The sequence below is a fragment of the Triturus cristatus genome, chromosome 2_2 (genome assembly GCF_964204655.1).
Source record: "Triturus cristatus chromosome 2_2, aTriCri1.1, whole genome shotgun sequence".
Taxonomy (NCBI): Eukaryota; Metazoa; Chordata; class Amphibia; order Caudata; family Salamandridae; genus Triturus; species Triturus cristatus.
The window spans coordinates 469986582-470058670 of NC_140582.1; positions in this window are offsets into that span (position 1 = coordinate 469986582).

Sequence of the window (72089 nt, forward strand, 5' to 3'; positions counted from 1 at the left end):
CATTCAGGGACTGGGGGGGTGGAGTAATCCTAATGGGCCTCATCGGACATATGTTATTTACTTCCATATAACAATCAGGCGTTTGAGCTGCACGCCCCCCACAGTCAGTGGTGCCACAAAATTCTCGCATTTCCCTCATAAAATGGAGCACCGGTGATCGTCGAGCTGTTCTGCTTATACAGTCGGTCGGCGGGTGTGCAGCGCTATGCTCCCTACTTCCTCGAGCGAACACTAAAGGCCGGTAACCCGTTCCTTTGTGAGAGAAAGACAAGTAGCCTTCTCAGCGGATGCCTGGGCCCGCCTCATCTGTTCCAGCGGCCTCACAAAGACCTACGCGGAAAAGATAGCGAGACGGACCTCCGACTACAAAGCCCGCCAGGCGCCTGGAGGGGGCCGGTGGGCATTGATTCAAAACCTACCCACTTCCTGCTCTCACAGCACAAACAGACAGCACACCTCACTCACACACAGGCACAATCACCACAGACGGACACTTCAGCCAGGCTGACTCGAAACTTAGAATGCGGGCGAAAAGTTCCAGGTACCGCGCATGCCCAGGCAGCTCTTGCCCTCCCTGGTCTCCTCCCGGCCCGGATGTGGAGCTGCTTTTAAAGAGGTGCAGGGCGCGTGGGGCTCTGGCAGTGCTCGTCACCTCACAACTCTCTCTGACAGCCCCACCGAGCCGCAGCCATGTTGGACCAGGCCCCCTTGGGTGGGTGTGGCGTGTTCCCCTCCTGGGTGGGTGTGGCGTATTTCCCCTCTCCGCCCACATTTTTAATTGGCTTGTGTCATTGTCCACTGTAGACTGTGGCTGTTCTTTGCTCAATAGGCTTAGTAGTCCCTCCTTAGTACCACCTTGTCTCAATTTGTAACTTCCGATGGTGACACCTCCTGTTAGGAGTGTTGTTACTTGGTAGGCTTTGCTTTAATTACAGGCTCCCAGCACAGCAGGCAGGACATGCTCTCTCCTAATGCTTTTTAATTTTTTTTATAGCATGGGCGCTGGCATTTGCAATACAATCAGCCTCACATTTGCGAGAGTTTAAGCTATTGGCATTGTAAATGACAATGCCTTTTATTTATCTGTTTAAAAAACAACACATAAATAAAAGGCATTGTCATTTACAATGACAATAGCTCAAACTCTCGTAAATGCGAGACCTATTGCATTGCAAATGCTTGTTTCCCTTTGCGATCGGTTTCAACTTTACCCACCCTCCTATCTGTGCTTCGTTCCCTCCCATGTCGACTTCACTCACAGTTCCTTTTGGTCATTCCTCATATCACTTCCACAAACCACTTAAGCGTGTTTTGAAGCTTAGACCACCCTTCATGAGCACCTCAGCAACCTACAAATGATGATGTCCGTACCAATAGTTCGCGCAAAAGCAGCTGCCCAAGGTTAGCCAATTTGCACAAATAAACTGTAAATGGAACAATTAAACTATACAAGGACACAGAGGAAGCAGCATATTAGTGTTTTTATTTCAGTACGCTGCAATAATAAAGCATATGTTCATTTGTAAAAACATTTTTCGAATGACTACATATCAGTTTACAAGTATTGCAGATTGTTTTCACAGTTGGTTTTGTGGCCATCGATAAATTGAACATTCATTTAAGCACACAAAACAAAATTGTGGGAAAGATAAGCTTAGAGATATACCCCGCACCCAAAACACTGCTGTAGAAAAATTAAAATGCGTGTCCTTATCAACTGTGTCAACTTCTGTGGATGTACAATACATGAGGGATGTACTCCATCATGTCGTACCCCTTGCCCTAAGGCAGCACTTGGAAATACTAAAATGTGTCAGCCCAATTGTAAAATATCCTGGTTCTGCAAATCCGACATGCCATTGCACAAATAAATCTTCATGCAAACAGGACTCTGCAGTGTCGTCCACACATCCTGAACGTGACCCTACAACACACAGAAATTATGGGTTAAAGTAACTTTTCCCTTCCCTTGCAATATACAGGGTGCCTGCCTTGTGCCACCCTGCATGCTCGTTGGCATAGAGCACATTCCCTGCTTTTGGGACACAGCCCCTGGCATGCAACACCTCGCCAGCAGTAGCTTCCCCGGGCCCTGCACTCCCTGTGAGATTGGTTCCATGTGAAAGAGCAGGGTCGAGGCACAAGAGGCCTGAATAATGCAAAGCCTTGTGCACAAGGCTGGGCTTGTCATCTCTCCTGAATCTCATTAATTCTTCCTCGTTTCACCCCCCTGAGATCACTACTTTGCAGACAAAGAGGCAATCACTACACACCACATACACTTGTTAACACACCCCTGGCACCCTTCATTTTTGTGTACTTCCCACCTCTGGGTGAGACCCTACGCCATTTCCTGGACCCGTACACACACGCGCTTCCTCCACCCTCTCTCTCTCTTCCTCCACCCTCTCTCTCTCTCTCTCTCTTCCTCCACCCTCTCTCTCTCTCTCTCTCTCTCTCTCTCTCTCTCTCTCTCTCTCTCTCTACCTCTCTTCCTCCACCCTCTCTCTCTCTACCTCTCTCTCTCTCTCTCTCTCTCTCTCTCTCCCTCTCTCTCTACCTCTCTCTCTACCTCTCTCTCTACCTCTCTCTACCTCTCTCGCTACCTCTCTCTCTCTACCTCTACCTCTCTCTCTACCTCTCTCTCTCTCTCTACCTCTCTCTCTCTCTCTACCTCTCTCTCTCTCTACCTCTCTCTCTCTCTCGACCTCTCTCTCTACCTCTCTCTCTACCTCTCTCTCTACCTCTCTCTCTCTACCTCTACCTCTCTACCTCCCACTACCTCTCTCTCTACCTCTCTCTCTACCTCTCTACCTCCCTCTCTCCCTCTCTCTCCCTCTCTCTCCCTCTCTCTCTCCCTCTCTCTACCTCTCTCTCTCTCTACCTCTCTCTCTCTCGACCTCTCTCTCTACCTCTCTCTCTACCTCTCTCTCTCTACCTCTACCTTTCTACCTCCCACTACCTCTCTCTCTCCCTCTCTACCTCTACCTCTCCCTCTCTACCGCTCTACCTCTACCTCTCTACTGCTCTACCTCTACCTCTCTCTACCTCGCTCTACCTCTCTCTCTACTGCTCTCTCTCTACCCCTACCACTCTCTACCTCTCTCTACCTCTCTCTCTCTACCTCTCTACATCTACCTCTCTACACCTATCTCTCTACACCTATCTCTCTACACCTATCTCTCTACCCCTCTCTCTACCCCTCTCTCTGTCCCCTTCTCTCTACACCTCTCTCTACACCTCTCTACACCTCTCTCTCTACACCTCTCTCTCTCTACCCCTCTCTCTACCCCTCTCTCTACCCCTCTCTCTACCCCTCTCTCTACCCCTCTCTCTGCCCCTCTCTCTGCCCCTCTCTCTACCCCTCTCTACACCTCTCTCTACACCACTCTCTACACCACTCTCTACACCTCTCTCTACCCCTCTCTCTACCCCTCTCTCTCTACACCTCTCTCTACCCCTCTCTCTCTACCCCTCTCTCTCTACCCCTCTCTCTCTACCCCTCTCTCTCTACCCCTCTCTACACACCTCTCTACCCACCTCTCTCTGCACACCTCTCTGCACACCTCTCTCTCTCTCTCTCTCTCTCTCTCTCTCTCTCTCTCTACACAGCTCTCTCTCTACACACCTCTCTCTCTACCTCTAAGTGGCAGCCAGAGCCTGATAGCACTGCTTGTCCTATCTGAAAGAAACACGTTAGTTAGATTCCTCACCTTAGAATATCCCCAGGCGTCAGACTGGATCCGGAAGATTTTTCGTCAGCAATACCCCTTGCGCGTCGCTAGGCGTCGTCTGCGGCTCCGCGTCCGTCGTCGGCGTCGTGCGTCGGAATGACGTCGTCGGAGTACTTAGACGCCGCCCTCGCGCGCTGACGTCAGTTCTTCTTTTTTCCACGCCAGTAAGCGCAGATCCGGGAGAGCTACCCCTTTAGTCGTTTTTTGACTAACTTTTTCGATCCTTTTTGATCTTGTCTCGTCTCCGGTGCCGGTAGGATGCCTGGTTTTAAAGCCTGTGCTGACTGTAGCCGCTTGATGTCGGTTACGGACCATCACCGCCGGTGCCTTTACTGCTTGGGCCTCGACCACGACGCGGAGTCGTGTTCGGACTGCAAGGCCCCGACCTCGAAGGCTAGACGGGAGCGGTCCCGTAAGCTTCTCGAGATTCGCCACTCGGCTCCGCGCCCCTCTCGATCCCGGTCCAAGAGGAGGTCCAAGGATCGGTCACGGAGCCGCAGCCGACGTCATCATCGGTCGTCGGGATCCAAGTCTTCGGGTAAGTCGAAGCACTCCAAGAAGTCCAAGAGGCGACACCGCTCTTCGGACTCCCCTCGCCGGTCGCGCGACTCGGCCGAGGGTCAGGGTGGTTCCACCCCCGCGGCTCCGGCGGAGCCACAGGCGCCGCGCAAGTCCCCATACCCACCTGTCCCTGGGACTGACGCGACGCCGGCGGAAGTCAGTGCCTTCCTCTCGGCCATGAGGAGCCTGGCTCCGCCGTCGACGCCCGCTGGCGCGCCTTCGGGCCCCGCGGACCCGACTGGGCAACCTTTCCTGCCGGCGGCTCTGGCGCCGTTGACGGCTCCGGCCTCGACGCCGCAAGCGCCCGAGGGACCCGTTCCCGAGTCCCCGCCGACGCCGGTCGACCTCGTCACGCCTCCTCTGCCGGCGTCGACACCGGTACCACCTCTGACGCCGACTCCGCTCGGCGTCGAGCCCCGGTTCAGCCCCGGTCCGGGCCCGGCGCCGATACGGCGTCGATGGACGCCGCGTTCGGCGCCGCTGGAGACACATTTTGTCTATCGCCCGGCTCCGATCCTTCCTCCTGCATACCAGGAATCGGATGATAGGGACAACTGGGAGGGATCCGAGGATCCTATGGCCGTTCAGGCTCAACTGTCACAGGACTGGGCAGATGAACTGGGGGAGGCCAGTGGCCTGGATACCTCTCCAGACACTGGATTCATCTCTCCTCCGACTGTGGCTTCGGAGGAGGGTGCTGCTTTCTCTGTGGTGCTGCGCAAGGGGGCCGCAGCCCTTGGGCTCGAGCTACCTGCCGTGGCTGTGAGGTCGAACGTCCTCACTGAGGTGCTTCAGTCTGCAGCAAGCTCCACTGAGCCTCTGCTGCCATTCAATGAGGCCCTCACTGACGTTCTGCAGGGCACCTGGTCCAAACCCTCCACAGTTCCTCCTGTGGACAGGAACGTCGCCAGGCGCCACCGCCCTGCTCCGGGCGACCCCAGTTTTCTGTCCCAACACCCTACCCCCGAGAGTCTGGTTATCCAGGCCTCTACCTCCCAATCCTCCTTCCCGACCGCTCCGCCGGACCGGGATTCCAAGAGGCTGGAACAGTTTGGCAAAAAGCTGTTCTCCTCCCTTAGTTTGGGCCTGCGGTCTTTGAACACCGCCTGCCTCTTGGACCGTTATTCCCACTCTCTGTGGGATGCGGTGGAGGACGTGCTGCCCCTGTGTCCGGAGGAGGTCCAGACACGACTTACCCAGGCTCTGGCCGATGGGAGGGATGCAGCGCGACATGCTATCCGATGTGGGCTTGACACTACGGACTCGCTGGGTAGGGCGATTTCTACCTCAGTGGCGCTTAGACGTCACGCCTGGCTGCGGTCCACGTCCTTTTCGGGCGATGTCCAGAGCACCCTCATGGACATGCCCTTTGATGGCACTCGCCTTTTCGGCGAGAAAGCGGACAGTGCGCTGAATCGCTTTAAGGACTCCCGGGCTACGGCCAAGTCCTTGGGCCTCTCGGCCCGCGGTCGCAAACTTCCGCTTTTCGCCCCTTTCGTGGCCAAGGAAGGGGTGCCTCCTCACGTACGCCTAGCCACCAGCCGCAGAACCAACCTGCGCGCGGTCGCGGACTTGGTTTCCGCCGAGGCAGTTCTGGAGGACGACGAGGTCAGCCCACATCCACCCCGGCAGCATCCGCCTCAAAGCCTTCCTAGTCCGAGCTTTCAGGCCCATTCCACGCCAGTGGGCGGCAGAGTTCGCCATCACCTGCTCCACTGGCGGTCCATCACATTGGACAGGTGGCTGCTGCAAATCGTCCGAAGGGTCTACTCCCTCCCCTTTGAGACGACCCCTCCAGCCATGCCACCGCAGCACCACCGTATCTAGGGGGATCATTTGAATCTTCTCCACGTGGAAGTTTCGGCCCTCTTGGCCAAGGGGGCCGTCGAGCGCGTTCCGAGCCCAGAAGTAGGTCGTGGTTGTTATTCCCACTACTTTCTGGTTCCCAAGAAGGGCAAAGGGGGCCTACGCCCTATCTTGGACCTCCGGAACATCAATGCCTTCCTCCGGAAGGAAAGGTTCAAGATGTTAACTTTGGCTCAGGTTCTAGCTGCCCTAGACCCTGGAGACTGGATGGTAGCGTTGGACTTGCAGGACGCATATTTCCACATCCCTGTCCTGCCGGCCCACCGGCGTTACCTGCGGTTCACGGTGGGCCAAGAGCACTTTCAGTTTACCGTGCTCCCCTTCGGCCTCACCAGTGCCCCTCGGGTGTTCACGAAAGTGATGGCGGTGGTCGCAGCTCATCTGCGCAGATCAGGGGGTTCCAGTCTTCCCCTATCTCGACGACTGGTTGTTGAAGGCGGGCTCACCCCAGACAGTCGTCTCCCACCTCCAGACTACGGCGGATCTCCTGCATTTGCTGGGATTTTCCATCAACGTGCCCAAGTCACACTTGAGTCCCTCTTAGAAGCTCCTCTTCATCGGAGCGGTTCTCGATTCGGCGCAGTTCTGGGTCTATCCGCCGGAACAGCGGGTCCGGGATATACAGGCCCTGATTCCCATCTTTCGGCCTCTATCCTGGGTTTCGGTCAGGCTAGTGTTGCGGCTTCTGGGGCTGATGGCCTCCTGCATCCTACTAGTGCATCACGCCAGGCGGCGCATGCGGGCTCTGCAGTGGGACCTGAAGTTTCAGTGGGCCCAGCATCACGGCAACCTGTCCGACCATGTCTTGATCTCGGAGGGCACTGCACAGCAGTTGCAGTGGTGGCTCACGGACCGCGATTGGGTCAAGGGCAAGAGCCTCTCCCTTCCCCAACCAGAGCATGTCGTAGTGACGGATGCGTCTCTCCTGGGATGGGGTGGCAATATGGGAGAGGCGGAGATCAGAGGCCTCTGGTCTCCGGCGGAGTCTCGTCTCCACATCAACCTGTTGGAGTTGAGAGCGATCCGACTTGCACTGAAAGCCTTCCTTCCCTCCGTCAGGGGAAGTGTCGTGCAGGTGTTCACGGACAACACCACCGCCATGTGGTATTGCAACAAACAGGGCGGGGTGGGGTCGTGGACCCTTTGTCAGGAGGCTCTGCGCCTCTGGACGTGGCTGGAACACCAGGGCGTCACCCTAGTGGTTCAACATCTGGCGGGCTCTCTGAACGCCAGAGCAGACGAACTCAGCCACCGGTGCATGATGGATCACGAATGGCGTCTGAACTCTGAAGTGGCGCAAGGTCTCTTTCAGCAGTGGGGAGAGCCTTGGTTAGATCTATTCGCCACCGAAGAGAACGCGCAATGTCAGCAGTTCTGCGCGTTGGAATTTCCAAGGCGGCACTCGCTCGGCGACGCTTTTCGTCACGAGTGGAGTTGCGGTCTGTTGTACGCCTTTCCGCCTATACCACTTCTGCCCAGAGTGCTGAAGAAGATCAGGCGCGACCGGGCCCAAGTCGTCTTGGTGGCTCCGGATTGGGCACGAAGGTACTGGTATCCCGAGCTACTCAGTATGTTGACCGATCCTCAGATACGTCTGCCCCTTCGGGAGGATCTTCTGTCGCAGCAGCAGGGGACTGTCCTACACCCGAACCTGTCCAGCCTCCACCTCCATGCGTGGAGATTGAGCGGCGGCAGTTGATGCCATTTGACTTGCCTCCTGAAGTCTGTGATATCATTCTGGCAGCCAGGCGTCCCTCCACAAAGACGGTATACGCCTGCCGGTGGAACAAATTTGTGGCATGGTGCACAGCAAAGGCTGTGGATCCCCTTTCCGCCCCTCTTTCTGAGGTTCTCCTCTTTCTTCTTTCTTTGGCCCGGCAGGGCTCTGCCCTGGGCACCTTGAAAGGTTATCTTGCTGCCATCTCTGCCTTCTTGCGGCTTCCTGATCAGCCTACTCTTTTCAAGTCCCCTGTAGTTACACGCTTTCTAAAAGGCATTACTCACACGTTCCCTCCTGTCCCTTTTGTAATGCCTCAGTGGGACTTGAATCTTGTTCTCACATTTTTAATGTGCGCTCCCTTTGAGCCTCTTCATAATTGTCCTCTTCGTCTGCTGACGCTTAAGACTGCTTTTCTGGTAGCCATCACCTCGGCTAGACAGTTAGTGAGCTCCAGGCTTTATCTTCAAAGCCTCCTTTTCTCTCTGTTCATCCGGACAAGGTTGTCCTTCGGCCTCGTCCCTCCTTTCTTCCGAAAGTGGTGACCCCCTTTCATCTTGGGCAGTCTGTCACCTTGCCCACCTTCTTTCCGCCTCCGCATCCTTCCAAAGAGGAAGAGAGGCTCCACCGTCTGGACCCAAAATGTGCGCTCTCCTTTTATCTGGACCGCACAAAGCAGTTCCGGGTGGACGACCAACTTTTCGTTGGATACGTGGGTGCTAAGAAGGGGAAAGCTGTGCACAAACGGACCATCTCTCGGTGGGTCGTTTTGTGCATCAAAATTTGTTACTCCTTGGCAAAAAAGGACCCTCCTGTTGGGCTGCGCGCCCATTCTACTCGGGCCACGGCGGCTACTACTGCTTTGGGACGAGGTGTCCCTTTGCAGGACATCTGTCAGGCGGCAACGTGGGCTTCGCTACACACGTTTGCCAGGCATGCCGGAGGGATGGCTTCTTTGGCCGTTCTGTCCTCCAGGACTTTCTGGTGTGATCTTGGTTCGCAGACCCACCACCGGGGATGGTATTGCTTGGGTATCTATTCTAAGGTGAGGAATCTAACTAACGTGTTTCTTTCAGATGAACAAGTTACTTACCTTCGGTAACGATGTATCTGTAAGAAACATTAGTTAGTTAGATTCCTCACTGACCCACCCATCCTCCCCGTTCTGCGAACTGACATCTAGGGTTAAGGTTATCCTTTTCAGGCCCCTAGATTTTCTTTTTGGCACCAGTGTCGGTCTTTGCATGGCTCTGCGTTCCTGGCGCGGAAAGCTATGTACAAGAACTGACGTCAGCGCGCGAGGGCGGCGTCTAAGTACTCCGACAACGTCATTCCGGCGCATGACGCCGACGACGGACGCGGAGCCGCAGACGACGCCTAGCGACGCGCAAGGGGTATTGCTGACGAAAAATCTTCCGGATCCAGTCTGACGCCTGGGGATATTCTAAGGTGAGGAATCTAACTAACTAATGTTTCTTACAGATACATCGTTACCGAAGGTAAGTAACTTGTTCTTTAATAAACAAAACAAGCATTGGCATAGCCAATAGGTCTCGCCTTTGGGGCCTTATAAGTGTTTAACCATGCAACAGTTAATGTTGTTGCACCAAGGAAATTGTGCTGCATAACTAAATACTTATAAGGTCCCAAAAGTGAGACCTATTGGCTATGCCAATGCTTGTTTTAACTGGCAGCGCAAGGCACGTGCGCTTGTCTTTTCTTTAATGTTGTGAGGGTATGTGTGCGTTTCATCTGCTTGCCTCGTTTTGTGGAGTTGCTTTTCCACTGCTTTGGAGTTTAATCTTTGCTTAACTCTCTTCTGTTTTCTCTCTCTTTTTTTGTGGTAGTTCCTGATTTAGTCTGCTCGTACCTAGTTACGGATTTAATCTGCTCGTACCTAGTTACGTTGTTTAATTTCTTCTGTTTGTGGGGAGTTACATTACTCACGTAATTGGCTCCCTATAACGCAGTACAGTTGCAGAATTGTCATGGGTCTCAATGCAAACAAGGAAATGTTCCAGCCACTATTCCCCCCACTTCCCCCCCCCCCACTTCCCCCCCCCAAAATTCTGGGTAGTAAAATCAGTTGTTAGTATTTGGATGCAGAGGACATGTACCGCTGCACCTCCTGCATTACCGAGCGCCACACCCTTGCTGTAACATAGATGTTTACCCACCACAGGGTTCACGATTAAGTTAATGCATTCTGGGAGGTGTAGTCCGAGTTTTAGAATTGGCTGTTTTATTAAATGACTTTGGGTTCACTCTCCTGCTCCCACCTCTCGTTCTTTTCGGTCCTGACGATTTTTGGGCCTATTGCTCTATTAACAAGTGTCAACGTCCTTCTACAATTTGCTAATATAACCTATATCTATTTTTTAAATTCATTTAAGGACCCCTGTATATTCGCACTGTCGGAAACCAAAATAAAGACTAAATTGGCCTCCTTGGATAACTCACTGGGAACTGTAGCAGCCCCGCCACTGGTGTGAAGTAATCTTGCCTGGCACCCCAAAACCTGAGGCGCCCCTATGTTCTCGCATAGACTGTAAGCGGTATGCGTAACAACCTCGCATGGCGGCACCCCCTTTTACATGAATTGTTACTTGATGGGCTTTAATTACAGCATCCAAACACTATCCTCACATAGCTTTGTCCTGCCTGCTGTTGTAGGCAGTATATCCTCTCTACTTACACTTAAAAAAAATTATATATTTTATAGCAGGCGCCGAGGTCTTGCTATTGTGAGTCTAAGCTATTGGCGTTGTAAATGACTGCCTTTTTATTTCTGTTTCAAAAACATATAAATAAAAGGCGTTGTCATTTACAATTCCAGTATCTCAAACTCTCGTAAATGCGAGACCTATTGCATTGCACATGCTTGTTTAGATTTTGTCGGAGCAGGATCAGCTCTTGGAGACGATGTGACAATTGGGACATGCTCAAGTTGCGTGCTCCTTGGTCCATTTGACACGGTTTTATAACTTTACCGTATCAGTATAATTTGTATTTACCGTATATATATATATATATATATATATATATATATATATCAGACCCCCCAGGATATTGCGGCATGGATTAGCAGATTTAGCGGCACAAATATGGAAATTTAGCGGCACAAATATGGAAATTTAGCGGCTTTTTTGCGGCACTTAATTTTACTCATAATCATTCATTTTCAGTCTGAAATCAATGGAAACTGTTTCAGCAGAATATTCCACTTTGCAATAGGCATGTTTAAAGTGTCTGCAGCTCTACGAAAGCACAGCTCCAGTCCTAAGCTCGCGGGAGGGAGCTGGATTTCTCCCTGAGATGTTCTAGTGCCCATGTAGGCACCCCTGCCAGGACACCGCACCATCCCGGATCTGTGAGGCAGGAAACCTCTTCCTCAGGCACCCTAGGGTGCATGATCCTAGTGGCTGATCCAAATAAGTGTACATTATCAGGTGCAATCTTCCCGGGATAGAGGGTTTACAGACAGGTAAGCATACTTCCACGAGTCATCTCTCTACATTCCTCCCTCGCACCCCCCCAGTTCGGCGCTAAAGAAGAGAAATCAGTCAATAAAGATGACATAGCATACAGTTGATGCTAGTCCAACTATGCTCAGCAGGCGAGCACTAGGCCCCGAAAAGGGACCGCTCCCCCTCCCCACTCCAAATCAACTTCACCCTCATTTGAAGCCCTATACTGAAGATCAGTAGACGTGGGCTCCTTTCCCATGTCTAATGGAACTGTCCAACAAATTGAGAGAAAGTTTTTAAGATGGATTTAATGATAATCAACCTGCTAGCGCTGCGAAGAATCTTTAAAAGAATGGAAGAGTACTAGCACTTCTCTTTAGAAAACAGATATTCTGAGATAGTGAGTACATGTAGATTTATATTTCTGTTTCAGTCACTGGATGAAACACATGACCCTGACCAGTGTTAAAAAGGCAGGTACTGTGGGTGCCAAGTTCCAGCACTTCTTACATTTGAAAGTGAGAGATTTACACGGGCGGCTCCTCAATTAGGGCGGAGGAGCGCTGCCTCACTGCTTTCTCACAGTGCGAGAAGCAGAAAATAAAATGGTATTTTAAAAACCATTTTATTTTCTGCTTCTCACGCTGTGAGAGAGCAGACCGGGGTATGCCTGGTTGGGGGCGTGTTTGAGCATATGCCTGGTTGGGGGCGGGCGGGTCGGGGAGGAGTGGCATGCCCTGGGGCCAACCAAAGCAGTCATGCACACTCTTCATTTTCTCTAAATTTTCTCTATGTAGGGTGCGTGCAGCCTACATAGAGAAAATGGCCTCCCTACAGACGCCCGGCTGGGCGCTGCCCGCGACTCCGCACTAATCACAACGCTGCCATTGCAGCGTTGTGATTAGCTACAGGAGGGGAGGGAGCATGCGTATTCCAGACAGCCCCGGGAGCAGTGGCGGCGCAGGACCGGTATCAGGTAAGTTTTAGTTATATTCTACCCCATACCCCCGTACCACCCGCCCAACATCCCTTGCCCCCCCCCCCCCCCCCCCCCCCGCGAGAATTGCGATCGGCCACTGACCGGACATGTTTTCCTGTTCTGGGGGACTGCAAATATTGCCACTAATTAGCAGGAGCTGAAACCGCGCTAGAGGGATGTGTTGCTGTTATACCTCTCACCTCAGGGTAATTGTCAGAAATGTCTGGAAGCCAATCTCTGGCGCTATTTCATAAAACAACGTAACATTTTCTAGATATTGCAGATGGCTGCCGATTAAGTTAATATGACCCCACTCATTTCCGGAATGTTCTAAGAACATTATCGATCTTGTGACTAAATTATGACATTCTTGACTCTGGTGCTGTAGTCATTACAATTTTAATTGCCGATTTCTTTTTTTTTTAATCAGTTATTCAAATCCGAGTGAAGGGTAGATGAGTAAAAGGCAGAACTTTGCATCCTTTTAACACCATTTGAAGTTTTGAGGGACACGTAAATAACACATTTTGCATTTTTTGGAAGCATACACTGGGTGGTCTGCTTAGAGTTAAGACAAGGCGGAGATAATCAACTCAGCAAGCGTAGAGATCAGACTGGAACACTGACGGAAGGCTTTGCTTCCTAGATATCTGTGTTGTTCCGCAAGGGAAATACAAAGGACTGCCAGGCCACTGCCTTGGTGAAATATGAGACTGAAGCAGCTGCAAACTGGCGTGTGATCAGTGAACGAAGATTTTAAAGGAATGTTCATAAAGTCACATGATGGCACGCACATGTGAAATAAAATGACACAGCACCACCTTCATCAAAATTGATATGCATGGCACATAGAAAATACAATGAAATGGCTTCATCGATGTATGCACATGCATGGCGCACATGACAACGGCGTGGCACATGTGTTATAAAATTGCATGGAACATCCTTCACGATGGCATATCACATAGACTTGGCGTACGTGACATAACATTGTATGGAACAACCTTCAATCAGGATAAGGGGAAGCCTGATAAATATTGGCGTGGCATGGCCCATGGGTGACGTAAAATTGTATGGCACAACCTTCAGCTACATAAAGAAATTAATGACAGACGTGATAAACAATGAGGTGACTCAGGTGATATAACCATGTGCATACTTTCGGCAAGATATATATATGCATATCGCACACATTAAACAGAGATGTGGCACGGCGCGCACAGCCTTCATCAAAGTATATAAATACATATCACACAAAATAACAGTGACGTTACACAGCGTGTACAACCTTCGTCAAGTTAAATACACGCACATCACGCAGGATAAACAGTGACGTGGCACGGGTGCTATAAAATGGCGTGGACAAACATTCACTAAGACATGGAACAGCATGGCTCAGTTCCACTCACTGCTGCTGCCTCAAAGCTACGGGACCGGGCAGTGCCAAGGCCTATTCCAGCCACGGTGACTTAGAACCTTGCAGCACTTTTAATAGAATAATACTGGTACTTCTAAGATGCAGCAAGTACTCTGAGACAGTAAAAACCAGCACTTTTATATTTTCAGTTTCAGCACTTGGTACAGTGGGTGAAAATCTGCCCCATTCCTAGAGCTCTAAAATTACGACCACAGCTAGCTTTACACCGAGTTATGCAGAGGAAGCAGTGATCTTATGGCTGCACGGCGACACCTAGTGACGTCTGTGCCGCGTGCAACCAATAATAAGCCTTAATTATTTCCTTTCTTCGGGGAGACCCTTTTTAGCGGCCAAATCGGCAAATATCGCGGCCATCGCGCTAATCTGCCGATTTCACGATTTTTTCGTGAATCGCGAAATCGCGAAATGCTGGAGGGTCTGATATATATATATATATATATATGTATAGATAGATAGATATATATATATAGAGATAGATATTTTTCTTGTTATACATTATTTTTATATTGTTATCTTGTTTCTGTGCTTGTTCACAGGTGCCAAATATAGGGTGGACATTCCCCTACATAAATGCCTTGTTACGTTGACAATCCGAACTCGATACAAAGATAAATACTTGCAAATGTTGTCTGTAAAGTGCGCATCTATCATTATATTGAATACCTGATTACAGGTATGCTTTTCGCTCACCTTACGTCACAATATGTTTTAGCTCTCTCCCACAATGGTTCCCTTAGGTCAGATGTTGGCTTTCCTTCTGCAATTCTATTGAGTTTCTTGTGGTGATTCTTTGCAGTAGATGCATGAGAGACACTTTCGCTCCTTAATAGGATCGTATCTATTGCTTTCAGATGCCACATTAGAAATGGCGCGAGTTTCAAGCGGGACACCTCTACCTGGAAAACATTTCTGTTGTCTCTCCTAGGACGGGCAGCGCTCTTTAAAATGATGGCACTGCCACGTTTCCTATATGCCCTCCAGAACTACCCAGACCTGGTCCCACCAAGGTCTTTTTAAAGATATTGAAACTACGCAAAGGGACCTATTGTGGGACGGGAAACCACGTATCTCACTCCACAAACTAACACTCGGTTGGTATGATGAGGGAATTGCTCTCCCTGATACCAAAAAATATTATTGGGCGACACACCTCTCCGCTATTAACCAATGTACATAATGCAGTGGTGCTGACCCCGCATATTGCATGGACAAGTGGATTCTCCCGGGAGGTGATTTCATGAGGGCGTTATACTCCAAGCCTAGCAAATATCCTCTTACGGGGCCTACAAGACACTCGGTTCAACTCTGGCACGCGGTAAACCGCAGCTTGAGGTGGGCAAATAAACTTACGCTTGCAACTCCGCTCTGGGATTCCGAGTGCCTGGGTACACTGGGTCGTACCAAGGGGTTCGACAAGTGGGATCTAATTGGGCTCTCACACATAGGAGACCTCTGGGGACCGCGCGGAATGGTGACATTTGCCTCACTACAGCAGACACATGAGATGGCTGACTCAGAATTTTTTCGATATGCACAAGTTCGGCACTCCCTTCAGACAAACATCCCAGCAGGTTCAGTGCTTCCGGAGTCCTCTCCCCTTGAAGATAGACTGCTAGACGGACACCTGCCAGAGAAATCCATATCCCTTACATATAAAAAGATCATACATCACACTCCTGATCCCCTTAGGACACTGAGGGAAAAATGGGGGAGGGACGGTCTAGAAATAGACGATGAGGAATGGCAGGATGCACTCTCTTCCTCGAAGGAAGTTGCCATTTCAGCGAAGCTAAGGCTGATTCAGTTAAAGATTCTCCATCGGGTGTACCTCTCTGGGCACAGACTGGTGTTGATGGGCAGGAGCACCAACGGGGCGTGTAGGAGGGAATGTGGTCTTGAGGGGACTTTCCTGCACATACTCTGGGAGTGTCCGCTAATCCAACATTACTGGAAAAAAGTCCTTAGCTGTATGAGCATGGTATGGGGGACGGAAATTCGAATTGAGGACAAAAGCTGTCTCCTGAATATTTGGGAGCCCATGGACTTAAATGCGAAGGGTAAAACCTGGGTAGCACTGGGGCAGATGGTGGCTAAGCGAAACATCGCTCGCCTCTGGAGAGTGGCAACGTCACCAACACAACGCATGGCAAGAGGACATGGATTGGTGTATGATACGGGAGAAAACAGTATATGTAGCTCGAGGCTGTCCCCGAAAATGGATAGCGCTCTGGACTAATTGGAATGACTATCAAAGAACTGTGTGTGAACCCCCATCTGTCCCCTCCCTTGACGAACCAACAACGCCATGATCTATGTATGTGAGTAGAATGTGATAACTTTAGTACTGTTCCGAGATTTACTGTATGACACTTCTGCCTGATGACGACAACGTAACACAGATAGTCACACCGATCTTTTGTATGCAATGACCATTTCTTTGATTGTTCAATAAAAAGAAAGATAACAAAAAAAAGAAATGGCGCACATGTAGAACACTGTTCCATCACCATGATGTTATGACTGGAAGCATCTGGTACCAGTGAATTTTCTGGTATGTTGCCTTTTTTGAACATATAGTAACACTCTTGGCTACCACATTGTTCGTGCCATTTTAGCTCGGTTTGCCTATCCCCTAGGGTCCCTTCCAACCCACATTACATCAAGGCCATAAGCAGACCATTGTGCCATGGTCATAACTTTCAGGTGAACATCCCGATTTTCTTGGATGAACTGCCTTCACCATACTTTTTGGCTATCCACATGTTTTTAACTGTGCACAGATTGGTGTTTGTATTTCTTTAAATAATGTTCCTATATCTTTTTTTTCCCCCCTCCTTTTCCCAAGTACTTGTATGAGTGACCTTTTGATCTTACTTCCACCACTAAAACCTTATACTAATATTTTCCCCTTGGGTCTGTCATATAATTACAATCAACATGACTATTTTTCATTTTTCTGGTCATGGTTTAGTAATATTGCTGTCTCCTTTCTTAAACCATTGTCACTTCCCCTTTGATATTGTCTTTCTCAAACTGGGTGTCATGTTCCTTATCAGGTGAATGTTTATGTACCTATTTGTGTGTGTATGTTTGTGTGTATATAATATATATATTCACTGAAAAAACCATAGGTTTCACACATGTTATAGTTAGCTGGACATTTCCCTCATAAAAAACCAATGAAATTCCCCCATTATAGTTAGTAAAGGGAACTATAACTCACGCGACCGCAATCCACTGCTGATGACGTCAGATATTACATCACTGTATTTATTCACTTATTTACCCATTTTTATTTCCTTTAACCTTTAGCTATACATATTTAATAAATATTTATTTTACAGAAAGACACATATGTCATCAGTGATGTAATATCTGACGTCATCAGCAGTGGATTGCGGTCGCGTGAGTTATAGTTCCCTTTACTAACTATAACGGGGGAATTTCATTGGTTTTTTACGAGGGAAATGTCCAGCTAACTATAACATGTGTGAAACCTATGGTTTTTTAAGTGAATTTGCAAGGTTTTTTAAATGCTAATTCCTAACTATAACATGTGTGAAACCTATGGTTTTTTCAGTGAATTTGTACGGTTTTTTAAATGCTAAGTTATGTATTTTTTTTTTTTTTTTAAGGTTTTTCACCGTGCGCTTACCGTGTTCAGCCGTTCGGGCTGTAGCGCGGACTAAAGGTCCTATGGGAAAATGCATGGGGAAAACGCGCTTTGGGACCCCCCCCTTTTTCTCAGCCCCCGCTTGACGAATTCACCCGAGACTTTCAGGGAAGGAGCGGAGCGCCCCACCTATTTTGAAAATTTCGCGAGGATTCATCAATCGACGCAAAAGTTATTCCAAATAGAATGTTGCGGATTTCCTATGGAAACACGGTCCTAACTATAACTATCTACTGGCGACCGGCAGTAGATAATATATATATATATATATATATATATATATATATATATATATTCACTTAAAAAAACATAGGTTTCACACACGTTATAGTTAGGAATTAGCATTTAAAAAACCTTGCAAATTCACTTAAAAAACCATAGGTTTCACACAGGTTATAGTTAGGTGGATATTTCACTCGTAAAAAACCAATGAGATTCCCCCGTTATAGTTAGTTCAGATAACTATAACTCGCACGCCCGCAATCCACTGCTCATGACGTCACATATTACATCACTCATGACATGGTCAGTGGCATCACTCATGACATCATCCTTGTGATAGAGTGGCGGTCGCGCGAGTTATAGTTATCTGAACTAACTATAACGGGGGAATTTCATTGGTTTTTTACGAGTTAAATATCCACCTAACTATAACCTGTTTAAACCTATGGTTTTTTAAGTGAATTTGCAAGGTTTTTTAAATGCTAATTCCTAACTACAACGTGTGTGAAACCTATGGTTTTTTAAGTGAATTTGTACGTTTTTTTAAATGCTAAGTTATGTATTTAGGGCGCACAGCGATTTTTTTCGAAAAAAATAATAATTTTTTTTCCCCTTTGGGGTCCTTCTATGACCCCCTGACAAAGGCTAGGGGGTCAGGAACTCTCTTCCCTGCCCCCTTTTCACGTTTTCCACCTTTTTTCCCCCTTTCCTTTTCAGTGCGAGAGACAAAATGGCGGCCGACACTTCCTGATTTCGACCGATTCCAATATTTACCGACATCTAACAACCAATCAGAATTTCGCTCGCGCACGGTGCGCGCGTATAGATATTTATATGCTTTTAAATGCTATTTTCTCAGGAAATACTGAACAGATTGACTGCAAAAGGCACTTCCCTGACCTGAGGACTACCTCTCTGCCAAATTTCAAGTAATTCTGTTCAGCCGTTCGGGCTGTACCTTCGACTAAAGGTCCTATGGAAAAATGCATGGGGAAAACGCGTTTTGGGACCCCCCTTTTTTCTCGGCCCCCGCTTGACGAATCACCCCGAGACTTTCAGGGTAGGAGCTGAGCGGAGCGCCCCATTTGTTTAGAAAATTTTGCGAGGATTCGTCAACCGGCACCAAAGTTATTCTAAATAGAATTTTGAGATTTCCTATGGAAACACGATCCTAACTAGGCCTGGGCGGTAAACTCCGTTCCGTTCGCGGAATTTGCGGAATTTGGGTAATTTCGCGTTCCGCGGAGAACGCGGAATTGCCCAAAAATCTGCGTTCCGCGACTTCGCGAAATTTTTTGCTTGTTCGCGTTCTTAATATGCGTGTTCGCGAGATATTTCACCCCGAGCACGCAAACAGTGATCGCGAACAGGAAAAAAATATCGCGAACAAGCAATTCCGCGTGTTCGCGGAATTTCTGCGCGTTCGCGGAGATTTTTTACCGTTTCGCGGAGATTTGCGTAACGCGATTACGCAAATTCCGCCCACCCCTAATCCTAACTATAACTATCTACTGGCGACCGCCAGTAGATAATATATATATATATATATATGTATATGTATATATATATATATATATATATATATATATATATATTCACTGAAAAAACCATAGGTTTCAGGGAAAGTTATAGTTAGTTGTACATTTCACTCGTATAAAACCATAGAAATTCCCCCGTTATAGTTAGTTCAGCTAACTATACCTCGCGCCCCCGCAATGCACTGCTGATGACGTCACATATTACATCATTCATTACATGGTCAGTGACATCACTGATGACATCTCAAATGACATCACTGATGTCATGAATGATGTATTATGTGACGTCATCAGCATTGCATTGCGGGGGCGCGAGTTATAGTTAGCTGAACTAACTGTAACGGGGGAATTTCTATGGTTTTATACGAGTGAAATGTCCAACGAACTATAACTTTCCCTGAAACCTATGGTATTTTCAGTGAATTTCTAAGGTTTTTTAAATGCTAATTCCTAACTATAACGTGTCTGAAACCTATGGTTTTTTCAGTGAATTTCTAAGGTTTTTTAAATGCTAATTTTTAAATATAAAAGTAGTTATACCTATTTTTTTATACAGAATTTGAAGATTGTTAATTTGTAAATATATTATTTATTAAACAATATTATATACTTTTCTGAAAATTGCTACTTTTTTTTTTTACAAATTCAAAATGAAATATACTGTAATTATTTTTTATTTTTTATTTTAATATATTTATATTATTTGCTTTTTTTAAAAATTTTGGAGTTGCACACCCTAAGCGTACCTAACGCAATGGGTGTGCGTATTACAGCCGCCATATTGGAAAAGTTGATATACGTATAATATTACGTGTTGTGCGTGATAGGTATGCGACTGATGCATGACTCCTACTCCCGCTAATTCGCGACACATGCGCATTAGGGTATGCGACGCTTGCGTGGTGGCGGGCCCCGTGTGACGTCGACTCCCGCAAATCTTTTTTATGTTCTAAAATGATATGTATGTGTGTGTAATATACATATTAGAGCTAGAGATTATCTAAGGTATTCATAAAAATAATATATTTCTATTTGTAATAAAGTTATATTACTGTAAAATATATTTTCGCGAAGTCGTGTAGGGTGCGTGCTTCGTACGCTCAGGGTGCGCAGATCCCATGTGACCTAAAAAAAAGATTTGATTGGTTCATAACATTTCCCACTGTAACTATTGAAGGACCCCACCCATTTCAATCATTCTTCTTGGAGTCTGTCTAGAGAGACATCTCTTTTCCTTCAAGAATCCTTTTTTGCTTGTTTTTTTTTGGTGTTTTTAAAAACAAAAAAAATGGCTTCTGGACAGCAGCAGCAGGAGGAGGAAGTTTCTTCTGAAGAAGAATTTTTGGAAGAGGCACCACGTCCATAGAGGCCGGTCTCTGTTGTATGGAAATTCTTCACATATCCACCAGGACAGAAGAAAGTGAATGCAACAAAGGTCACATGCAAAATTTGTGACCGAGTCCTGCCTAGAGGTAGTGACGAGAGGTATTCTTGCTGCACTGCCTCAATGTACAAACATCTAAGGACCATTCATCCTCTGAACCTGGCTCGGGAGGAATCGAGGCGAGCAGCTATGAACCCCTCATCTGCTGCAGCATCTACATCTGGAGCATCCTCAGCAACACCTGCACCGGACATTAGGCCAGAATTTGCGTTTCTTGAGCAACATTGTGTGAAGTACAAGAAACTAATATGCTTTGGTGAGCAGTCCGTAAATGCAGTTAGTGCTGCGCAACAAAATAATCATTGTTATTTTTTTTTTTATTGGAATGATACATAATTCCAAAAGTTTCCTGTTTTATTCGTACTTGTTTTTGTTAATTTTTTGAAAAAACACCCCAAAAAATACAAAACTGTTCAAAAATATAAAAGAAAAAAAAAAAGTTCTTATCAGAACTACCTTATCTGATTAAAGCAAGAACTATAATTGCATGGTAATGTGTGAAAGATTGGTTGAATATATGTGTAGAGCATGAGTGAGTGAAATGATGCCTTAGTAGTGTATGGTGAATGTATAAGTGCAGATCTATAAGGAAGTACTGCAGCATGACACTGCAAGCTCTTTAGCTGCACCGCGCTGCTGCACTTCCGAAGCACAGGGATGTGACATATTTACATAAATATGTCGCAACTCTGTGCTTCTTCCTGCACTGGCGCACAAACAGCTGCCAAGTGCTACTGCAGGCACCCGTACATCATGGTGCAAGGATGTTTGTGTCGTGGAGAGATGGTTTTTGTGTAGGAAGGGACACCTTCCTGCACAAAAATAATCACTAAACACGTTTTTGTCTTTCAATGTGTGCTGTGGAATGCAGCATGCATTAAAAGACGAAAAAACAAGGTGTACTTGTATTAGCAGCTAAGCCACTCTATAAATACATTACTAGTAACTAGAATGATTACAGTGCTGCAAGTACAATACATGGTCAATTTATGAATGCTGAGGTATTGGCGGAGTGATAGGATAAGAAGATACTGTTGGTATTGACAGAGTAAAAGGATATGTATAGTGGTGGATAAGTGATGGAGAAGTATATGGAATAGACCTGAGGATACCTAGACTGTATAGTTAGAGTACTGGTAGTTAACAGTAGGGTACGTTTATAAGTTGTTGTATGTTGGCACAGAGATTAAAGAAAGAAATGGTTCTGTCAGGATAATTGCTGGATTGGACAGAGACTGGCAATTTAATTGGGGCACTGCATGAATACTACTTGGCTTATAGCAAGGGTGAATCAGTACTCTGCTGGGGGTTAGAGGCCTGCATAGATTTTGCACATTTGATTGTAGCACTGCGTGTCTTAATACCCGAGTCATTCTACAAATACATGCATAGTGTCTGGATTCTTACACTGCTGGTAGTTGACTGCAGGGAGACTTTTTAAGTGCTTCTATGTTGGCACAGAGATTAGATAAGGACATCCTTCTGACAGTATGATTGCAGGAGTAGACAGAGACTGGCAATCTCTTTGGGGCACTGCATGAATACTACCTAGCTCATAGCAAGGGTGAATCACTACTCTGCTGGGGGTTAGAGGCCTGCATAGATTGTGCACATTTGACTGGACCACTTTGTATCTTAATAACTGAGTCATTGTGCGTATTTAGAATTAGGATCTGTAAAAGAGAAGAAAAAATGAAGTTATAATATATAATCTTATAATTTTTACAACACAACATAATTTTACCATTATATAAATTTTTTAGTTTGCCTTTTTTGCTGTTCTCAGAATATATTGAATATATTTCACTATTAATAGTGATTTCAATGTTACTCATCACATAACAGCGGGCAAAAAAAGCAACATTCAATAAGATTGTTTTAAAAAAAAAAAAGAAATCTGTGTGAAAAATATTTTAAACATAGTCAACTATCTCTCCACATTGCATATAAATAACATCCTGAATAACATAGTATATAATGCAACTCTCGTACATATAAAATGCTTCTTTCTAACAGAATTTTCTAAATATAATATCAAAGAAGATAAACAATAACTCAATCAACAATTCTCTATAATTTCCATATACTCTAAATGATGTCATTTAAAATATTTGCTGACAGAATATCTCTAAAAGACTGCCTAATTGTTATTAATATCTTTCCTGTAGGCCAAATGATATTACTAAAATCCTTCATATTGAAATTGTCAAAAGTATTGGTATTAATACATATTAACATATTCCCAATAGGCCGAATTATGTTGTTAGAGCTTTGGCTTTATAAATATTGGGTATGAATTTGGTAATTTCTTAGGCAAACGATATTTAAAAACCAAATGAGCATCATTACAATATGTCCATCCTTTATTGCATTTTAAATAGACTGTGTAATGTCCAGATGTTGTTGAAGGTCCATTGTGGAAAATAATTGCTACTGCTACAAAAGTTCTTCCTGTTATTGATAGTTGACTTGCTACACCATTTTAAATTAAAGTTTCCAATTTTCTTCCATCAGCCTTACAACGTTGTTTCATTAGAATTATATATTGTCCAAATCTTTCTATAAATAATGTTGATAACAGTTCTGATTTGCATTGGCTACACCATGATTTGATTTGCTGCTGTAACTAATTTGTTGAACGATACTGCTTTACAGTCCGGTATTGTTAAATATATGAATCTCTCAGTGTGTATGTTAGTGGTAGAAGTAATTATACAATTTTCACATTGATGTTTCCATTTATAACGAAGTCCAAATAGATTATCAATTTCTATTCCTACATCTTCCAATACTGCAAGCATATACATTAGAAATTCCTGAGCATCTTGTTGCACATTCTTGTGTGTAAATTGCGTACAACCACTACATATATCCAGAAGATTCCGAATATCAGAAATACTTTGGATTTTACTTTTATCAGTTTTCAATTTATCAAAACTAGAATGCAACAAAGAACAAAACCGTTTTTCTCGATGCTCCATAATTTGCTGTTGCAGATATTCTAAAGAAAATACAACATTTACCACTACATTTGCATGGCAGTTGATACCTGAACTATTTTCTCATTGATATCCAACAATCTCTTCAATAGTCTCCTTCTGCTTTTTGCTTGGAATCTCAACATTATCTAGATTTTTTTTCTTCTTTTTAACTTCACTACAGATATTCTCATATCTCCGTTTTCGACGAACTACCCGCTTTTCATATACAGGATATTCAACTAAATTGGGAGCATGTAGTCTTCATAACCGATTATACTCTCTTACACAATGTGAATCTGCACTAATCTTTCTCTCATTAAACTCAATCAAATACAATCCAGATAAAGTTCTGACTCGTGAGAAAGCAACATATGCCATACCCTCTTTGAATACTGTACTCCCAATGTTTACCAAAGCACTGTGTACACTTAAAACTTGAGACTTATGAATAGTCACTGCATATGCCAAGGAAAGAGGAAACTGTTTCCTATGAACATACAAATCTTTAACTAGCACAAAACGAGCAGAACAACGACCAATTTGCTTTACTTCTTCAATCTGATAAAATTAGATTTTGTAAGATTCAATCCCATCTCTTTTTGATAATTGACAAATTCAACCACTTTTCCCATTGCTCCATTTACTAAACCTTTTTCCACATTCAAATTACGCCGTAAAATGACCCGACAATTTACGCATGCATATAATTGTTTTTTTAAACCAGCAGTTTTAGATATAGATTTTTCTAAAGAATCCAATTTTGTTTGTAATTTTTCTGTTAAAATTATAGTAAATCCTTCATGCTCTATTTTGTCAATGGCTTCCATTTTTATTATTTGTTCGTTTTCAAGCTTTAAAGGCTCTTCATCGAATGTAGAACACTCTCGTAGTGTCGGCATTAGGCAGATTACAGATTTTTTTCAACAATTTTCTTGTATATTTTTTCAGGAACTATATTTTCATTTGCAAACAAGGTAGTAAGTAGCCGACTTTCCAAAGCTTGTTTGCCATGTTCTGTCAATACTCCAATTCTTATATCTTGAAGAATAGTTCCATAATCTATATCATTTGCCTGTCTCATATTTTTAGTAAGTTCTTTGTATTCAAAATATGACCAAATGTTAACGTTTCCAATGCTTCCCAAAGACTTTCTGGTGTCTTCATGCTGAAGTGTTTTAAATACTGGTTGTCCTTTTACAGGAGTGAGTTGAAGTAGATCACCAAAAACTATGACATGTTTTCCTCCAAATAACACATCGTATTCTGTTTTTAAAATTTGCTGCATTCTTAAATGCACAAAGGCAAGCATTAAGTTTGAGACCATGCTCACCTCATCAATAATTAGAAGTTTCATTTTCTTTAGCACTCTTGAAACTTCATAACAAGCTTCTCCAGATAGCTTGTGATATTCCAATTTATTTTTATGCTCTACGGGTAGCATAAGTAAATGATGCAATGTAATTCCTTTAATGTTGTGTGCTGCCAACCCAGTTGGAGCAGTTACAACACAAGACAAATCTGAGTCCATTGTTTTCTGTAGATGACTGGTCAAAACTTTAATTAAGAAACTTTTTCCTGTACCAGCTTGACCACTAACATACATTCAGATAGGTTGAAATGATGTGCATGTACATTCTTTCTTTTCATGAAGAAAACCATGGTCGATCTGTTCTTTCACTTGCTGATATATTTCTTTCTGTTCAACATTTAGTTGTTCTTCCAAGATTCCCAAGTCCATATCTTCTTGAGCTTGATGCATTGCTGTTTCCACTTCTCTCATGGCAATGGCTGCTTCATTTTCAAGACTTGGTTGTCCTAGAGAATCCTGACTCAGTGGAGCAGAACTTTGACTATCTTGAGAACTGTCTCTAGCAATTTCAGCTGCAATAGTAGCTTCTTGATCAATTTCTTCATTCAACATTTTGAGATAATTTGCAAAAACTGTGCATTCAATGCTATCTTTACATGCATTGAAAGAATCTTCATAGCACTCAAAATCTCCAAGTAATTCCAGTTCCGTACCCCAAGGTTTGAAGAGTTGTAAAAGTGCCAAATAGTAACATTCTCTTTTATCAGGAGTATCACAGGTCAGTTTCCTATGATTAATCAAATTTCCTTCATTATGTTTTCCCAAACATCCTTCTGAACTAATCACTGCATATTTTCCTTCATTTATATTCTCTGTAGTATTTCTCTTAAAACTGTAATATTGCAGTACTTCATAGAGACATATGTTCTCAAGATGAGGACTTCTATTTGGATAGTATGTATCCAACATGTTTGTTTTGACTAGATCTGTGTTTTCCGGTTCATTTAATGCTAAATATTCTATTTCCTGGATAGGTTTAAGTACTCGATTTCGCATTGCAGCAAGACCTAGACTAACCCAAATAATTCCTCTTGACTTTGAATATAAACTTGCAGACGATACCCGATTCGAACATTCGTACGATCCAATTTCTCGATGTGACAGCATCTTCAAACTAAAGCTGTACAATTTCTTGCTGAGACTCTTCTCGTGGGAAATTTCTTCCCACATTTCTTTCAACTCTGTCTTTTTTGTTATGTATGATGTTACATACCGAGCCACAGCAATGGAATTATCCACAACATACTGAATATCCATATTAGCATTCCACATTGACAGAATAACTGGATTATAATCATTTATATAATTGGATTCTTCACTTCTTCTCAAATTGTATGTATTTTTTGGAGATTTTCTAGTGATGGTATGTCTTACCGCTGACATGAAACTGTTTACTCTTCCTTTGGATATTACTGGACGTGGAAATACAAAACGACATTTGGTATAAAACTTTTCCTTCGACTTGTATTTCCGTCGACAGTATTTCCCACATCGATGACTTTAGAATCGTAACACTTGTTGCCTTAAGGTGTTTTCTTCTGTTCTTTTAGGTATCGCACATGTAACATAATCTTCAATAAAAGATAAAACAGTGTCATCCGAATCAGTTCCAAATTTGGGTGCATCCTTGATCCATAGAAGCATATGTATATGAGGAGCACCTCTAGCTTGATACTCCTTTCTCCCCAAAAAATCAATAACTTCTCCAAGAGGAGGATTCTTTTTGTTGCAGATGAGACATCATAGCTTCAAACTTATGATTGAAATATCTGCATACATTAACAGGATCCAAAGAACACAATTTTCCAGGAGTCTTGAATTCAATGTTTTGAATGTTTGAATTTGCTTCTCGAAGAAATTGATGTAATTCATCCCATGCGTATTCAGCACAGCTTAGGGTAAGAAACCACGTTGGAGTCCCTAAATTCCTTAGCATGCATTTAAGTTCTCCATGACGACGATACCAATACTCGTTAGTACCACGCTGACATGCCATCAAATTAATCAGTTGAGAATCCAAATGATCATCTCTCTGATGTACTTTTTCCATAAATTCCTTTGCAGAAACATTTAGAAGATGTACTCCTGTTTTTTTTGTTGTTTAAGGTGTCGTTTAAGGAGTACTATGCCTCACTTGAACTTGTCTCCCAACCCATTGATGTTCCAACTAAGGATCTTCAAACTCTTATCCCACCTCGAAGTCATCTCTGAATGTTTTGTCAGCATGTTGTCCATAGTGCCTGTAACACTGCCCCCTCCCACCGCAACATTCCCTACATGACCAACCAACCCCCCCCACCCCTTCGAAGCTCACAAACCCACCACAAAAGAACCGTTAAACTGTAGGCCCCTCCCCTCCATCCCCACCCTGCTACCCTGCCACGTAGGTTTACAACTACCCACATCCCCAACTAGCAGAGTGCCTTTCGCCCCAAATAGGGGAAGGTGTGAAAAGTCCCCCCCCTAAGTACTGTTAGGTAGGAAGTGCACTAGCACCAGCTTCAGCCGCTGAGCGCCACTTCCCATATCCGTGATAACTATTCAGACATATGCATGCACACCAAACCAGGCACCTATGTCCCCCGCAGCACTGCCCTGATCCCTTATCGGATGTGACTCTCAATGTTCCGTGGCTAGATGAGCAATCCGCCCATGCAATGCGAGTAATTAATGTCAGACGATGTCTCTGGCTCTTCCCCTGTAAATTAACCCCCTCCCGTACGTGGAGAAGGCAGCTACCACGCCATTCCATTAGCACAGTTCCGCATAAGCCCTCCCCCCAAAGATCACAGAAAAATTATACTTTACAGTTCAGTTGGCAACCCTCTGTGAACGCAGCCCTCGGATCCCTGTCGTGCAGCTAACATCTCTAAACGCCAGCCATGTCTGGGCTGCGGGATCGTGATCGCCAGGAGCGCTGACTTGTCCTGTCCGTATCAGACCTGCCATCCAGGGAGCCCTGTGATTTGGGCCTCGTTTCTCTCCAGTCGTCCCCCGCCGCACCTGCCGAAGTCTGCGATGCTCCCCAGTCCAGCCAATCCTGAACTTCCGAGGGTGCGGTGAAGAAGGATTTTCTGCCATCAATTACTTTGAGTTTTGCTGGGAAGAACATCATGTACTTGATACCTTTGTCCCGAAGCACCGCTTTCACTCCATCAAATGATCGCCGCTCCCGTTGCACCTTGAGCGTGATGTCTGGGAAGAACCTGATGACAGCATTCTCATATTTTAGGTCTCCCCTCTGTCTGGCCGCTTGCAGGATGGCATCCCGATCCCTATAGTTGAGGATTTTTGGGATGATGGTTCGCAGCGGGGCTCCGGGCTTGGGCCTAGGGATCGGCACATGGTGCGCCCTTTCAACAGAGAACATAGCAGAGAGCCTTTTCGGTTTCAGACAGTTAAGTATCAGATGCTCGAGGAATAAGTCCACACTAGGCCCTTCCGAACCTTCCGGAACACCCACTACGCGGATGTTTCGTCGGGCCCTCCGTCCTGATTCTCGAGCTTCAAGGCTACTTGACGGTACTGGTGGACCAGCTCGTTAACCATTTGTTCGAGTTTCTTAGAGGAGGCCTGGAGCTCCCTGATATCTGTTTCGTTACTTCTGGCCTTGTCTGAAGTTTTGTTGAGATCCGCCTGCAAAAGGTTCATTTCAATGGAAACTTTGTCTATCTTTGTCTTGAGGGTGGTCCCTAGGGTTTGTATTGCCTCCATTATGGAAGCCAAGGAGGGTTCTGCCATTGCTGGTTGCTCCCCCGCCGCACCCTCGGTCTGTGTGGCTGTCCGTGGGATCGCATACTTGTCGAGCTTGTTCTTCTGGGCAGCCGCCGCCCCTTTAGGTTTCATATTGTGAGCCCCTCTGCAGACCGCCGGTTACCAGGGAATACTGTGCGCTCACTTCCCTTATCTTTTCACGTCCTTCAAGCAAATAGCCCTCCGTTCCATCCAGCCGGTCTGTCCCACCGCGATATTCCGGTGCAGCCCCTGTTTGCAGTTCTCACCCGCGAACAGCAGGCGTCGTGTCCTCCCTCAGTGGCAGACCCTCATGTCCCGGCCAGGCACGCTTGTCTTGCCTCGCCCAGATCCTCCTCATCCGCCACCAGTTCCCAGGCCACACTCCGGTCCGCAGGGAGGGAGTGTAGACACACTTTTCTGGGGCCCCTTCCCTGTACAAGGGCCCGTGCAGCCAGATCGAGATGCAGCCAGTAATGTTCTTTGCAGGGTGAGCCGCGATACCCCCCTCCGTCGCCGGCCGCCAGACACTCCTTCCCCCTTCTATACTAGGTGTCCCAACAAAGGGGTAACAGATTTCAGGCCCCGGCTATATCTTACTGCAGCAGGTGTAGAGGAGTGTCCATTAGCCTACTGCGAAACAGCCACACTGTCCTGTGCCGCCGGGCCGGTGCAGGCGTGATTATGAGTGCAGGGCCTGGATCCTTGACGGTTCCACTGCGGCCTGTGATTCCCTTAGGGGCATGCAGCGAGCTACGATCACTTCATACCGCCACCCTCTGAGCCTAGTCCAACCGCCCGATGTCCATGCCGGAGGTCTTGAGGCCCAAGGAGGGCGCCAATGCAGGGTCCGCCCCCGGGGACCGGCGCCCCCACGGGCAAAGGCGCTGTATTTCCTGGCCGGTCCCGGGTTTATGGTGAACGACACGTGTAGCTGCTCGACTCCTGGACCGCCACTTCAGCCGCATCTTATGGTTTGCTTCTCCCAGCTCGATGGCCACTGCTTCCTCTGGTTGGTCACCACGAGGCAGCTCTCTGTCTCCATAAGCACATATTAAGTCCAAGACACTGCTTGTAGTTTCACAGATAGTGTTGTGCCTGCTTGCAGTAGCTAGTCGAACATGTCCACTGAGGCTTTCATTCTCCTGAGCTGGGAACGTGCCCTCAATCCTGCTTCAGTCACCCCTGCGATCCGAGGCCGATGATTCCAGGCCTCAAACACAGTGCATCGCCGTCCGCGTAGGAGATGGTGCTCACATCCGCCCCCGGTGCACATCGGCACCGCGGTCCCTCCCCGCCGGTAGCGTGGACCCGACGGGGGGTGTAAAGAGCCAGCCGCGCCCCCGACAGCAAGCACCACCACAGGCCCCAAGCCGGGGTGTCGCGTAGGCGATAGCCGGAGGCGCCCGCTTCACGTCCCTCAGCCGCTCCCAGGCTCACCGTCCCGCCTCCGGCACACCACGGCAACGGGGACGCCTCCGCGTTTCCGGATTGCGGGATCCGGTGCCGCGGGCTTCAGTGAGGATCCGCCGACCTGGTCTCAGTGCTGCATGCAGGATATTAGCTGGATTTCTGGGGAATAAGGCTGAGCTCCGACTGAGCTTTCTACTAAGCGGCCATCTTCGCTGGCGCCCCGTACTCCTGTTTTTAATATATGGTTGACTGCATATAAAAGTCCAGACAAGTCACTCTCAAACAAAAGATGAAATATATATGCGATACATTGTCGAAATCTAGGATCTTCTGCATACAATCTTGTTGTCCGATATTCTGATGCAGGAATCTGTATTGATCATTCGTAATATATCGTCCACCTTTTCCAGTTGGGAACAGCTGGGGAAAACAACGAGCTTCTAAAGTCTTTTCCCAAACACTTAAGGGATTCCCCTTCGCTTTATTCATTTGGAAAAATTCAATAGTATTCCCCAGCATTTCTTTAGAATGTAAAGGATGTACACTATAATGTTCATAAATTTCTTCAGTTTTCAACATGTCCACTTTCTCAATCTGACCACTTGACATTTCGCTATCATCTCTTCTTCAACATACACATTCTTGTACAAATCATTGTTTTTTATAAGATACTATGTTGCCTTTTGCACTTTCCTGACATGCACTAATTCCTGCCAGATTTTCTTACTCTTAGTAGGAACACCATTCACTATAATAATTAATGGTTCACTTTCTTCTTTCTCTACACCAATAGTTTCAATATTTTTCTTTAAATCTAGAGGTAAATATACAAATCTTCCTTTTCATCCTCTCTGTAAATCTGTGGGAGGCAATTTACCTGTTTTAGGCTCCATACGAACAATAGCCTGAAATGGGTGCACAGATTGAATCAGAATACACTCATACGTGTTTAAATCCATCAGTTCTTGAGGAATATCTACCAACTCCAGATCATTATGCACAGCTCTTCCTGCCATTTTATTATCCTCTAATTTGTTATAACAATATTTACAAATACGTTGATTAGTACCCAAATCAAAGCAATCCTCTACCAACAAATAAGTTGCAAATTCCTTCCACTTATCATTATTTTCTTTTTCACTTTTTAAATACAGATCAACAGTCCTAGTCTGATTCTTATAGTGAGTTCGTCGACAACAAATACATGTATAATTTGGCCTTTCACACGAAATTACCTTAAACTTTGATATTTCGTCTTCAAATTTCTCTGTAGTAATCTTTTCCACGTTTTCTTCAATGCCTACTTCTATCAATGTCTCACTTTGTCTACTCTCTTCTTCAGGACCAAAGTAACGAAACTCTATTTCATCACAAACTTTTTTTTACATCTGATACTGACCCATGCACAAGTGCACTGTTTAATTCATTTAAAAATATTGCTGGACTTTTTGCGTAATACAATCTTCTGACTAACTTCCGCATTTGAGAATGATGCACTGCTAACATTCTAAAATGATGAAAAACACTTTGACATACTTCTCTAGAAAGACAAGCCAGAGAATGACCTTGCAAACCAGTATTTTTTCTCACTCTGCAAGGATCTAGACCTTGCAACATCTTAATCTTTTGTTTAAGACTTTTTTTACTATAAACTCGTAAGAAATTTCGAAAAATATCAATAGATTCCTGACGTATACTGCATATGCTACTATATCCCAAGTATACACTGGGGCTTTAGTACATCTCCCTAGAACTTCATCAGCTACCAGTCCCTCTACATTTCTAGGAACCATTTTTTCTTTTTCAATTGGACAACCGTTTTTAACCTCATAAGCACGACCACTGGTATCAACTGCATGCAACAATCTATTGGTTTGAAAATAACTCTCTTCATTAAAAAAAGGCTCTGAACTTGAACTGTGTTTCCATTCACCCAAAAAAAATCACAAAAGTTACTTCTGTTAATTAATCTCTTCCTTTTACTTTTGGCCTTCATAACAGATATTGGCTTATCTAATGATCGAATTCTATTTAATACTAAAATGAATAATTTGCTTTTCAGTTCAAAAGCCTTTCAACAATAGGTTCAATCTGTTTTTTTTTCTTTTGATATAATGCAAATTTTTTTGTTTTAGATTTCCTCACATCTTTAAACAAATTAAAGATATCTCTATTATAAAACATTATTTTTCTTATTTCAGTAAATTGATTCTTTCTCCTTTTGCCATATAGGTTTTCTTAAACTTAATTTCCCATTAATTTCTCCTTTTTTCTTGTTATTGTTCTTTCGTCTTGAGGCATTATTTCAACTTTCCACTTTGTGCACACTGTTTTTAGGCTGTGAAGTCTTTTAATACAGTCTTTGGTTCTCTTACAGCAAGATTTCTTTTTTTTCCGCACATGTTGTTGTCCATCTAAATGTTGCTGTTGTGTTTTCTTCAAATAATACTCCTTTTTTTGTTGTTTAGTTCTTTCTGTTTTTTTATTCATGGTGACTTTTTTTGCAATGATGATGAACACTGTTTTAAAAAATATATATATTAAAATAAATCTATAAAATAATTTATTGTATTAAACAAATATATTCTACATAAAATATATTCATATGCTTTGTTTAGAAATCACAACCCATTTTCTGCAATACAGAGGTAGTAGTTTGAAAAATGAAGGACAAAATAAGTAGCGTTTATGTGTTTAGAGGACTGCATGAATACTGGATAGGTGTTTGTGATATTGATGTATTACTACCAGGGTCATTGCATAAGTACATAAATACTGACTGAATGGTTAGAGTACTGCAACAAAAGAGAATGCTGAATTTATAAATCCCTGGGTTTTGGTACAGTGATTACATAAAGACATAGTTCTGTTAAGATGATTGCAGGAGTGGACAGAGAATGACAGGCTGATTGGGGCACTACATGAATGCTACCTGTCTTATTGCAAGGGTGATTTAGTAGTCTGCTAGTGGTTAGAGGCCTACATAGATTATGTACATTTCACTGTAGCACTGCTTATCTTAATGCCTGAGTCACTCTACAAGAGCATGGATAGTGACTGGATATTTACACTGCTGGTTGTTGACTGCAGGGAGAGTTTATAAGTGCTTGTGTGTTGGCACACAGAATCGATAAGGACATGCTTCTGTCAGGATGACTCCAGGAGTGGACAGAGAGTGACAGTCTGATTGGGGCACTGCATGAATACTACCTGGCTTATTGCAAAGGTGAATCAGTACTCTAATGGGGGTTAGGGGCCTGCATACTTTGCACACATTTCACTGTACCACTATGTGTCTTAATGCCTGAGCCATTCTACAGGTGTATAGACATTGACTAGATAGTGAGAGTGCTGGTAGTTTACAGGTAGGTGACTTTTTAAGTGATTGTGTGTTCAAACAGCGATTAGATAAGGTCATGCTTCTGTCAGGATAATTGCAGGAGTGGACAGAGACTGATAGGCTGATTGAAGCACTACAAGAATACTACCTGGCTTATAGCAAGGGTGAATCAGTACTCTGCTGGGGGTTACAGGCCTGCATAAATTGCACACATTTCACTGTACCACTATGTGTCTTAATGCCTGTGACATTCTATAAGTGCATGGATACTGAGTGGATAGTTTAAATGGTGATAGTTGACAGCAGGGAGAGTTTATAAGTGCTTCTGTGTTGTCACAGCGATTACATAAGGACATGCTTCTATCAGGATAATTGCAGGAGTGGACAGAGACTGATTGGGGCACTGCATAAATACTACTGAGCTTATTGCAAGGGTGAATCAGTAGTATTTTGGGGGTTACAGGCCTACATTCATTGTGTACATTTTACTGTACCACTATGTGTCTTAATGCCTGAGACATTCTACCAGTGTATGCACAGTGACTAGATACTGAGAGTGTTGGTAGTTGACAGAAGGGTGCGTTTTTAACTGCTTTTGTGTTGGCACAGAAATTAGATAAGGACATGCTTCTGTTAGGATAATTGCAGGAGTGGACAGAGACTGATACTCTGATTGGACACTGCATGAATACTACATGGCTTATTACAAGGGCGAATCAAGAGTCTGCTGGGGTTTACAGGCCCACAGTGCACACATTTCACTGTAGCACCATGTGTCTTAATGCCTGAGGCATTCAAAAAGGTGTATGGACACTGACTAGATAGTGAGAGTGCTATGAGTTGACAGAAGAGTGAGTTTTTAAGTGCTTTTGTGATGGCACAGACAGTAAATAAGGACATGGTTCTGTCAGGGTGATTGCAGGACTGGATAGAGAGTGACAGTCTAATTGGTGCAGTACTTGAATACTACCTGGCTTATAGCAAGGGTGAATCAGTACTCTGCTGGGGTTAGGGGCCTGCATACATTGCTCCCTTTTAACTGTAGCACTATGTGTCTTAATGCCTGAGGTATTCTACAGGTATATGGACACTGACTAGATAGTGAGAGTGCTGCGAGTTGACAAAACGGTGAGTTTTTAAGTGCTTGTGTGTTGGCACAGACAGTAAATTAGGACATGGTTCTGTCAGGATGATTGCAGGACTGGGTAGAGAGTGACAGTCTAATTGGGGCACTACTTGAATACTACCTGGCTTATAGCAAGGGTGAATCAGTGCTCTACTGGGGTTAGGGGCCTGCATACATTGCTCCCTTTTAACTGTAGCACTATGTGTCTTAATGCCTGAGGTATTCTACAGGTATATGGACACTGACTAGATAGTGAGAGTTCTGGTAGTTGACAGAAGAGTGAGGGGCATATCAACAAGGGCTTTATCTCTGCTTTTTAAAAGCCAAAAAAGCAGAGATAAAACTAGCACCCTATCAACAACAGGGTGCTAACATGCAAATCCACATGTTAGCACCCTTTTACTCTACGCTTCCCCTTGCATCTCTAATGAGATGCAAAGGGGGCGTTCCAGAGTAAAATAATAGGAGAAATGTCGCTAAGCCACATTTCTCCTATTATCAAGAATATCGCTAACCCTGTTAGAGACAAAAAAAGCAGCGCTAACCGCGGTTAACGCTGCTTTTTTACGTCTGGTATTTTTCTGACTTAGCCATGATATCCTATGGAAGGAGGATATCATGGCTAAGTTTGTCTGTCCCTATCAACAAGCTAACATGAGATTATCGCTGGGTTTCCAGCGATAATCTCACGTTAGCCACTTAGCGTGAGGATTTTTATCGCTATTGAGATAAGCGTTGCTAATAGCACGCTATCTCAGCGATAAAAATCAATGCTAGCCGGCGATAATTATCCTAGCGCTAAGTGCGCTTAGCGATAATTATCACCGGTTGTTGTTGTTATGCCCCTGAGTTTTTAAGTGCTTCTGTGTTGACACAGCAATTACATAAGGACATGCTTCTGTCAGGATCATTTTAGGACTGGACAGAGACTGATAGGCTGATTGGATCACTGCATGAATACTACCTAGTAATTGCAAGGGTGAATCAGAAGTCTGCTGGAGGTTACAGGCCTGCATACATTGTGCACATTTCACTGTAGCACTATGTGTCTTAATGCCTGAGGCATTCTACAGGTGTATGGACAGTGATTAGATAGTGACAGTACTGGTAGTTGACAGGAGAGTAAGTTTTCAAGTGCTTGTGTTTCAGCACAGAGAGTAGATACAGACATAGTGCTGTCAAGATGATAGGAGCAGTGGACAGGGACTGACAGTGTGACTGCTTATCTACATGGCTACTGTATGGATTTTTACAGGAGTGAATCACAAGTGTGCTGGAGATAAATGTACCGCATAGATTGTGCACATTTACTTATATACTAACTATGAAGTTAGACATTATAGAACCACAAAATCACTTGTCATACACTTATGAAATCACATTTTCACCACATGTGCAATCCTCTAATGTATCAGATACCTCTCACTAATTCATACAAATATAAATATAATGTAAACAAATACCTGACTCATGACATACCAACTACTACATACCAGAAAGAATACAATGTACTGACTTTCTTTGCAGCTACATATTGTCCTTTAAATCTACAAATATGCAATTTCATCAAACTGTACCTCTCAACAGACTTAATGAAGAAGAGTAATAAAGAACACTTTTTTTATAAGGATTTTTTAAACTGCAGAAACTGTACCAACTAATAACAGATTCATAATTATTAACAGCTTATATGATCATTTTACAAACAGCACAATTGTACCTCATTTTACCACACTATCTATAATCCAATATTTTTAAACTATACTTTTTTACACAGAAGAAATAATCATGCCTAATAAACTACACCTTATATGAACAATTTAGAAAATACACCTTCTTAGTAACTATTTAACCAATTAATAGTAAATAAGAGCCTTCATTCAACTATATCTTCCAACACACTTAAATATATATATTACAGTACATACTGTGTTTTAAACAAACTTCAAGTACAATACAAAAAATCCCAATATACATCTCTGCATTTAGTAATATATTTCAAACACAGTTTCATAAAAATGACAAATATTTTTTAAATTAACCTCAAAAATATGTAACTCACCTATTTAAAAAAAATCTGTTGAATGCAAAATCTCACACACTCAGTCAGGATTTTCTCTTTCACACAGAGAATGTAGATCAACAGACTCTGCAAGGTTGAACCAGTATTGGCAGACTTTCCCTCAATTTTTCAACACATATAGACATAAGCAACAAATGGCATTGCTTCCCAGTGTTTTTCAAATTGAAAAACGGTTTTCCATTGGTCACAGAGAATAATAGTTCTCAACTGACAACTTCACCCCTTGTCCTTAATGTCAGTTTCCATAGCAACAGGTCATGCAACATTCAACTTAACTACCATGTCACAAGTTCACCACACAATGTTGCAAATGACAATAGCAGGTGTGGTTGGCTTTGCAATGCTTGACCTTATCCTTTATGCTGTACCTTTCCAGCATATGTTAATAACCGATCGTAGGCTTGGACTGAGTTGTCATTACTGGGGCTGCCACGGAGCACTGTTTTCTGAACTAAGAGGACAACAGAACTTTTTATTTCATTTTTAACCTTCGGGACTGCGAGGACCAGGGCTCCTTGCGGATTCCTCACCTGCCGCACCTGGGTCCTCTTCCCGACTCCTCCCCTGCCTACCACTTAGTGCCTCGCAGCCCCCGCTTCGCGGCAGCCGCTCGTAGGCTTGGACTGAGTTGTCATTGCTGGGGCTGCCACGGAGCACTGTTTCCTGAACTAAGAGGACAACGGAACTTTTTATTTCATTTTTAACCTTTGGGACTGCGAGGACCAGGGCTCCTTGTGGATTCCTCACCTGCCGCACCTGGGTCCTCTTCCCGACTCCTCCCCTGCCTACCACTTAGCGCCTCGCGGCCCCCGCTTCGCGGGAGCCGCTCGTAGGCTTGGACTGAGTTGCCATTGCTGGGGCTGCCACGGAGCACTGTTTCCTGAACTAAGTGGACAACGGAACTTTTTATTTCATTTTTAACCTTCGGGACTGCGAGGACCAGGGCTCCTTGCGGATTCCTCACCTGCCGCACCTGGGTCCTCTTCCCGACTCCTCCTTCTTCCTATGTAAGTCCCTCCCTGTCTCGCGTGAGCGGGACGCGTCCGGGGCGTAGTCCGGGGCGAAGCCCGGGCAAAGGGCGGGCCCGTTTAAGCCCGTTCAAGCACGGTCAAGACCGGACCGGGCCCTGTCCCTAGGCTTTCTAATACTGTTGTTCTAGTACCATAAGAAGATTGCTACTATGGATACCCGAAGCAAATTTACAAGCTCACAACCCATCGTCTCAGGTACTTTGGACAATTTTATTATTAGAGCGAATTCCGTTGTACAAGCTGAACTTAATATGTTAGAAAGGCGTCTCTCTGACAGGATTACCAGTACTAGGAGGTCTTCGCTGGGATTACTAGCATCTGTTAGGTCTCCTCCCAATCTGGATGACTCACATGTAGCTCTCATGGACAGCATCGATCAAACTATCGAATCTGTTTTACAAGACCTTAGGTCTAGCACTTCCTCATGCAGAGACACACTTCAGTCCATTCCCGAGCGTATACCTCTATCCACGCATGAAATTTTATCCGATCCAAGTTTGTCCCATGTTCATCCGCCATATCAGGGTGCAGTCTCTAAAAGAAAACGTGAGGGGAATTCTAAACGAGGGAAGAAAGCCAGATTAGATCGTTCTCACAATAACATCTCAAAAACACTAATTACATCCCTTACTAGGCCAGTTCCAGATACTGGGGTTATATTTAACTCACCCCCAGTGTTGATCTCTTCCCAACCTGAGCCTCTTCCACTTGTCTCAGATCGGGAAGAGGGGCCTGATGGGGGAAATGCTTGCCTGATAGATATTTTGAATAATGCTCTTAAGGGCTTTTTTACCCCGTTGCTGGCTAGGTTTGATGCTATTGATTCTAGGCTCAAAGAAATAGAAAGGGCTATCTTAGCCTCAGGTAACCCATTAGGGAGCAGAGGCAAAACTCATAATGTACCGGTGATGAGCACGAGTGATTCTCAACCCCTCTCTTCCCCTACACCTGCAGCCACGCCAAACTTCCCTCCCATAATGAATCCACTTCCATCTAGAATACCATCACCTTCATCCAATCCCCCCCTCCATCAGAGACGTTTTAATGCATGGGCAAAGTGGGCTCTGGCCCAGGGCCCCAGCCTTTCAGGGGGCCCCCTGACAAAGTCAGATCCGTTCTCCAGAGTTTTGCCCTAATGACCTTGATTATTTCTTAAACGGATTGTTTTAAATACAGTTTTCCTTTAGATAGTCTAGTACAGCCATTTTTCTGAGAAATGTTGTGTTTGTCTCATGCAGTATACAGAAAAAAAGTTTCTTTTAGATCAAAACAAGGCCTAACACATAAGAAATGGGAGGGCGTCACAGAGATTATTTGCAGTAATATTGGTGTGCTGCTGCTGTGTTACAATATTGAAAACACACATACCTATCCCTGAATATTAGATGTAAACACATTTAGGGCCATATTTATGAGAAGTGATGCATCGCTGTGTGAAAACAGGGATGCGTCACTTCTTAGTGCACCCTCCTTGCAACGTGACGGATGCGTCATATTTACTGTATGTCGCATCATGTCGCAAGAAGTTACCGATACGTCAGTATTTCTGGCGTATCTGTAGGCGCAAAAGTGATGCATTGCTGGGGTGTGTCTGAAAATAGATGCAAGTCCAGCAATGTGTGAAAGGGCCTGCATCAGTCTTACACCTGCTGTGAGGCAGGTGTAAGATGTTGACGCAATGGCCTCCTAGAAGTGGCGCACTGAGTTCTCATAGATTTCAATGTGCCACTTCTACGAGCCTTTTTGCGGAGGAACACCCACCCTGCATACATTATACCTGGCACAGGTATAATGTGGTGCAGGGCTTTACAAAGTGACGCATCTGCCTAGATGGGTCACTTTGTAAATAGGGCGCAACATGGCACATTTTTAGGTGTTGCCTGACCCAGCGCATGCGCTGGTCTGGCGAGACATTTTGTGAGGGCTCCAAAAAGTGCTACCAGGCCAGCCTAGAGCTACAGTGCATGTGCGCAGGCGCGCGCAAGCACTTTACCGAGATTACTTTCAATTTCGCGGCCGCACAGCCGCTTTGATGTTTGATCGCGATCACCTTCGCGGCCGCACGGCCGCTTTGATGTTCTCCGTGAGGCTTCAATAGATTGCAGCAGTTAAAACAAGCATTGGTATAGCCAATAGGTCTCGCTTTTGGGACCTTATAAGTGTTTAGTTATGCAACTGTTGCATGGCTAAACACTTATAAGGTCCCAAAAGCGAGACCTATTGGCTAAACCAATGCTTGTTTTCGCTGCCGGTGCGTCACAAAAAGTGACGCACCCGCGGCATAAAAGTGAAACAAGGCCTCATAAATAAGGCCCTTAGAATTTGGAGTGTTCCTTTGCACTGTCAGGGACCTAATGAAATTAAATGAAATAATGTATTTAATAAAGCGCGCAGCCACTCAGACTGGAGTGTCTTGGCACATGACAGCGGGAGGAAAACGTGCGTAAAAGACCCATCAGTTATTAAAAAGCCAGGTTTTTAAGCTCTTCCTGAAAGAGAGTAGGTCTGTGGTTAGTCTCAGAGACTCAGGGAGTCTATTCCACAATTTTGCGCCTAGAAAGCAGAGGGATCTGCCTCCAGTGCGGGCACGGCATGTTTTAGGCACGATGGACAGGTAGGCATTGGAAGATCTTAGGGGTCTAGATGTTGTGCAGTGATTAACTCGCTTATTTAGGTAGCCGGCTGCTAAGCTGTGGAAAGCTTTAAAGAAGATAGTCATCGCTTTGAAGTTGATCCGTTCTTTTATGCGGAGCCAGTGTAGAGACTTAAGAATAGGGTTCATACTAGATCTGGGTTTAGGTCTTAGGATGGCTCTGGTCACGTTTTGTACTACTTGTAGGCGCTGGATAAGGGCTTTGGGAAGACCGAGGTACAAGCTGTTGACATAGTCAAGCTTTGATGTCACCTGAGCCTGCACCACGATCTTTCTACTTTCATGCGGTAACAGTGGCAGGAATGTTTTTAGCATCCGGAGTATGCCAAAGCAAGCTTCAGTTAGATTTAGGATTGGAAAGCACATGGAGAGTGTCTTGTCTGACAATTCCTACGTTTTTGACTTTCTCCTTTTCCGGGGGGGGGGGGGGGAGGGGGGGCAGCAGATCTTTTGGCCACCAAGAGCTCCAGTCAGGCATTTCTGGATTACTTCAGTTTTGTCAGGATTGCACTTCAGCTGATTGATCTTAAGCCAGTTAAAAACCTTTGTGAGGCAAGACCTAATCATTGCACCGTCAAAGTCGGTTCCTTTTTCACATGTAAAAATCAGCTGAGTGTCATAAGTATAGGAACCAATTTTGACGCTCTCTTCCTCTACCAGAAATGCAAGGGGGAATAGATATATATTAAAAAGGGTAGGACTGAGAATGGAGCCCTGAGCGACACCTACATTCATGGCCGGAACCGGGGATGAGAAAGGTGGGAGCCAGATGTCCTGGATCTATTTGGCAAGAAGGATGACATCCATGTTAAGGCGCCCTCCCAGGTCGATGTTAGCAAGTCTCTTCAGGAGCCTCTCATGTGGGACCGTATCGAAGGCCGCCGACAGATCGAGCACTATCACAACAGCCTTGCCTTACCTGGTCCAGCTTACCCTTGAGAAATTCAGTCACATCCAGGAGAGCGGACTCCGTACTGTAGTTAGCCCTAAAACCGGATTGGGACTTATGAAGGAGCTTCCCATCATCAATGTGTTTTTGGAGGGCCTTGTTTACATGCTTTTCTAAAACTTTGGAGAGGGCAGGAATATTGGCCTGTAGTTGGCAGGGTCTGTCAGTTTGGCGTTAGCCTTTTTTATCAGTGGAAGAATCTTAGCATTCTTCCATAATTTCGGCATGTTGCCTGAGGAGAGGGAAGCATTAAAGAGCTGGTTTACCGTGGGGTTTATGGTGGGAGCTAATAGGTTCAGGATATTCGCTGGACATGGGTCGGTAGGAGAGCCAGACTTAATAGTTTGGAGAAGGGTCAGTGACTTCTCAAGCTAAAACTCAGGGAAAACTAATAAAGATGGAGGACCAAGAGGTGAAATTTGCTATTGGAACTAAGGTAGAAGGTCAGTTCTTCCTCTGAAATGTTACTGAAGGCTTGTTGGATCACGGAGATCTTTTTGTGGAAGAATTGAGCTATTTGCTTAGACCATTCTTCCGTACATGGCCCTTCCTTTGTGCCTGCTTTCGGGACGGTAAAGGATTTAACTATGCTAAAGATTTCCTTACTCTTATTTTGGGCATTTTCTATTTTGGTTTTAAAGAAGTTTTTCTTGGTTGCCTTCGCAAGAATGTAATGAGCTTTTAAGGTGTCTTTATACACCTTCCTGTCCTCAGGTAGATAGGAGTTACGCCATTTCCGTTCCATTTTTCTACAATTTCTTTTGCTAGATCTGAGGGAACCGTTAAACCATGGAGCTGGTGAGGCCGACCTCTTTGAGGAGCGGGAAACAACCGGTACCACTGTACCAATGTTGGTAAGGAGCCATGAATCTATTGAGAGGGTGTCCGAGTCGGGGCAGCCAGACAGCTCCGGTGAGGAACAACCGAGGGCATCTGCTAACATCGGGATGGATATTTTATGGAACGTCCTGGAATTAGGGACCATCTGCCCTGTGTTAGACCGAGGGGCTGTGGCAGAGTTGGGAATGACACATTTTAATAGGAGGTGGTCAGACCAGGTAATGGGAAGAGGTAGGCTTGCTTATATGTCAAAGTTGTGAAAGATTTGGTCTAGGGTATGGCCCTTCTCATGGGTGGCCGAAGAAATAGATGGAAACATGTTGCAGGCCTGCAGCGTCCCAAACAAGGAAATTGTTTGAGGGTCTTTTCCATTGTCCATATACATATTGAAATCTCCCAGAATAAGGCAGTTGTTGTATTTTAAGGCCAGGGAGGTGGTGGCTGTATTAAGTGTAGTAATAACATTTCCAATTGCACCGAGAGGTCTATAAATCATAAAAACAGCTATGCTATGATGGTGGGATAAGGTACAGCAGAAGCCTAAGGACTCTGCACCCTCGATGTTTTCCATTGGTATGGGAGAGCAGTCTAGTTTTGAATTGTAAATTATGGTGACACCGGCCCCCTTCCGACTTTGTCAGTCTCTCCTAAGGGTTATATAACCCGTAGGGATGGCCAAAGCGATAGTAGGGTTGGAGGCTACAGACAGCCAGGTCTCAGTGAGAAATAAAAGATCAGGCTGTTCGTCTAAAAGTAGGTCATAAATGTGTGGTTCATGCATTTGCATAGAACGACAATTTAAAAGGGTGGCCTTCAAGTCCTCTGTTTTCTTATTGTTTTTACACTTATTGTTGCGTGGGAGGATCTTGGGTGCGAGTTTCCTGGGCTGGAGGAGAGACCAGTTGCACTTATTAAATCGAAAGTCTACCTCCAAGCTCGGATCAGTGGCTGTACACTGACATAATGGTAGCCACCTAAGGCTAAGCGTTTTTTCCCTATTGTAATGTAGTGGAAGAAACTCACCGGAGGGGAACTGGGCAGCATGGCCAGAGCCAGACGCCTCCGGGATGCTGAAGGGCGCAGAGGGCCTTGCCTTTGGCACACCAGCGGCGCGCCGAAGGCACGCGTCCGTTTGCATCGGGAATATATAGGCTAATGCCTTTGATGAAACTGGACCGCTAACGCAGCTGAGGAAGCGGAAACTACGTGGGCGGAAGGGAGGAGCCCGATAGTAGCCCCAGCCCTCCGCACAATCGGCGTATCAGCCACGGCGGACCAGGACTGGAGAAAAAGCGAGATGCGAATCGGAGCAGCTAAGGAGGTGCAGGCAAGCAGAATCAAGTAAAGTGCAAGTGCGCGTAGGTAGAGGAAATTGTTAAAAAGCACAGAGTAATTCAGCCTCAATATACAATTTAAAAAGTATTAAAAACCTAGTAGCAGGGCAGGAAACACTAAATACTACTGCTGTCAGCTTCACGCGTCTGTTTGCATCAGGAATATATAGGCTAATGCCTATGATGCAAACTGGATCGCTAATGCAGCTGAGGAAGCGGAAACTGCGTGGGAAACAGGGGCTCAAATTGGATCATAAATTCAAAGCTGTTCTGAACAGGGGCCCCCAAAATATGTTTGGCCCAGGGCCCCCAAAATCATTAAGATGTCCCTGCCCTCCATATTCCTTCTATTCCTTTATCTGCTCAAAACCAATTACCAATTCTAACTAAGAACCCTACTGGAGCATCTGATCTAAATTTAACAGAAACAGGGCGAACTGTTAGGGAGCCAGGCGACCGCCCCCTTTCAGATGCGGTTAGTGCAAACTGGAAAAATGTAATTAATCTTCCCCCCGAAGCTTCACCCTACGTTATAGTTTTAAGTGGTGTCCCAGAGCTTACCAACCCCGAGATAGAAACCTACGCCTCTCTTAAAAACAAGGTGACCAGTTGGCTCAACACCCATAGGCCTCTTCCCCCGAACACCAGTTCTGAGGTTTTAATGGTTAGGAGGGTTCCGTGGTTGGGAAGTACTATAAAGAAAATTAAGGGTGATTGTATCTTGGTGAATTTTAGCAACCCTCTGATCGCATCTTATATCTGTAACTGGCCCGGTAATATTGGTGCCACTTTCATTAAACCTTTACCACTGTCCTTTTTTTACCCTCCAACTAATATTTTCCCCCAGGATGAGATGGGGGTAACTGGACCAGGGTTGGATTCAGCTCATCTAGAGGAAGACAGAGGCATATTCGTCTTGGCATGCCCTTACGTGGTGATGTTTTTTGCAATAATAGGTATGCCTGTCTCAAAGAGGTTGACTGACTGAGTCGGGAGGACGTTACTCCTAATTTCCCCACCGAGGCGCTGTTAATTTCCAAACAGCAGTCACCTTGTCTTGCTCTCTCTCTTGTTCCTTCTACTGCCATACTGAATGTGTGCGAATCATCTATGTGTAAAACTCTGATGTTATTACAAACTGTCCATCTACACACAAAGTTCTCTCTTGGAACATAGCTGGTCTTGCTAGCAAGCTTGATTGCCCTTTATGGGGATCCTTTATAGACCTTCACCATATTTTCTGTTTCCAAGAGACTTGGGCAAGGCAAGAATACCACCGAGTGGGTTTCGCTTCTTTTACAATTCCGGCTGTGTGGGGTGGCAGAGGCCGTCCCTCAGGGGGTTTGACTATTTGGGTCACCGCTCACTTGGGATGTAGTGCTACAGTCTTAGAAACCGGGTCTGAGGACATTCTTTGTTTGCCATTGGACTGGCGCACGGGTTCCAAGTTAGCGGTGATCAATGTGTATGCTAGGCCCGTGAATTTATGTGCGGGATCTCGGGTGATTGAAGCTTTATCTAATGTCTTAACCATGATCCCTCAGGGCACAATGCTTCTTATAGCCGGCGATTTCAATTCTCATTTTGAACCACTCCAGGGGTTGGTGGATCAAATAAACCAAGAAGAGGATGAAATTTGGAACATTCCATATGTTGTCGGCCCAATGGTCAGGTCTTGGGCCCCCTTGGCAGTACAAATCACCTCTTTGACGATGGCCCACTCGATCAGGGCCTGCAACGGCCGAACAATTTCCGATAATCCCTCAAGGCCTACGTTCAACAAGCAGGGGGGGGAGGCCAGACTTGACTATATTTTTGTTCAGTGTAAGGAGTGGAGGAGAGTATCTGATTTCCAGGTGATCCCTATGGGGGAGAGCGATCATAATCCCCTGATATTGGATATTTCCTTATTGGGTTTGTGCTCTGGTGATTCTATGCCACTACCTAATTCGGAGGCATCAAATCGAGCTACTCTGACCAATAATAAACACCGAATTAAATGGGCCAAATTGGCTGGTAATCAAGCAGAATTATCTCAAGTCTATGTGACGGTCGGCCTAGCACTGGATGATGTAGCTAAACTTACGGAGCAGTATCCCTTCCCCGATTACAGTGTAAAATTGGCCAAGGTTAACAAAGAGTTATTTTCTACTCTATCTGGTATATTTAACCTAATTGTCCCTTGTACAAAAAGGACCAGTAGACTGCCCAACTGGTATAACAGGGCATGTAGATCGGCCAAGAGTGACCTGTTGGATGCAATAAAAAAGAAAGCGTGTAGGGAGGACATCCAACGCAAGAGACAGATTCATAGGTCCCTAATACACCATGCTAAACTAGAATGGGCTTCTGAAAACTGGGACAGGTTAACATCCGCCCTCCATTCCAGAGACTCACGGAGATTCTGGTCGATTGTGTCTACTGGCACAGTGGAACCTGACGTAGCAGTAAAACCAAACATTGCTTCTGAAACTTGGGAAGAACACTTCAGCACTCTCTATAGGGGGGTTTCCCCTGTATTTGAGGCTCTCCCGCCCATTATTGCTGGCCAAGAGCAGGTTAATTTTACCTTGAGTGAGGTTCAACTTGCTATATCTATGCTTCCTGCGGGTAAAGCTCCTGGCTTGGACGGGGTCCCTGGTGATTTGTACAAACACAAACCCAGAGTCTGGGCACCATACCTCACGACACTATTTAATGCAATCCTTGGGGGTATGTCAGTTCCCCCTACATGGCTGGGCGCAGAAGTTGTGCCTATTTTTAAAAAAAGGGTCCCCTCTGCTCCCTGGTAATTATAGGCCGATCAGTCTGATAGATGTTGCTCAGAAACTCTTTTCAAGGTTGATTTTAGACCGAATTTTGGACTGGATTGAGGATTCTGAGATTCTGAGCCACTATCAGGCTGGATTCAGAAAGGGTGTTTCAACAACTGACCAGATTTTTAGACTATGTATGCTCTTCTGGAAGACAGTCAAGGTGGAGGGGGGTTCCCTTTACACCGTCTTTGTTGACCTACGTGCGGCCTTCGACTTGGTCCCACGTACGAAACTTTGGACTGTGCTACAGGAATTAGGCCTCCCTGCCCCTCTTTTGCAGATTCTAGTTCGTCTCCACACTAATAATTTTGCAAGGGTCAGATGTGGAAGAGATGGCGGTTTATCTTCTAGTTTTCCTGTTGAAAGAGGGGTAAGGCAGGGCTGTGTTTTGGCACCAACCCTATTCTGCCTCTTTGTAAATGGCCTCATTTCCCACCTAAATGATGTACCAAATAGAGACGCCCCACGACTCGCTGGTATAGGCATCTCAGCTATCATGTTTGCTGATGATACCTTGCTTCTTGCTAAGACTCCCACGGGGGTCCAACGAGTTTTGGACGCCTATGCCTCTTTTTGTGCTGACCGGGGGTTGGAGATCAATACGGCTAAGACAAAATTTATGATCTTCAACCCCCCTAGGTCCTCTCGCCCCAACCCGATTATTAATGGTATTAGTTTGGAGAGAGTCCGTATTTGAGTATTTGGGACTGACCCTGAATGAAAAGATGACATGGTCCCATCATCAGACAAAATCAAACTTAAAGCTTACTCAAAAGGTGGGGGGCATTCTGAATTTGTGGAAAGAATCCATGATACATCCCATTGGTCCGCCACTTGAAATCTATAAAATGCAGGCGCGTGGGGCTGTAACTTATGGTGGCGAACTGTGGGGGAATAAATGTGCCCCCGAAATTGTCGCCACGGAAAACAAGTTCCTACGGAACATGGCTGCTCTTCCACCGAGCACACCTCTTCTCCCCCTTAGGCTTGACATGGGACTGAGATCAATAAAGGAGGAATTAGGTGTGAAGCCCCTAACTTTCTGGAGGCGACTCTGGACAACCCCAGAACTCGGGAGTTACCGGTCCGAATTTACGGAAAAATACCAGCATCCAGCTTTATGTACTATCCCATGGCTCAAGTACATAAAGGATGAATTATTGGGGTTGGGTCTATCGACCATGTGGACAAATCCGCAAGAGGCCTGTAGCACTATATCTCGTAAAGATTTGGTTGCATTATATTATGACTGCAAATTGACAGCTTCCTTGGCAAGTAATACACTGGGGCTAATGACTAATACCTTCTTAACAATGAAGGATTACTATAAACTGGAGACAGTATTGGATGATATTAACCCCATTGGTCTCCGAAAATTATTTCTCCAATGGAGACATAATGCATTACCAATCAGAGCCCTTACCAGCAAATGGCACCCGCCTACTTTAAAAAACTGTCCAGCTTGCACTAATGAGCTGGAGAATGATATTCATTTAATTTTTTTCTGTCCATCTTATGCGAAATCAAGAAAAAAGTGGATTACTCCCATTTGCAGAAATTGGGGTTTTAGGCACCATTTGGATGCCTACCGATTGTTGAAATCTGATTTATCCCCTCTCACTGTATTTGCTGTTAGTAAGTATTTAGCGGCTGTATGGAATATTAGAAGAACTTTTCTGATGAATTGAAACTGCGATTGTATTATATGCAGTTGTTATATGGGCTAAAAACTTATGTAAATGATGTATCCATTTTTAACTAAAGATGTCTTTTTTATTTAAAATTATGTTTATATCTGTATTGTACTTCTTTTATGACTCTACGAAGTCGAAATAAAGATCAAAGAAAGAATAACCAATAAGAAACATGCTTTGTAAACAAAGTAAAATACACCCTATATTTGAATGTAGAGTGTTCTTAAACAGCCAATCAAATCTCTACTTTATTAAAAACAGCATCTTGTCCACCATTTTAGATAGATTTTATTCTTCCACCTGCCTACCTCAGCTGCAGACATCGTCTGATTACCTACAGAAATCTCTTCAAGATGCTTTCTGTGTGGATTATTGGACACAGCTATATTTTCTGGTGCAAAAGGTATGCTGAATGCAGAGGTATTGACAAAGACCTAGCTTTGCAAAATGTAGACATTAAATGGATTGGACAGAGAGGATTAAAGTGGCACCAATTGATGCCATTGGTTAAATCCGTTTTGCATCTCCAACCACCTGACCTCACGATTGTGCACTGTGGTGGCAATGACCTAGGCACATTGACTGGGTTAGCTCTGGAAATGCTAATGAAGGACACCTTTGCAGAATTGATGTTGCTTTTCCCCCAAACTGCCTTTGTGTACTCTAACATATGCCAAAGATAGAAATGGAACAGGTCCAATCAATTTGTCCACAGATTGAGAAAGCAAGAAACAATGTCAATAAAGCTGTTTCTGCAGACCATAGTATGGGGTACATATACAACAACAATCTGCGTTTTAATATGGATGGCATATACAGAAGAGATGGTGTACATTTCACAGATGAGGGAAACCGAGTCTTTGTCAACAACTTAAGACTCTGCATTGGCACTTACATGTAGCTACACAAATCTCCCAATAAACACAAGGGCTCTTTTTAGAGCCACCCAATTTCCTAACATATAACCTAGGTTTTTATTTTAAAACAATGTAATATTTATCCTCGGAGTCGCGCACCCAGCGCGAATTGGAGTCGCGTAAAAACAAACATGGCTCTTACCATTAATTTCTATTCGCCCCGGGGACCCCATCCCCGGGGCCCATATAACACGTTGGGGACCGTGGAGGGAGCCCCAATGCCCCACCGGTCCCACCAGCTCCCCCGACCTTCGGGAGCCGGCATAGTTTTTCGCGCTAGGAGTTGCGTATCCCTTGCGTGCACACTGGGGGCCACGCTGAGCGCCGCGCTAGGTACGTGACTCCGTATTTTCCCGTAAATAAAACCATGGCTCTTACCATTAATTTCTATTCGCCCCAGGGACCCCATCCCCCAGTGCCCATATAACACGTTGGGGACTGTGGGGGGAGCCCCAATGCCCCCACGGTCCTGCCGGCTCCCCGCATCCTACGGGGGCCGTCATAGCTTTTCACGCTAGGAGTCGCGCACCCCTGGTGTGCACACTAGGGGCCACGCTGAGGGCCGTGCTAGGTACGCGACTCCGTATTTTCCCATTAAACAAAACATGGCTCTTACCATTAATTTCTATTCACCCTGGGTACCCCATCCCCCGGGGCCCATATAACACATTGGGGACCGTGAGGGGAGCCCCAATGCCCCCACGGTCCCGCTGGCTCTCCACATCCTACGGGAGCCAGCATTGCTTTTCCACAAAAGCAATCTGCTTTGCTTCATTGAAGCGGGAGCAGGTTTTCCCTGCGCGAGGCTCCCGACCTGTCATTGCAAACAACCGTGTCCTGGGGTGGGCACCCCGGGACACTGTAGGAGCCGGTCGTGGGGGGTGGCGGTCCCCAGGGCCACCTCAGGCTCCAGGAGGCTCCAGGAGGGGGGCCATGTGGCCCCCCTCCAAATCTGTAGAAAGCCCCAGGGAGGTTATGGTCCCTGGGGCTCGGGGGTCCTTAATGGACCCCCTTATTTACACCTTAGTGCCCAGGGAAGGTGGCGGTCCCCGGGGCATGTGGGGTGGCTCGAGCCCCCCCACACATTTCTTTTTTTAACAAAAAAGAAGCCCCGGGTTGGCGGTCCCTGGGGCTGTGGGGGTCCCCCTGGGCCCCCCGCAAACACTTTACAAATGCCCCTGGGACTTGCCAACCCAGGGGCTAATTAATAACGAAGCGCTGGAGTCAACGCTTTTTTCATTTTCGCGGCTGCGCACCCAGCACGTATTCGGCCAACTTTAAACAAAAACAAACATATTTTGTTTGCCCTGGGGGTCCTTGTGGGACCTCCTAAGCACACCTAGGTGGTCAGGGTGTTTCTACCCTGCTCCCTTTTCCTATTTTCTACATTTGTTTTTCAGTTTTCTTATGCCTCTGTTCTACCGAGGCACAAAATGGCTGCCAACACTTCCTGGTTTGGAGTGTTGACAGCCAATTAACATGAAGCTCGTGATCGGGAGGGTGCGGGCAGGGTTCACGCAGGGTATGCGGATCCTCCGTGCCTCTAGATAACACTATCTTTATTTCTTAATTTCTCAAAAACTGCTGAACGGATTTACACCATTTTTAAAAAGGTCGCTTTCTAAGCCAAAAGCAAAAACAACAGTTGATGGACAGAATGCAGAACAATGTCATACATTCACCCCAGTACAGAGATCTGGGCCTAAATCCATCGTTTTTTTGCTCACCATGCCACCCCAGTTTAGACCTGGCCATATGCAAATCAGTCATGACCCTGTGCCTCATGGGAACAGTCCAGCCCAAATTGCCAAGCCAGGTCCTCCCTGGACCGGAAACAAGCATCCTAGGACCGGTTTCGGGGTTTCACCCCTCTTCAGCCAGGATAGCTTGATTCCAGTGGCATGGAGAGCACGGGAGTCACGTCTGAGCATACCCGTCCCACTCGGGGTGACAAATGCAAAAACAACAGTTGATGGACAGAATGCAGAACAATGTCATACATTCACCCCAGTATAGAGATCTGGGCCTAAATCCATCGTTTTTTTGCTCACCATGCCACCCCAGTTTAGACCTGGCCATATGCAAATCAGTCTTGACCCTGTGTCTCATGGGCACAGTCCAGCCCAAATTGCCAAGCCAGGTCCTCCCTGGACCAGAAACAAGCATCCTAGGACCGGTTTCGGGGTTTCACCCCTCTTCAGCCAGGATAGCTTGATTCCAGTCGCATGGAGAGCACGGGACTCACGTCTGAGCATACCCGTCCCAAGCCAAGCAGTACCTTTTTGCCAAATTTGGTGTAATTCCGTTCAGCAGTTTTTGCTACAAGTGTCTAAAGTTTCCTATGGGAAAATAATTTTTTCACCACTATATTTTTAATTTCTCAGGAACTACTGAACGGATTTACACCATTTTTTAAAAAAAGGGCGCTTTCTGAACCAATGGCTACCTTTTTGCAAAATTTGGTGTAATTCCATTCAGCAATTCAGGCTGTAGCCGTGTCTAAAATATCCTATGGGAAATAACATGGGGAAAACGTGTTTTGGGACCCCCCTTTTTTCTCAGCCCCCGCTTGACGAATCACCCCCAAACATTCAGGATAGTAGCTGATGTGAACGGGCCATTAGTTTTGAAAATTTTGCGAAGATTCGTCAAACGGCGCCAAAGTTATTGGGAATAGAAAGTTACAATTTTCCTATGGCTAATAGGATATATATATATATATATATATATATATATATATATATATATATATATATATATATATATATATATATATATATATATATATATATTCACTGAAAAAACCATAGGTTTCAGGGGCGTTATAGTTAGCTGGACATTTCCCTCGTACAAAACACTAGAAATTCCCCTGTTATAGTTAGTTCTCAGCCCCCGCTTGACGAATCACCCCCAACCTTTCAGGATGGTAGCTGACGTGAACAGGCCATTAGTTTTGAAAAATTTTGCGAAGATTCGTCAAACGGCGCCAAAGTTATTGGGAATAGAAAGTTACACTTTTCCTATGGCTAATAGGATATATATATATATATATTCACTGAAAAAACCATAGGTTTCACACAAGTTATAGTTAGCTGCACATTTCACTCGTAAAAAACCAATGAAATTCCCCCGTTATAGTTAGTGCAGGCAACTATAACTCACGCGACCGCAATCCTCTGCTGATGCTAATACTGTATTTACACCCTTATGCATCAAGCCAAAATCCAGTCGGTAAAATACCGATTCCTTATTAGCTCCCGGTATTAAGTAAAAAATACCCAATCCCAATGCATCAACCCAAAAGCAGAAATCGGTATTTAAGGAATCCTTAAATAGCGATTCTTTAAATAGGGATTCCTTAAATACCGATTCCTTAAATAGCGATTGCATTTAAGGAATCCCAAAGTGAGATTCCTTAAATGCAATGCAACAAAGTTAAAAAATTAGCGATTTCGCTAATAAGGGGAGCAAATTACCATGAAGATGAACTGCATGGTAATTTGCAAAAACTTTGAAAAATGCACTTTTGTGCATTTTTCAAAGTTTCATGTTGCGCACACACATGCCCTTAGAGCATGTGTGTGTGCAACATATGTGCACATATCATTTTCAGGGGTGCAACAGGGTGTCCTTTTGACACCCTGGCACCCTTGAAAGTGCTCCAGCTATTAGCGATTCGGTAATACCGAATCGCTAATACAGAATGGCTTTACATTCATTCCTATGGGCCTCCAAGCCCATAGGAATGAATGGGTAGGTATTCCTTATTACCGATTCGGTATTACCGATTCGGTAATAAGGAATGTTAAGGAATCGCTATTTGAATAGCGATTCCTACATGCATAGCCTTTTGCTATTCCTTATTAGCGATTCCTTATTTTTCGCTAATAAGGAATCGCAAATGCTAATGTTGATGCATATGCCCCTGTGACACTTATTTGCCCATGTCTTCTTCCATTAAATTTTAGCTATACATATATTACAAATATTTTTTTTTCATAAAGACACATATGTCATCAGCAGAGGATTGCGGTCGCGTGAGTTATAGTTGCCTGCACTAACTATAACGGGGGAATTTCATTGGTTTTTTACGAGTGAAATGTACAGCTAACTATAACTTGTGTGAAACCTATGGTTTTTTCAGTGAATTTGCAAGGTTTTTTAAATGCTAATTCCTAACTATAACGTGTGTGAAACCTATGGTTTTTTCAGTGAATTTGTACGTTTTTTTAAATGCTAAGTTACTTTACGCCATTCGTGGCGTGCGTGCCCAGTTAACGCAGTTCGTTCCGTGCGCGCACGGTGCGCTTCGCGCACCGTGCGCGCACAGTGAGCTCGCGGTGCGCTTCGCGCACCGCGCGCCCACTTTACGCAGTTAGTGCCGTGCACGCACGGTGGTCACGCGATGCGCTGCGCGCACCGCGTGCCCACGTTATGCGTGATGGGCCATGTACGCACGATGCGCTTCGCGCACGGTGCGCACATGGGGGACATATTATGCGCATCGTTGTGAAATGTATTCTTTATTAATTTAATAGATGAAATATGCCATGCACAAATGGAGCCCTTCCGGCACCATTTGCACACGGGGTGGGGATAGTGTGGATAATTTTTTTTTAAAAAATATTTTTACCGTACTCGTACGGTAAGCGTAATCGGCGATTTTTCGAAAAGAAAAAAAAAAAATTTTTTTTGGACTTGGGGGTTGTTTGGGGACCCCTATATCAATGCTGGGTGGTTATGATCTCAATATACTGCCCCTTTAGACATTTTTTGGCTTTATTTTTGCTGCCCCACTCAGAGTGCGAGAGAGAAAATGGTGGCCGCCGCTTCCTGGTTTCGACCGATTCGAATGTTTACTTAGATCTAACAGCCAATCAGAATCGCGCTCGCGCACGTCACCGTACACGTACGGTAAGCGCACCGTAAGCGCACCGTAAGCTGGCTCAGATATTTATATTGATTTAAAAGCTATTTTCTCAGAATCTACTGAACAGATTTACACCAAACCTACAAAAGGCACTTCCTTGACCTGTAGACTACCTCTCTGCCAAATTTCAAGGAACTCTGTTCAGCCGTTCGGGCTGTAGCTGTGTCTAAAGGTCCTATGGAAAAATGCATGGGAAAAACGCGTTTTGGGACCCCCCTTTTATCTCAGCCCCCGCTTGACGAATCCCCCCGAGACTTTCAGGGTAGGAGCGGAGCGCAGCGCCCCACCTATTTTGAAAAGTTCGTGAGGATTCGTCGACCGGCGCCAAAGTTATTCAAAATAGAATGTTGCGGTTTTCCTATGGTAAGAGGGTCCTAACTATAACTACCTACTGGCGACCGCCAGTAGGTAATATATATATATATATATATATATATATATATATATATATATATTCACTGAAAAAACCATAGGTTTCAGGGGCATTATAGTTAGCTGGACATTTCCCTCGTACAAAACCCTAGAAATTCCCCTGTTATAGTTAGTTCTCAGCCCCAGCTTGACGAATCACCCCCAAACTTTCAGGATAGTAGCTGACGTGAACGGGCCATTAAATTTTGTGGACATTCGTCAAACGGCGCCAAAGTTATTGGGAATAGAAAGTTAAAATTTTCCTATGGCTAATAGGATATATATATATATATATTCACTGAAAAAACCAGAGGTTTCACACACGTTATAGTTAGCTGGTCATTTTACTCGTAAAAAACCAATGAAATTCCCCCGTTCTAGTTAGTTCAGCTAACTATAACTCGCGCGCCCGCAATCCACTGCTGATGACGTCACATATTGCATCACTCATGACATGGTCAGTGACATCACTCATGACATCACTGATGACATCTCAAATGACATCTTCTGCAATGGTGCCTTCACCTTCTTCCACACCTCTGGATATTCGTCCTTGTTTTGGGAGGATGAGTACACACTGCATGGATTGTGGTACTCTTATTACTTTTGGTGAGAGCAGTATTGATCTCATTCAAAGAAAATTTGAGGAGCATCCTTGCGAAAGGCCATAATTTTCTTCTTTTTTTTTTTTCGTTTTTCTCTTCCTCTGTCCCTACATTAACTCAAGGGCTCTTTTTAGAGCCACCTAAAATCAAAACACAAACTTGTTTTTTAGAATCTATTTCTCTTTCTTTTTTTTTAGGGTGCGCGCACTCAGCGTGCACCCAATGGGTTTTAAAAAAAAAAAAATACATTTTTTTCACCTTTAGTAAACCTTCAGGGACTCCCTGACAAAGAGAGGGGAGTGGCAAAGTAATTAAAAAAGAGATGGTGTACATTTCACAGATGAAGGGAAGAGAGTCTTCCTATTAAACTTTAAACTCTGCATCAGTATTTATGTATAGGTACCCAAAAAAGATAATAGCTCATTTTAGTGCTGCATTAGAATTGCCTGTATTTACAAGGAGAGGAAAAGACACACAAAGAGGCTTATCCTCTCCTTGTAAATATGGAAAAGCACCCTGCGCCACTAGTTCGTCAAGAAAATTGACGTAGTGGTGGCGCAGGTGGCTTGTAAATGTGCCCCAGAGATGTTAAGGAAATTAAGGGTAAAACAGACAAACCAAGAGTGACAAATACAGACACAGAGAGCAAACAACTGAGAAGGAGTAAGGCAGTTAAAAAGACTAAGACATATCCATACAGAAAAAGAAACATGGATGAAAAATTAGTGATGGAGGTAGTAAAGGTAGGGGAGTAGTAGAGAAGGAGTGAGGGAGTTACAAAAGAGTAGTAAAGCAGGAAGAGAGAGTGAGAAGAGAAATGAGAAAAGTAGAGTAAGGAGAGGTGAAGAAAAGGAAGCATGAAACGAAACCATCAAAATAAATAATTTAGAATTAAATATTTTTATTTAATTGCAAAGATAACTGAATTACATCTTCTAAATTTTCTTTCTAGTTCTGAAAAAAAGAAAAAAAATATTAATATTCAACAATACACTTTATTAAACAGTACATGTTTTTTCATATTTAGCAAAGCAATTTTTTGCCCTTTTTTTGCTGTTTTCAGAATGTTTTGATTTTCACTGAAAATAGTGAAATCAATTGTATTCATCATTTAACAGCGGGCAAAAAAAACCCCAATCTGAATGATTGTTTAAAAAAGCCCCAAATGTATCCTCACTAAAACATACCTTAATAGAAATGTCAAAAATACCTTTTAAGAACAATAAAAACTTTCAAGAAATAACATCTGTAAACCTTGTTACAAAAGAACATTTTCCAAAATAATATATGTCAGAGAAGTCCACAAATGTTTGTTTTACCTTTCCTTGAGGCCAAATGGTAAGTTTAAAATCTCTTTTGAGCGAAATATCCAATTTTAAGCCTTTTAAATTTTAATAATGCTTTCTTCCGATGATGATGTTAGTTTTTAAAATTTGGGTTTCAGAAAAATTAGGTAACAATTGGGTAAATCATAAGGCAAACGTTGCTTGAAAATCAATTGAGAATCATTACACAGTGTCCATCCTTTTTCACATTTAAGATAAACTGTGTAATGACCAGAAGTTATAGAAGGACCATCATGAAAAATTATTGCAACTGCTACAAAAGTTTTTCCAGATATAGATACTTGGTTGCCAACAAACTTCTTCAGTAAAGTTTCCAATTTTGTTCCATCAGCTCTACAACGTTGTACCATTAAAATTACATGCTGTCCATATTTCTTTAAAAATAACGTTGACAACATTTCAGATTTACATTTAGAACATTCCATGTTGTGATTAGCATCTTTAACTAATTTACTAAAAGTCACTGTTTTACTCTCTGGTAATGGTAAATATATGAACCTTTCAGAATCAACATTAGTATTGCTTGTGTTCATACAGTTATCACAACAATGTTCCCATTTATAAGAGACACCAAATAAATGTTCTACTTCTACCCCTTCATCTTCTAGTACCATCAGGATATACATCAAGAATTCCTGTGCATCTTGCTGGACATTTTGTGTAAACTGTGTACGTCCAGAACATACATCTAAAACATTTCTAACATCAGAAGCACTTTCTATTTTAGTTTTATCATTACTCAGCTTTTCATAAAGGAGACTCAGCAAAGAACAGAATCTTTTTTCATGATTTAGTATTATCTGCTCTTGCAAAGTTTCAAGATAAAATACAACATTCAGCACTACATTTGTGTAGCAGTTGACACCAGAGCTATTTTCAAAATGACAACCAACAACATCTTCCACACTGTCCTTTTTCTTTTTGCTTGCAGTCACATCACTATCTTTTTGTTTTCTCTTCTGTACATCCTCATTACAGATATTCTCAAATCTCCTTTTCCGACAAACAACACGTTTTTCAAACACAGGATACTGACCTAAATGAGGAGCACAGCTTCTTCTTAATCTATTATACTCCTTTACACAGTTTGCATCAGCACTAACTTTTGAGTCATCAAAGTCTATCATGAATAACCCAGATATTTTTTTCACGCGTGACAAAGCAACATATGCCATACCTTCTTTAAACACAGTAGATCCAATGTTTACAAAAGCACTATCAACAGTTAATCCTTGAGATTTGTGAATAGTTACAGCATATGCTAGAGAAAACGGAAACTGCTTCCTACGTACATATAAGTCTTTCACAAGCAAGAAACGAACTGAACTACGCCAAATGTCTTTAACCTCTTGTATCTGATCAAATTTTATTTTTAAACATTCAATTCCAACTTTTTTCTGGTAATTAACAAAACCCACAACTCTTCCCATAGCTCCATTCACTAAACCTTTTTCTACATCCAAATTGCGTCTTAAAATTACTCTACAGTTCATACACACATAAAGATTATTTTCCAAACCAGCTGTTTTTGAAATGTTTTTCTCCAGAGAATCCAATTTAGTACCCAGTTTGCCTGTCAATATAATAGTTATTCGTTCATGTTCTATTTTATCCACAGCTTCCAGTTTTATGATCTCTTCATTTTCCAATTTCAAAAGTTCTTGATTGAATACAGAGCATTCATGTAGTGTTGGCATTAAGCAGATTATAGTATTTTTTTCCGCAATTTTCTTGTATATTTTCTCTGGAACTATTTGTTCTGTTGGAAACAAATTACATAGCAACCGACTCTGTAATGCTTTTCTGCCATGTTCTGTGAGTAGTCCAATTCTTATATCTTTCAGAATACTTGCATAGTCCTCATCATTGGCTTGCCTCATATTGGTAATGAGTTCCTTATACTCAAACTATGTCCAAATATTTACATTGCCTATACTTCCTAACGACTTTTTCCTGTCTTCATGTGTAAGAGTATGGAATACCGGTTATCCTTTAACTGGAGTAAGTTGCAAAAGATCTCCAAAAACTATGACGTGTTTTCCTCCAAATAACACGTCAAAGTCTGTCTTCAGAATTTGCTGCATTCTTAAATGCACAAAGGCAAGCATTAAGTTTGATACCATGCTAACCTCATCAATAATGAGAACTTTCTTCAATACTCTTGAAACGTCCAAGCATGCTTCTCCTGCTAGTTTGTGGTACTGTATTTTGTTCTCATGCTCTACTGGTACATTAGCAAACGATGTAAGGTAACTCCTTTGATGTTATACGCTGCTAACCCAGTTGGAGCAGTAACAACACAAGACAAAATGGATTCCATTTTCTTCTGTAGGTAGCTTCTAATTACATTAATTAAGAAACTTTTTCCAGTTCCTGCTTGTCCACTTACATACATTCTCATTGGTTCAAAAGATGTGCATGAGCACTCTTTATTTTCATGTAGTAATCCGTGATCAATTTTTTGTCTGACTTCTTCATAAATTTGTTTTTGTTATTCATTCAGTTGCTCCTCCAAATATGTTAAGTCTACTAAATCTTCCTGAGCCTGATTCATAGCTGTTTCCACTTCGTTCATAGCTATTGCTGCTTCATTTTCGATGATCGGTTGTCCTAGAGGATCTTGACTGAATGTCCCAGAACTTTGACTGTCTTGAGAACTGTCTCTAGCTACTTCAGCTGCAATTGTTGCTTCTTGTTCAATTTCTTCATTTAACATTTGCACATAAGTTGTGAAAATACTGCATTCTATGCTGTCTTTGCTAGCATTGAAAGAATCTTCATAGCTCTGAAATTCTCCAAGTAGTTCGTCCTCTGAACGCCATGGTTTAAACAGCTGCAAAAGTGCCAAGTAGTAAAATTCCTTTTTATCAGGAGTGTCGCAACTCAGCTTCCGGTGATTTATCAAACTTCCTTTTGTTTGCTTTACCAAACATCCTTCCTCACCAATGACTTTATATTTTCCATTGTTGATATCTTCTGTGGTATTCCGTTTAAAAATAAAGTTCTGCAGCACTTCATAGAGACACATGTTCTCAAGGTGATGACTTATTTGTGGATAATATGTGTCCAACATGTTTGTTCTTAAAATGTCAGTACTTTCTGGTTCGAACTCTGCTAAATATTAAATTTCACAAATCGATTTCAGTACCCGATTTCGCATTCCTGCAAGACCTAAACTTGCCCAAATTATTCTTCTGGATTTTGAGTACAGACTTGCAGATGATAACCTATCTGAGCATTCGTAGGATCCAATTTCTCGATGCGATAACATCTTTAAACTGAAACTGTATAGCTTCTTACTGACAGTCTTCTCGTGAGAAATCTATTCCCACATTTCCTTCAATTCCGTTTTCTCAGATTTAGTGATGTAAGATGTGACATAGCGAGCAACAGCAATAGAATTGTCAGCCACATACTGTATATCCATGTTAGCATTCCACATGGATAAAATGACTGGGTTGTAGTCATTTATATATTTTGACTGTAGGTATTTTTAGGTGATTTTCTTGTAATAGTATGTCGCACAGCTGACATAAAACTGTTTACTCTTCCTTTTGAAAGAACAGGTCGTGGAAATCCAAATCGACATTTTGTGTAGAATATATCTTTACTCTTGTACTTTCGTCGACAGTATTTTCCACACCGATGACTTTGGAAGTGTAAAACTTGCTCTTTTAAATTTTTCTCTTCTGTGCTTTTAGGTATAGCACATGTTGCATATCCTTCGATGAAACTTAAAACTGCATCATCAGAATCTGTTCCAAATTTTGGGGCATCCTTGATCCACAACAACATATGAATATGAGGAGCACCTCTGGCTTGGTACTCTTTTCTCCAAAAGAAATCCACAACTTCTCCAAGAGGTGGATTTTTTTTTATTGCAGATGAAGGACATCATAGCCTCAAATCTATGATTGAAATATCTGCAAACATTAACCGGATCCAATGAGCACAATTCTCCTGCTGTCTTGTATTGGATGTTTTCAATATTTGAATTTGCCTCTCGAAGAAAATCCAGAAGATCATCCCAAGCGTACTCAGCACAGCTTAGGGTAAGGAACCATATAGGAGTTCCTAAATTCCGTAACATACACTTCAATTCTCCATGGCGTCGGTACCAATATTCATTAGTCCCACGCTGACAAGCCATCAAATTGATCAATTGAGATTCCAAATGATCATCTCGCTGTTGCACTTTGTTCATAAAATCCTTTGCAGTCACATTACGTAGATGTACTCCAGTTTTCAAAATGTGATTTACTGCATAAGATAGTGCTGACAAGTCACTTTCAAATAAAAGATGGAACAAATAAGGAATACTTTGACGAAGTCTAGGATCTTCTGCATATAATCTTGTAGTCCGATACTCCGAAGCAGGAATCTGTACTGGACGTTCATCATATCGTCCTCCTTCTCCTGTAGGAAACAGCTGTGGAAAACAACGAGCTTCCAAGCTCTCTTCCCATACACTCACAGGAGTTCCTTGTGCTTTCTTCATCTGAAACAGATCAATAGCGTTTCCCATAACTTCTTTAGAATGAAGAGGATGTATGCTGAAATGTTCATAAATTTCTTCTTCTTTTGACTTATCCACTTTTTCAAGTTGCCCAGTTGGTATTCCTGTGTCTTCTAGTATTTCTTCTTCATCGTCATCCATATAAATGGCTTCATACCATTTATTATTTTTTTTCAAATACAAATTTGCTCTTTGTACTTTTTGTACATCCACCAGCTCCTGCCAAATTTTCTTATTCTTTGTAGGTACACCATTAACCAGAATAACTAATGGTTCAGTTTCCAAAGTATCTGCATCAATTGTTTCCATATGTTTTTTCAAATCCAATGGCAAATAGACAACTCTTCCTTTTAAACCTCTTTGTAAATCCGAAGTAGGTAATTTACCAGTTTTTGGCTCCATACGCACTATGGTCTGAAATGGATGGACACATTGAATGAGTATAGACTCATACGTATTTAAATCAGAAAGTTCTGGAGGAATATCAACCAATTCTAAATTATTATGTACAGCTCTAGCTGGCATTCTATTTTCTTCTAACTTGTTATAACAGTATTTACAAATACGCTGATCTTCACCCAAATCAAAACAATTTTCCAGAAATATATATGTTGCAAAATCTTTCCACTTATAATTATCTTCATTTTCACTTTTTTTATAGAGATCAACATTCCTTGTTTGAATTTTATAATGGCTTCTCCGGCAACAAATGCAAGTAATATTTGGTCTTTCATTAGAGAGAATAGTAAATTTTGTCATTTCATCTTCAAAATTTTTACTAACAGTGAGTTCTACATTCTCTTCCACATTTTCATCAATCACTGTGTCATTTTCTACACTTTCTTGCTCTGGACCAAAGTAACAAAACTGAATTTCATCAGTAACCTTCACTACATCTGATACAGATCCACGGAACAGAGCATTATTCAACTCATTTAACTTTAGTGCTGGACTTTTAGCAAAATACAATGTTCTCACAAACTTTCTCATTTCAGTATAATGAACAGCCAGCATCCTAGAATGGTGAAAAACACTTTGACACACTTTCCTAGATAGACAAGCCAGAGAATGTCCTTGCAAACCAGTATTCTCTCTCACTCTGCATGGATCTAGTCTTTGAAGCACCTTAATCTTCTGTTTAACACTCTTTTTACTATATTCTCTTAGAAAGTCACGTAATTTATCAATAGATTCCTGACGCACAGTACAAATACTACTACAATTCCAAGTGTACACTAGGGCTTTAGGACGTCTCCCCATAACCTCATCAGCCATCACTTGTTCCTCATTTCTTGGAACCATTTTCTCCTTTTCCATTACACACCCATCCTTAACTTCATATGCTCTACCATTGGTGTCAACTGCATGCAACAAACTATTACTTTGAAGATAACTCTCTTCATTAAAAAATGGTTCAGTACTTGAACTATGCTTCCATTCTCCTAAGAACACTTTACAAAAGTTTTTTTTTTTGACTTCTCTTTTCCTTTTGCTTTGTGACTTCATTGCATTGACTAATTTATCTAATCTACGCATCCTGTTCAAAATTAAAATGAATAGTTTTTTTTATTTCTAATGCCTTGGTAACAATACTTTCAATTAATTTCTTTTTCTTATAAAATTTGGTTTTTTTCTTATATTTTTTCACATCCTTCAGCAAATTTAACATCACTCTTCTCTGAAACATTTTTCGACGAATGTTTTTAAAATCTATTTTTCATGTTAAGTCACTCTTCCTAACTTCTGAGTCTATATTAGCATTTTGTTTTTGCTGTCGACTCTGTTGTAGTTTTGTCCTTGAAACACTGTTTGAATTTATCTTTCGATCATTTTTTTTTTTTTGGAAGATATTTTTTAAAAATTCTTTAGTTTGCTTGCCAGAAGACTTTTTCTGTTTTCCAACACACGCTTCGCCTCCAATTTTTTTTTACCAGTCATCTTCAAATATAGTTGTTGTTTCTTTTCTTGACTTTATAGGCATCTTTATATTTTTTCACTGTTGCTCAGCAATACCTGCAAAAAACTAACAAAAAAATACCTTTATGTAATTTTAATTCATTAAAAAATTTTTTTTCAACTTTTCAAATCCTATCACATGAGCTGATCCTTTCCTACGAGTCCAAGTCTTACAAAATAGGAGAAACATGAATTAAATCTCTGACAATAATTCCTGTGTGCACACAGACTCATGGTGTGATTCTAGGCAGAAAACGATATTTGATTGGCAATTTGAAAGCACATGTACTTCTGTTGAGGAGCAAATGATAACTACTGTGACAGCCTGACACATTTTTCTTATATTTTAGAGAAGTAGAAAAGAGCACATGTCCTTACAGCTATTTGACACCATGACCATGTGTTACAGGGTGAGTGATTAGACTACAGCAAAGGAAATGAGCCTTGATGACGTTGAATGTGTTTGCTATGTGTTTTCATTTGCCTCACATTTTTGAGATACTGATTTCTGCTGAGTGCTAATCAACACATATGAAGAAAACAAGCTGGCCCTTTCCTGAATATGCAAGTTTTACAGAACAAGAGCAACACAAATTGGAACGCTGACAACAATTCCTGTGTGCACACAGAGTCATGGTGTGATTCTAGGCAGAAAGCGATATTTCCTTTGGCAATTTGAAAGCACATTTAGTACTGTGGTAGAGCAAGTGATAATTACTGTGACAGCCTGACACATTTTTCTTATAGTTTACACAGAAAGGAGCACATGTTCTAACAGCTCCTTGAGACCATGACCATGTGTTACAGGGTGAGTGATTAGACTAGAGCAAAGGAAATGAGCCTTGGTGACATTGAATCTGTTTGCGTTACACACTACTATCTAAAACACCACACACAGCTGACTATTATACATGGGAGTGTACGAGAAGCTGCTGCGTGTGTGCAAAGAGTGTGTTTCTGGAAACTGTGTATTGTCAGCTGCAAGAGAGATCTGCATGGAGACTTCCACAACTGCATGAAGAGTGCAGACATGTGTATAAGACTACATATGTGGTAAGGGTTAATTAGACTTTTCAACATGTAGGAACCACCTCAGCCATTGCAAGAATTGATGAAAAATCTACCATGCTATTTTCAAATGTGTTTGCATTTGTCTCACATTTTTGAGATACTGATTTCTGCTGAGTGCTAACCAACACATTTGAAGAAAACAAGCTGGCCCTTTCCTGAATGTGCAAGTTTTACAGAACAACAGTAACACAAATTGGAACGCTGACAACAATTCCTGTGTGCACACAGAGTCATGGTGTGATTCTAGGCAGAAAGCAAGATTTCCTTTGGCAATTTGAAAGCACATTTAGTACTGTGGTAGAGCAAGTGATAATTACTGTGACAGCCTGACACATTTTTCTTATAGTTTACACAGACAGAAAGGAGCACATGTTCTAACAGCTCCTTGAGACCATGGCCATGTGTTACAGGGTGAGTGATTAGACTAGAGCAAAGGAAATGAGCCTTGGTGACATTGAATCTGTTTGCGTTACACACTACTATCTAAAACACCACACACAGCTGACTATTATACATGGGAGTGTACGAGAAGCTGCTGCGTGTGTGCAAAGAGTGTGTTTCTGGAAACTGTGTATTGTCAGCTGCAAGAGAGATCTGCATGGAGACTTCCACAACTGCATGAAGAGTACAGACATGTGTATAAGACTACATGTGTGGTAAGGGTTAATTAGACTTTTCAACATGTAGGAACCACCCCAGCCATTGCAAGAATTGATGAAAAATCTACCATGCTATTTTCAAATGTGTTTGCATTTTTCTCACCTTTTTGAGATACTGATTTCTACTGAGTGCTAACCAACACATTTGAAGAAAACAAGCTGGCCCTTTCCTGAATGTGCAAGTTTTACAGAACAACAGCAACACAAATTGGAACGCTGACAACAATTCCTGTGTGCGCACAGAGTCATGGTGTGATTCTAGGCAGAAAGCGATATTTCCTTTGGCAATTTGAAAGCACATTTAGTACTGTGGTAGAGCAAGTGATAATTACTGTGACAGCCTGACACATTTTTCTTATAGTTTACACAGACAGAAAGGAGCACATGTTCTAACAGCTCCTTGAGACCATGACCATGTGTTACAGGGTGAGTGATTAGACTAGAGCAAAGGAAATGAGCCTTGGTGACATTGAATCTGTTTGCGTTACACACTACTATCTAAAACACCACACACAGCTGACTATTATACATGGGAGTGTACGAGAAGCTGCTGCGTGTGTGCAAAGTGTGTGTTTCTGGAAACTGTGTATTGTCAGCTGCAAGAGAGATCTGCATGGAGACTTCCACAACTGCATGAAGAGTGCAGACATGTGTATAAGACTACATGTGTGGTAAGGGTTAATTAGACTTTTCAACATGTAGGAACCACCCCAGCCATTGCAAGAATTGATGAAAAATCTACCATGGTATTTTCAAATGTGTTTGCATTTTTCTCACATTTTTGAGATACTGATTTCTACTGAGTGCTAACCAACACATTTGAAGAAAACAAGCTGGCCCTTTCCTGAATGTGCAAGTTTTACAGAACAACAGCAACACAAATTGGAACGCTGACAACAATTCCTGTGTTCACACAGAGTCATGGTGTGATTCTAGGCAGAAAGCGATATTTCCTTTCGCAATTTGAAAGCACATTTAGTACTGTGGTAGAGCAAGTGATAATTACTGTGACAGCCTGACACATTTTTCTTATAGTTTACACAGACAGAAAGGAGCACATGTCCTAACAGCTCCTTGAGGCCATGACCATGTGTTACAAAAAACAAGCTGCCCCTTTCCTGTGAGTGCAAGGGTAATAGAGCAAGACCAACACAAATCAAATCTCTGATAACATTTTCTGTGTGCTCACTGTCTCATGGTGTGATTCTAGGTAGAAAACAGTATTCCTGGGTGATACCAGTACACCTTAACTTATAGTGAAGACATACTCCATAATATATAACATGTTCAAGCCACTTAAATATCTTCCTTAACATAAAATGTAAAACACCACTTTTAAAGTGGTAGGAAAATGTACCATGCTATTTTCAAATGTGTTTGCATTTGCCTCTCATTTGTGAGTAACTGATTTCTGCTGAATGCTAATCATCACACTTTAAGAAAACAAACTGCCCCTTTTCTGCGAGTGCAAGGCTAACAGAACAAAAGCAACACAAATTAAATCTCTGACAACAAATCCTGTGTGCAGACAGACTCATGATGTGATTCTAGGCACAAAACAATATTCCTCACTGATACCACTACACCTTAACTTACAGTGAAGACATACTCCATAATATCTTACAAGTTCAAAACAGTTAAATATCTCCTAAACCACAAAATGTAAAACTCAACTTTAAAAGAAAAATGACATTTCTATTATTTATATCAAAATACACCACATACTTCCCCTCTCGAACTCATAACTCACCTTTAAAATTAATTAGTTGAGAAATAAATGTGGCACTCAAACAGCAGATTATCAGAGCCAGAATCTCAGAGCTGTACACCTTTCTCCTCTCAGCAGAACCAGTAAATGGCAATGTTTCCCTCTCTTTTTTCACACATATACATGTTCATTTCAAATCACAGTCCTTCCCACATTTTTTCAAATGGAATCACACATTTCTTTTGGTTGCAACTTTCAACCCCTTTTCCAAATCATCCCTTCCCCCAACATGACTTCTGCCTGCTACCATAGCAACAGGTCATGGAACACTGGTGTGAGCAGAGAGGTCAGTAGTTCACCACACAATGTTTCAAATCCAAAGAGCAAGAGTGCTTGACTTTTCAAACCTAACAGCAAATCCAAAGTAATGTTCTGTGGGAACACATTTTTCTGAACCAATACAAAACATGCTTCTAAAAATGTACACATACAGCCTAGTTTTAACTGTAAAATGATTTGAAACAGCCAATGAGTTCTTTTTATTAAAAAAAAATATGTATGCCTCCATTTTACAACTGTCTTTCATTTCATATTGCGATTCTACTGAAAGACACCTCCTGAGTGCCATGACCATGTGTTACAGGGTGAGTGATTAGACTAGAGCAAAGGAAATGAGCCTTGGTGACATTGAATCTGTTTGCGTTACACACTACTATCTAAAACACCACACACAGCTGACTATTATACATGGGAGTGTACGATAAGCTGCTGCGTGTGTGCAAAGTGTGTGTTTCTGGAAACTGTGTATTGTCAGCTGCAAGAGAGATCTGCATGGAGACTTCCACAACTGCATGAAGAGTGCAGACATGTGTATAAGACTACATGTGTGGTAAGGGTTAATTAGACTTTTCAACATGTAGGAACCACCCCAGCCATTGCAAGAATTGATGAAAAATCTACCATGGTATTTTCAAATGTGTTTGCATTTTTCTCACATTTTTGAGATACTGATTTCTACTGAGTGCTAACCAACACATTTGAAGAAAACAAGCTGGCCCTTTCCTGAATGTGCAAGTTTTACAGAACAACAGCAACACAAATTGGAACGCTGACAACAATTCCTGTGTTCACACAGAGTCATGGTGTGATTCTAGGCAGAAAGCGATATTTCCTTTCGCAATTTGAAAGCACATTTAGTACTGTGGTAGAGCAAGTGATAATTACTGTGACAGCCTGACACATTTTTCTTATAGTTTACACAGACAGAAAGGAGCACATGTCCTAACAGCTCCTTGAGGCCATGACCATGTGTTACAAAAAACAAGCTGCCCCTTTCCTGTGAGTGCAAGGGTAATAGAGCAAGACCAACACAAATCAAATCTCTGATAACATTTTCTGTGTGCTCACTGTCTCATGGTGTGATTCTAGGTAGAAAACAGTATTCCTGGGTGATACCAGTACACCTTAACTTATAGTGAAGACATACTCCATAATATATAACATGTTCAAGCCACTTAAATATCTTCCTTAACATAAAATGTAAAACACCACTTTTAAAGTGGTAGGAAAATGTACCATGCTATTTTCAAATGTGTTTGCATTTGCCTCTCATTTGTGAGTAACTGATTTCTGCTGAATGCTAATCATCACACTTTAAGAAAACAAACTGCCCCTTTTCTGCGAGTGCAAGGCTAACAGAACAAAAGCAACACACATTAAATCTCTGACAACAAATCCTGTGTGCAGACAGACTCATGATGTGATTCTAGGCACAAAACAATATTCCTCACTGATACCACTACACCTTAACTTACAGTGAAGACATACTCCATAATATCTTACAAGTTCAAAACAGTTAAATATCTCCTAAACCACAAAATGTAAAACTCAACTTTAAAAGAAAAATGACATTTCTATTATTTATATCAAAATACACCACATACTTTCCCTCTCGAACTCATAACTCACCTTTAAAATTAATTAGTTGAGAAATAAATGTGGCACTCAAACAGCAGATTATCAGAGCCAGAATCTCAGAGCTGTACACCTTTCTCCTCTCAGCAGAACCAGTAAATGGCAATGTTTCCCTCTCTTTTTTCACACATATACATGTTCATTTCAAATCACAGTCCTTCCCACATTTTTTCAAATGGAATCACACATTTCTTTTGGTTGCAACTTTCAACCCCTTTTCCAAATCATCCCTTCCCCCAACATGACTTCTGCCTGCTACCATAGCAACAGGTCATGGAACACTGGTGTGAGCAGAGAGGTCAGTAGTTCACCACACAATGTTTCAAATCCAAAGAGCAAGAGTGCTTGACTTTTCAAACCTAACAGCAAATCCAAAGTAATGTTCTGTGGGAACACATTTTTCTGAACCAATACAAAACATGCTTCTAAAAATGTACACATACAGCCTAGTTTTAACTGTAAAATGATTTGAAACAGCCAATGAGTTCTTTTTATTAAAAAAAAATATGTATGCCTCCATTTTACAACTGTCTTTCATTTCATATTGCGATTCTACTGAAAGACACCTCCTGAGTGCATTCACATCTCCTTGAAAGATGTTCACAGTGTGGATTGTAGGTCACAGCTATGTCTTCTGGAGTGAAAAGTATGCAGAAAAAAGAGGTATGGTGAGAGATCTTGCTTTGCCAAATGTAGACTTTAAATGGATTGGTCAGAGAGGGTTAAAGTGGCACCAATTAATGCATTTGGTGAAAACCTTTCTACATCTCCCACAGCCTAACCGTATTATTGTGCACTGTGGTGGAAATGACCTAGGCACTTTAACTGGGGTAGGTCTGGAAATGCTTGTTAAGGACACCTTTGTGCAATTGATGTCACTTTTTCCACAAACTACCTTTGTATATTCTAATATATGCCAAAGGCAAAAGTGGAACTGGTCCAACCAACATTGTCCGCAGATTGACAAAGCAAGAAAGCATGTCAATAAGTCTGTTTCTGCTTTCCTCAGAGACTATGGTATGGGTTCTATATACCACAACAACTTGCGTTACAACATGCAAGACATTTATAGAGGAGACGGTGTACATTTCAATGATGAAGGGAACAGAGTCTTCCTCTTGAACTTTAGACTCTGCATCGGTACTTACTTGTAGGTACCGAAAAACACTCAAACACAAGGGCTCTTTTTAGAGCCATCTAATATCTAAACACTTAAACATGATTTTTATTTCTATTTTTTTTCAGGTTATTTTCGGGTGCGCGTAGAGTGCGCGCACCTCGTTATGTTTTTTTAAAAAAGTAAAATCTTTTTTTGGGCCCTTCGTGGTCCTACTGTGGCCCCCTGACAATGGCTTGGGGGTCAAGAACTCCCTACCCTGCCCCCTATTCATGGTCTCCACCTTTCCTTTTCAGTGCGACAGACAAAATGGCGGCCGACACTTCCTGATTTCTACCGATTCGAATGTTTACTGACATGTAACCACCAATCAGAATTACGCTCGCGCACGGCAGGGTGCACGCACAGGGCTTGCACAGTGCGCGCACCCTGCGCGCGTATAGATATTGATATGCTTTTAAATGCTATTTTCTCAGGAAATACTGAACAGATTTACACCAGACCTGCGAAAGGCACTTCCTTGACCTTATGGCTACCTCTCTGCCAAATTTCAAGTATTTCTGTTCAGCCATTCGGGCTGTAGCTGTGTCTAAAGGTCCTATGGAAAAATGCATGGGGAAAATGCGTTTTGTGACCCCCCTTTTTTCTCGGCCCCCGCTTGACGAATCACCCCGAGACTTTCAGGGTAGGAGCTGAGCGGAGCGCCCCATTAGTTTTGAAAATTTTGCGAGGATTCGTCAACCGGCACCAAAGTTATTCAAAATAGAATTTTGAGATTTCCTATGGAAACACGATCCTAACTATAACTATCTACTGGCGACCGACAGTTAGATAATATATATATATATATATATTTATATATATATACTCACTGAAAAAACCATAGGTTTCAGGGACGTTATAGTTAGCTGGACATTTCCCTCGTACAAAACCCTAGAAATTCCCCTGTTATAGTTAGTTCAGCTAACTCTAACTCGCGCCCCCGCAATGCACTGCTGATGACGTCACATATTACATCACTCATGACATGGTCAGTGACATCACTGATGACATCTCAAATGACATCACTGATGACATCTCAAATGACATCACTGATGACATCATCCATTGAGTATGTGTTTCTGAACAGTTTTATTATGTTTAATATATATAGGGAAAGGCCTGTTGAAAAATAAGTGGGTGTACAAGTGTGTGAATGGATGATTTTCTAGGTGCGTAACTGACTCTATAAGTGAGTCATTAAATGTATCTTACTGCAGACTAGTGACTAAACTGTGTGAATGTCTGTATGTGTCTGTGTGTTGGTGTATAAGTGGCTGCATGGTTTTCTGAATAGCAATATGAGTGTCTATATGGGTTATTGATTGGTTGTCTGAGTATCTGTATGGGTGCCTGAGTGTTTGTGTGGGTAGGGTGTGTGTGACTCTGTGACTAGATGTGTGAGTGGGTGATTCAGTGGGTGCATGTTTTTAAGAGTGTATCTGTGATGGACTGTATGGTTGGGTGAGTGTATGTATAGGTGTGTTAGTGATTGAATGTATATCTCAGTGGTACATGTGTGAGTAACTACATATGTGAAAGGCAGTATATATGTGTGTAAGAGTATATAAGTGGGTATATGTGAGAGTGTGTGATTGTGAGAGTGGCTGTATGGATGAGTGTGTGCTTGTATCAGTGATTGTATAAGAGCGTAAGAATGTGGTACTATTTTTATGAGTAAGTGAACTTGTGTGTGTATAACTGCATAGGTGAGTAAATGGGAGTGTGATTAATTATTTCCATGACTGACTCGGTGTGTGAGTATGTCTATGGATGATTGGCGGTGTCTGAGTGTCTATATAGGTATATAAATGCATATGATAGTCCTGTACTGAGTGACTGTAAGTATGAGTGCCTCTACAGGTGAGTGAGTGGAGGTGTGTGTAGACTAAGAGTCAATGAGTGTGTATGTAGTTATTGGTATTGGAGTATCTATGGTTTTGAGAATGGAAGTCTGAAATTTTGAGTCGGTGTATCAAAGGTTATATTAGGGTGTGAGAAGATGCACTAATTTATTACATGGATGACATCATCAGTGATGTCATCAGTGATGTCATTTGAGATGTCATCAGTGATGTCATCAGTGAGGTCACTGACCATGTCATGAGTGATGTAATATGTGACGTCATCAGTGCATTGCGGGGGCGCGAGTTATAGTTAGCTGAACTAACTAGAACAGGGGAATTTCTAGGGTATTGTACGAGGGAAATGTCCAGCTAACTATAACGCCCCTGAAACCTATGTTTTTTTCAGTGAATTTCTAAGGTTTTTTAAATGCCAATTCCTAACTATAACGCCCCTGAAACCTTTGGTTTTTTTCAGTGAATTTCAAAGGTTTTTTAAATGCCAATTCCTAACTATAACGGGCATGAAACCTATGTTTTTTTCAGTGAATTTCAAAGGTTTTTTAAATGCTAATTCCTATCTATAACTTATCTCTGAAGATATCATGTTTAATGATTTTGATTGGATTTCTATATTTTTCAAATTCAGTGTGTCATTTCATTAATTACATTTTTGTTAAAATACTTTTTTATCACTATTTTTAAGTGTATTTTTTCAATTAATTCTTTTAAAAATTAAAAAATATTATTTGAACTTAATGGGTTTTTCAAACATATTTTTGTATATTTTTCAAAATATTTTTGTAACTATATGTGCAAAACTTTATCTTATATATTTTTTTCAATGTTTTTGGATCCGCGCACCCTATGCGCATCGTTCTCGATCCCTACGCGATAGCATCCGTGCATGGTATGCGTCGGGTACGTGGTTAGTGCGCGATTTCAATGCGACCGGTACGCGACTCTTAGCCTATACGCGACACGTTCGATGCATGT